The sequence below is a fragment of the Ammodytes marinus genome, assembly GCF_949987685.1.
Source record: "Ammodytes marinus genome assembly, chromosome: 11".
In the NCBI taxonomy this organism is placed as follows: Eukaryota; Metazoa; Chordata; class Actinopteri; order Uranoscopiformes; family Ammodytidae; genus Ammodytes; species Ammodytes marinus.
In genome coordinates, this window is record NC_137215.1 from 14,681,990 (window position 1) to 14,739,523 (window position 57,534).

A 57,534-nucleotide genomic window follows, 5' to 3' on the forward strand; every position below is an offset into this window, starting at 1 on the left:
ACACTGACTGTATAAAAACTGTCAGGTTATATAGGTATACATCCATTTCTTTGTTTTTCAGATTCACATCAGCACTCAAACTTATACTGTATATAGGCCTATACTATTGGGTGGGTCATTATCAGTATATTCCACCCTCTCCCTTTATGGACACGAGGGTGGATTTATAAGGTCATAAAAACACATGATGTCGTTGTTTTTTTATGCAACCTTTCAATACAAACCCTTGAAAAAATATGTATAATCAAAACTCTTAAATGGTTTTGTAAATGTAAAGTTTACTTTTTAAATATGTTTTTCATCTGCTTTGGCTTTGGTTCACTTTCTTTTTACTTGTGTTCTTTACATTCTTGTGTTTAGTAAGAGTGAAGTGAAACGTTTCCTTGTTCATATAGGTTCCATGGATATGCAGTATAATTAGAACCTGACTAATCCCAACCTTTCTATAAATGTAAGCTCCATTTTTGTCAAACAGTTTTCTTCGCTAGGTGCCAAAGAAAAGACAACAACAATCATATTGGAGTGTTTATTTCTATTTTACACAAAAGTCAGGTATTAAAAAGTAGTTGCTATACACCATAAAAACAATATAGAAAACATTGTGTTTGCCATCAAAAAATTAATTGACAGTATTTTTTTCAAAAGAATAAAGGCACATGTTGCTCCCTTGGAGACCCTTACTGTATGTACACAAGAACATGTTATTTTTTTGACAGTTGCTATTTTTCTTTAGACACCCACATGGGCACAATCACAAACACACACCCACACATGTGAACACAGACAGAAATCACATATTCACTCAGGCAGTCACTCATGCATCAAAGACTACTCTGTCATTTGTAAAAAATTATCCTATCGTTACTTTTTACAGCATTAAAAAGAGATTGTGTCAAGTTTAACATCTTCTAAATACAGTAATTGAGGCAACATATAAACAGGGAGAGACCGGAGAAAAAACACTATTAGGCACATTTTTTTTCTATATACATTTCGGTCCAAGTATTTCCCCTCAGTAACACATGGGATCAACAGATACAATTACAGATCACTCACTTAAAGGTCTGGTTTGTGAAGCTAGTATATTATATTGATACATATAGGTGTTTGTTCCTTGAAATAAAGGTGAACAACTTTTTTTGTGTGTGTGCGTGCATGTGTGTGCGTTTTTGCACAGATCCCACCCTTAGATATTATTTTCAATGTCTTTATGCAAAATCATTCACCATTGGATCCCATACAACCATTGATGGCAAGCAATAAAGAAATAAATATGGCACTTTTTTAAGGATATTAAATAACTCAATCTCATTGTTACAGAAATGCACAATAATTGCAAATACAGGTATCATCATGAGTTTAGTCATGTTTGCCATGTCAGATGAGTCACTGTGAAGAAGAAATATTACACCATTTAATGACTAGAAATGAATCATAAAGTTATAGGGAAAATGTCAGCCTGAAATCTATGTGTTGAGCTGTGAGGAAACATAGTTTCATTCCAAAACAATATGTCCAAGTCCAACACACAAAGTGAAAACAAATGAAACACTTTTGAAAATAAAATCCCACCCAACATTAGTACTTGCTTCCTTAATATTTTTGTAAGTGTTAAAGGATCTGTTTTAGAAGTGAAAATGTATGTTCTAAGTTCTTCTTTTTTAGTTTTTTCCAGTTTTTGGAACAGAATAAAATAAGTGGAGACCCCTGATTGGCTTAAAATCGTTGGCAAAATACACCAAATGTCCCAGATTTTCAAGTACACACCACACTTATTGCTGTTAGGAAAGTAACATAAAGGAACCCCTCTATCTGCTACAGGCTGCTGATTCAACACGTTTTTAAAGATAAAAGCTGCACTCAACGATAATGGTGATAATACATGTGCAAAAAAAACTAACTTTTTCCTCCAGTGTACAGTGAAGAAGAGTTTCAACTCGAATCACAAGGTTATCTTTGACCCAACGAAAGATGGCAGCCAGAAAAGCGAGCTGTTGTTTGCTCAATAAACCTCAGTTTTAAAATGGTGAAAAATCATTGTATTTTGGGCTGTCACAACACTCCCGAATCTTCTTTTGATAAAATAATCATCAGTGCAAACCTATAAAATGTATAAAAAAAATAGAAACTAAAATTCATTCAAATTCAAAAACATGAACGTTTTTTATTTACTGATTTCTGAATGTTGCGTTCAATGTTGCGTCAAAAAGATGCCAGGGTAAACAGGACGTTAAAATGCAGGTGCGACTTGTCTCGGTGTTTCATCACACTGATATCTTTGCTCTGAAATGTTTCTGCTCGGCTGGAAAACTCATCATCACTGCTCTACATTGTTCTCTTCATCATCTCCCTCGTCCCATGTTTCTCCTTGCCTCGCTCCCTTTTCCTCTCCAAGATTGTTTCCCAGGCCGGGCAAACAGGAAGTGAGCACAATGTGTTGGCTCACCAGAGAGATAACACAGACAGGAAGGGGCGGGAGCAAAACTCCCAGATGGACAGGAAGTTGACTCCACTGTTTGGTTTTGCTGATTAGAGGACGCAGAGAGAAAGACGGTGTGGTGAGATACGGTGAGGCAAACAAGGAGAACAGGAGAGAGACTGAGAGTGAGGTGGAGGAACTGGCTGCTCTAAGTATATGTATGTGAAGCCAACAGGAAAGCATTGAGAGGGCTTCCAGCTATTGTATCCAGCGTTTATCAATTGGAATTCCATGCAAGCCAGGGTTTTAAAGAAACAAGTTCAAGTCCAAACAAAACAGAATAAACAGGAGAATAAATAAACTATGTTCTCTAAACTAGGCAGAAATCACTTTAAAAAGACAAGGGGACTGTCCTGGAGACACGTGCCTATGTCTTCAGAGCAGGACAGGGCACAATTGGCCAATTCAATACTGCACCGTCAATTGGAATATTTTAATGGTAACACTTTAAAATGAAGCAATTATTCAGTCGTCACTACTACCTTTTACCTTTATCACAGTTCATACATGACTTTCTAACTGCAAAAGCCCTTCATTTGCACAATGAGCCAACATATCTATAATGGATGTTTAAATGCTAGTGAGTCAGTTATTAATAGCTCTCCACTGTCTCCAAGCCACGGGTCAATCAGTTCAAGGAAAAAGTTAAGTTTAAAGAGCAACTTAAGAGTGAATATATCCTTTGCATTATCAGAATACTGTATGTGTGGTGTACACAACATAAGAGTTGTTTTACTTAAATGTGTGCTAACAACCAAATGAATTAAGGATAACCCACTTTAGACCAGAAACGATATATTATTCAATTAGACTTGGGCTCTATGGACCTCTATGGAATTTTTGATTAATCGCATTCATTAATATATATCAAAAATATGAATAGCAGATTATTCAACAATGACAATTTTCATAAATTGCTGCCTTATTCCAGAAGAATTGCACACAACAAGGACGAGAAAGGCTCCAAGGACTTCATTATTTATGAATAATTGTTTTGGGAGGACTATCCTGTTTATACCCTGACCACATGCAAAAAGATAAGTGTATCCTATTTTGGGCCAAGATGGAACTACACAAATAGCTCCACTCTTATACGTAGGAGAGAAAATGTAGCCTAATTACAACTAAAATGAGGAGAATTCTCATATTAATAAAGTACAGACTGATCAATGAGATTTTATGTCTGTCATTGCAAGATGGCATAAACTACAATAAAACAAAGTAATCCCAGGTTAGTCAAGTTATTGAAGCTTTGTTTATGAATTTCTTAGTTCAGTGCTTTTTGTGTCTGTAAATATGCCAAAAAGCATATAAAGATTGCCATCATTTCTGATCAGCGCATTTGGGACCTGACAGTAGCCAAAAAGGATGAGAGGTTAAAGTTATTCAAGCCACCTCGGAGCCATCGCAACTGTCCAACTGGCTGCTTTGGCCACTCTATGTTTCCTGAGTTGTCTGAATCACTTTTGTTCCAGTAGGCCTCTGAGAATTGAGCTTTCATCTCAACAATAACTGTGATGATGGGTTCTGTCAAATAAACCCTGGGAACACGCTGTAATTCTGTCTGAGCAGCAGTAGTGCTGTTTCCTTTCTGTCTGTCTGTTGTCCTTACTTTTATTCAGTGCAGACAAAAGATAACTGGCAAAATGGACAAAAAGACTTACTTAGAAAATGACGTATCATTCATTTTAGATATTTAGTTTCAGAGAAACATTTAGAAGTAAGAAAAACAAACACATTTTTTTTTTGTATTCCAGAGAACCTTTTCTTAATAAAAAATATATTGTTAAGTAGTTCAGTTAAAGCAAACACCACTGGCATCTCACTGTGATAAAACATTTCAAACCTTTTTGAGTTAAATCCCCTTTGGCTGCTCAAAGTTCTTCTATCGCAAACAATAAACCATTCAAGCCATCATATAGGCAAATCATAAACTTCAGATCAAAAATAAAATCACCTTGTTCTTTGCTGTGGCCCCTGTTGGTCAAATATAAAAAAAAATCAATAAAAAAAACACACATCAAAGCTAGAAGAGATTATAGACTCCCAATAGCAAAGAGGAGTGTACGAAAGAACAAATGAACAATAAATCGCTTTGACATGCAAATGTTTGCATCCCCAGGATTGAAATATCAACAATGTATAGTAAAGTCAAAAAAGCTCACATCCAGATGACAAGTTTGTAAATGTAAAAAAAGTTGTCAAAATTTCGTAGATTCAAATATGAAAACCAATACATCAGTGATGGTGAATATGTAGATGAATATAGGTGTATAGATGCGTACAAATAATTCATTTTAAAGGAGATGTATTGTATTTGCAATCCAGCTCAGTGGTTAACATGGGGGGGATGCAAAATAGTGCTGTATGAAAGACAAAACTGAGTCATGAATTCAATGCAAAACGTCATCAAGCATTTGAATCGCTGGCCAGCAGTGACCTGATTGACCCATCAGTTATCCAAGATAAACTCTGATTGGGTGTGACCCACAGTGGAGGTTTCATCTTGTTGGACTTGCAGATCTTTTCAGGTAAAATAAACACTGATGGTGGACTAAAAAGCATCAACACAGTGTGAATCTCTGTCACTTTCACCAACAATCATCAATCCTCAAAGTTAGATATCACTTTCTCCTTAGAAAAATCCAATCTCCAAAAACCCTCCTTGATTTAACTAGATGGAGCTTCCTGGAGTATATGTTGAAGCTCTTGTTTACTGACTTATACGGGGTGTGAACCGACAAGGGAGGCCTGACAAACTACTGAATTACACATGACAACAAAAGTTAGTTGTCGTAACACTGGAAACTAGAGTGCCCTGATTCTGTTTTGTCAGAAGCATGAGAAGTCTTCAGAGAACACGGTTGTCTGCTAGATCAAAGCTTCGTGTCCAGAAACAAAATGGATGGCATCAAAGCGTGGTTCTACTGGTGTGTGTGTGTGTGTGTGTGTGTGTGTGTGTGTGTGTGTGTGTGTGTGTGTGTGTGTGAGAGAGAGTGTGTGTATATTGACTGCATGCTTCTGGCTTTGTGTAGGTAAGGGTGTAGTATATGTATCGCAGTTTTTGATGCGTTTTTTTTGTTTGTTTTTAAAGTAGACAGACTATCAGTATTGATGGTAGTAGTCAGGTGCATCCACGCCATACAGCTCGGCCAGGGTCCTGAAACGCGGACCCCAGTCACTCAGGAAGTCGTAATCCAAGTTTGAACCGGTGGAGGAGCTTTCCAGGGAGCTGAGGCTTCCGGCCAAAGACTCGGGACCCTCGTAGCCGTAAATGTGCAGGGTGTCGTAGGGGATGCCGTCTCTGTCGTGATCGGCCTCGTCTTTCTTCACCTCGATCATGGCGGCCATGTCTCCCTTACACGCGGTGGGCTGCTGCGCGTGGTGCTGGGGTTTCTGGACCATGGCGTAGAGAGAGGGGTGGGGGTGGCGCAGCAAGGAGCCATCGTTGCAGGCAGTAGTGAGGATTGAGACGTCGTAGCTGAAAGAGAAAGAGAGAGAGAGAGAGAGTGTAAAGACAGCTGGTAACCTCCTCATCTAAAGATTGGGCTTTTGATGCATAATTAAATGTTTGTTTTCCGCAGTTCATGTGTCTGTTGTCTGACAAATGTTAGTCATTCAGAACGCCCTCATACCCAGCACGTGTCAAAAATAATTTCAGTTTACATCTTGTTTGTTCTGCCTCCTGCAGTTTGCATTTGCAAATTGCAGTTGATATGAGAGTACAGATGTAAGTAAGTAAGTAAGTTTTATTTATATAGCGCCCTTCACAGACCAGGGTCACAAGGCGCTTTACATATTTTTACATTTCATACACACACTCAAACACTGATGGCAGTAGCTGCCATGCAAGGCGCTTTCTGAACCATCGGGAGCAATTTGGGGTTCAGTGTCTTGCCCAGGGACACTTCGACATGTGGCGGGTATGCGAGGAATCGAACCTCCGACCCTGTACTCCAGAGGCAATCTTCCTACCCACTTCGCCACTGCCGCCCCATGTATGTGGTTTTAATACTATTTAAATATGGATAAAATTAGATTCAGATTACATTAAACTTTAATAATTTTGGGGGGGCAAACTGGGTCAGTTATTCGATGGATACAGCAAAGAAAAATAAACATTGCAATGAGGAGGGTTCAAAGTTTTTTTTGTTGCAATATTTTAAATGTATCTATCAAGATGCATGCATTAAAACACAAATATACATGGGGTTAAGAATATTTAAATATAATGTTTGGCTACATTACAATACATTCAACTTCCCTTGGCTTTAGTGAGCTCTTGCCAGTCACTGAATTTGGTAAAGCACAATTTATGACACCAACAAAAAACAGATTCATGCCATTACTGGCAACGTTGGATGAGAATGAGCATGTTGCACGCTTTTAACTTTGTTTTTCTTCTTCTTGAGAAGAAAAAGATCCCTGAGAAAGGGTTCTGACAAACCATGTCAGCACATTTCAGTTATACTCAGATTTTCTGAATAAATATAATTATAAGAGTGCTTTTTATTCATGTCCTTACCCATTAGTGTCCATCTCTCCTCCCCCCTCTTCATCGTATGTGACCAGCTGCTCGTGAATCTCCCCGCTGTTCTTCATACTGGCCAGAGAATCCTTCTGGTAGCGTTTCCTCATCACAAACAGGATCACTATGACTGAAAATCAGAAACAGCCTGTTTTAGGATAACATGTTCATTGTCTGCAGGTTCTTACTGAGTGTGAATCTTGATCAGCGTCCAATATAAGTTAATACAATGATGAAATGATCTTCTCAGTTGAGAGAAAAGGGGCAAAGGTTAACGCGATTGATAGTGTGATGACCACTCCACACCACTATGGCTGCTGGCTCTCCTTCTCTCCTTTGAAGTTCCGGCTAAGGCGTGGCCGTCATCAACTGAGGGCCTACACCTGGGCCCGCTGTCTTTTTGTTTATTTGCAAAGCACTCATACACATACGGACACCACTGACACTGACTTAATTTCTTTGGTTTGTTATTTTGTAAATACATGTCATGGTATTATATACTTCATAGTTTTCCTCTTCTCCTCTCCCTTCTTTATTTCAGCCTAAGAGCTGAGTTGTAACAAATGGGGGCTTGTCAGGGATTGGACCCTGAACCTCTTGCACTGTGTTCAGCCAATCCAATGTTCACTGTTCGAATTTAAAAAAAATCTACCTCTATCGATTTGTACCTTGCAGTATTAACGTTGTGAAAAAAATTATTGTAGGAAAATCACTACATGAGGAACAAGTGGATGAAGAAAATAAATATTCAGTATGTATTCAGGCCATATAGCCCACAGTATAAAGGTTTGTCAAGCAAAAAGCTCTTCAGACAGACAGATTGCCCTGTCATCATCTTTGATACTGCTAAGAGCTCTGTGCATTTAATAAATGAGAAAATTAGGCCAAAGGAAAACACAAAAGAATGAGAATTGGGGCAGGAAAAAAGTGAGGAAAGTGGATCATTAATGAGGGAATGCGACTAGAAAACAGAGTAAGAAAGAGGGGGGAAAGTAAGAAGTAGATGGTTTAAGGTGTCTGAGCCATTTGCCCTCGAGCTCAGCCAGAGACAGAAAGAAAAGGATAGCACAAAGAGAGAAAAGAGAGGGAAGGGAGCATAAGAAACAGGAAGAGAGGGTCAGTAAATACAGGAGCGGAAGAGGAAAAGAGGGCAAGAAAAACAAAGTGAACGGGAATGAGCAAGAAAGGAAGGGGAAGGAAAGTTGGACCTGTAGAATGACAAAGAAGTAAACAATTGAGAAAGAGGGAGAAAAAGGGGTGAAGAGGGGCGGGGAAACAGAGGAAAGGAAGGAAGCCAAGAATGCACAGATAAGAGTCTTGGAAAAAAATCAAATCAAAATTGGTTTTCTGTGTGTTTCAACTTTCAGTGTAACTAGAACTACTGACAGGCGGTTACAATTACCGAAGGGTGAATGTACAGTGGTTGTATGCGATGCTTTTAAAGAAGCTAGCGCTCCTTAGAAGCTACGTTATGGTACAAGTTCACTGCTTTCTGACAATATGTAAGGTTGCAGAGTAACATTTGACCTCCAACATTTATTCAGCTCATCCCCAAGTCCAAGTGTAAGTTTGTGCTAAAGACATTAAGGCAAAATGTGAAAAAACTGTAAAATACAGAAAGACAACGTCAAAGTTGTAGCAGATATTTTGAGACTGAAAGAGTCATGAAACAAGAGACTTGTACAGGTTACAATGAACACACTAAACTCTACCACAAAGGGGAGGAATTGGGACAAGGAAGACAAAGAGAAGAGAAACAAATAAGGAGAAGAGCCGATGATTGAGGAAAAGACAAAGAAACCACGAGAGAAGACGGATGAGGGGAAGAAGGATATATTTGACATTAGATTAGGACCAGAGCCTCAGTCCCGATATGAACCTCTTTCTCTCTCGGCGGACGGGCAGCATTAGCCATTCCTTTTAGTCGAGGGCGAGCGGGACTAATTTAAGTTTGCCTGGGAAACCAACAGATTAATCTTTTACAACATATGCTGTGGAGTTTAATAAGCTCTGGAGATATCGGACTTAGAGGGATAAGGGAAAAAAGAAACAGAAGAAGAAGCTTTTCTTTGTGAAAAAAAAAACGACTGGGAAAAATGTCTTTTTCGCGTGTCAAACGCCGACTTCTTGTGAGAAAATGCGTCGGTGAATGGGGAGCGCGGTAAATTGCTTTGGGCCCCTGGCAGATAATGACAAGTGCATTAAATAGTTAATCTGGCCTGCGTTGAGGGGGGAGGGGAGGGGGGTGTTTGATAAAGAGAAAGAGAATCAGAAAGGGGAAGAGAAGGAGGCGGAGAGAGATAGAGAGACCCAGAGGCAAAGAGAAAGAGGGAGAGAAAGAGAAAGAACGGCAGGGGAAAGGCACAATAGTGAAGGAGTGTATTAATAGTTAATAGGTTGAGTGTTTGGCGGTGTTTGATAAGCAGACGCCACCTTAACGAGCTGATAAACTCTCCTCATTACCACTCCTATTCTTTAGCTGCTTTTCCCACAATTCTCCTCTTCAGCATCTCTCACTCTGTCACTCGGTCTGTCTGATTCCACCTCAGCTCCCCGTCTCACTCGCCTCTAGGCTGTCTTCCTGCTTCCCCCATCTCCACCTCCCATATCTATGTCTAGATATGACTTTTTTCCAATCTGTCACTACACCTCTGTCCCTCTTAATCTTAAAGTTGACGGGTTTTTTTCTCCCTCTCTGCACTTCTCATCCCAGATCCCTCTTGTTTGGCCAACTATCTCCTGTGTGTTCCTCATCCAACATGACAAGTGTCTCTTTTTCCCCCAGAAAAAAGGGAGCAGGGGGCGAAGGTATCAAAGAGAATATTGAGCTCACAACCACAGGCATTATTTCCACATCCGACCGCTGCATTATTCATAAAACCAACAACAAAGGGAGGAGAAAACGTTCCCCACTCAACACAAACCTTATTTATCACAAAGCAAGGGCAATGCACGTGCCCAAAACACTCAATGCAGACATTCTCAATCTATCATTGATGCTATCTTCATGAATTCCTCTCAGGGAGTAAACACCGTGTGGTTAAGACAGTCCTTTGCACCTGGTTGTTAACAGACTGTAAAACAACCAAGACTTAAAGTAAAAATCTATTCATGTTCTCAAATATACAGTTGATATTTTTTCTGCTCTTCATCCCTGATTAAAACTACTAACAGTTAAACAATGCACCTTGTATTGTTGTGTTTAATGAACACCAAACAAACCAAGGAAGTGATGCATTTTATGTTCCTGCTTGTTCGAATGAAATTAGTTACTTCCACTTTAATTGAAATCTTACTTCCAACAGATTTCTTACTTTCAACAACAAAATACAACAAAGTCAAAAGTTCAAGTAGCCTATGCAGTATGTAGACAAGACATGATCAAATCAATATGACTGTACACACAATAAACAATACAAAATACTGTTATTAAAAAACCTTTTCATAGCAGTTTTACAATATACACTTTCTGCGTTAATGATATGAAATACAAATGAAATCAAACCACTGAAGTTCAGGAAAAAAGGTCTACAGCTGCTAAATCAGTCAACACATACTGTTGCAACTCACAAGCCAAATAGATTTTACATTTAAACTTTTTCGGTGTACTACATGATCACCATACTATTTAGTGCATTGGCAATGCATGGTTTTGGATCTCAATCAAGTATACTGCGAAACCATCCATCATGAACATTATTATTCAGAGACAGGACAAGATGTAATAATGCATGTCATTTAAAACCAAACAATTAAGTGTGAGCTGTTTAACAGCATCCATCCTTTATTACTGGTGTTTCACCTTCTCACTTCTAAGTAAATAAGCATGAATAAAACAACTCAACTATTTAGCAAGCACATAAATGCAAAGGCCAACCTGTTTTAAATGAATTAAACCCTGGGACCCTTAAAAGAATTGCAGTGACTTAGCATTGCAATCCTATTACATTGTCAGACTCAGATGTTTTTTGTATTTATTTTGTTCAGTCGAGGGTCCAGGTGTGTTAATATAGTAAATGTAGCCTCAAGCAGAAATGAGCAGCGAGCTACAGAGCTACGAAGAACTCACTTCTGTCGAACTTTAAACTCACACATTTTTTATATTTTCGGTACTTGTAGTCTTTGGCCCCAACCAACGCTGTCTCAAGTGACATCACTTGGACAATTTATTAGCTATAGCACTGCTCCCTTTGGAGTCACAAAAAGCTTCATACGAAAAAAATGTTTTATCACATATGCAGTAGTACCCCCCTGACACCTTACTTTGATGTCTTAAATGTTCCCTTCAAGGTGCTCTTGAAGAGAAAAAAAAGGGTATATGAAAAAGAAAGGTTATTTAGGCACTCAAGCGCAATAAAACAGGATAGTCTCCACCCTAATGAAAAACCATGACAGATGATCTCTGATAAGCACCGTGTAGAAAACCTCTGAAATGAGCATTTCTACCAAGAATGGAGAGGTGGAAGGAAGGAGGAAAGCAAGAAGGAGAAGAAGTAAGTTAAAAGTAAAGCTTACCCAGTATGGTCAGTATGCAGAGGAGGATGGCTATCAGGGCGTGAACACTCACTCCCATCCTCCTGGCACCAGCTTTGCACTGTGTGGGAATCCGCCTTGCATCACACCGACACGACTACAACAGGAAGCACAAACAATACCGAAATTAATTGATTTACAGTGTAAACCATGTTTTCATTTACTGTTACTGCATCACACTGTACCAATTGAGATATTCTGTACATTTAAACTGGTGATTTCAAAATAAATGTTAAATTCATACACTTTTCTCTGCTGCAATAATCTTAGGCAGTTAAGAACATAATAACCGATAACCGAAACACACACACACACACACACACACACACACACACACACACACACACACACACATACCTTTATTGCCAGTTTTGTGATGCTGGTCTGAAGTGGTCGTCCTCCGTCACTGATGCGCACATGCACACTATAATCCTTGGGGTCATCCAGGCTGAACGGCCCATTTTTCACCAACATGTCGGCTGTGCCGTCTTAAGAAAAAAACATATAAATACACACAGTGAGTGCACACAATATGACAACCACCCTCACAGCACAGATTTATTTTTTTCCCTTTTTTGCGAAATCCATATCTAATTTGTCTGAATCATCACTTAATCTCACTAAAGCGCATCTAATGTTCACCTGCATGGTATATACAGTCTTAAAAGTCTATTTATACAGCAAACGCCTGTGATAAAAGATACGCAAAGAGTCGTTACATGAAGGCAGCTGGATCATTTTGTGATAATCTGTCAGTCGGGTTCATTTAGGATTTCAATCAATTAGGATTATAGATCACGGTAGTACCTTACAATACTGTAATGATTGCATCCTGAGGCTCAAAATGCTGTACATTCTCAAATGCATGCATCAAAAAACTGCTCTCTCCTTTTACAGATGAGAATGTTGTATGGAAAATATCGGTCCCAAGACAATATAGCCCCTGGTAATTTAAATGTAACTTGGCCTTTATGAAAGTCAGGAGTCAAAATACACAAAAAGTCCAAGAGCACCAAAAGGGAATATGACACAAGAATAAAACATTTAAAAAAAAATGAATAGTCATAAAAAGAGAACAGAAACATGTTGAACAGAACAGAGCAACAATACAGTCGTTAGTCAAATCCCCGGCAGGCAGAAGTTTCCTGCTAAGACGTTGGGGAGAGCATTTCTCCACAATATCCCACCGCTGGAGGAATTTCAGAGAACACAATGGCAGGAAAGACCCTTGTGAACACTAAAACATACCTAGAGACACTCCGTCAAACTGCCAGACAAAAGGAACGCACAGCATCGCTCCGGTTTAAGGGCAGGTTTAAAGAAAAACAACCTGGGTGTTGCTGCCATTTGCGCTTTGAATACAAATCATTTTGGTTTAGTGGAAGTGGATACAGTAAATCTGTGGGTGTAACAATTTCCTCACCGCTGAGACTAGTTTCATTCCTTTCTTTTTTTTAAATGAACTCCACCTGCACCATTTTTGGATGTAGGTATCAGTATCATGGTGATTATCGGTGAGACTAAATCAACTGATTATAAGTAGGCCTATAATTGAAAACCCTTACCCACAAAAACATTTTATGAAACAAATATTTCCACCTTTTTGGACAAATATAAGTTCTGTGCAAAAAGTAATAGCAACTAGTTAAAACCCATGGTTCAAATAAAACCCTCACCCTCTTGTCAAACTAACTGCATGGAAAGAAAACAATTGTCAATAAGTGTGAAACGACATTTTCCATTATTTCCATTGACATGTGTTGGCTCTGATCTCTGTGTTGGCTCTGATCTCTGTCCTTTCTTTTAATTTCTGTATATTTCTCCCTGTCCAATTCCTCTATATATATGTCCTCTCCATATCTCCATCTCTCTCTGTATCTGTCTCTCTCTCCCTCTCTCTATGCATCATGTGTGTGTGTGTGTGTGTGTGTGTGTGTGTGTGTGTGTGTGTGTGTGTGTGTGTGTGTGTGTGTGTGTGTGTGTGTGTGTGTGTGTTGTGTGTGTGTGTGTGTGTGTGTGTGTGTGTGTGTCTTTCTGGTTCCCGTAATGATAGAATGGTTTGTTTTTTGGAAAGTTTTAAAGAGCTGGTAGTGGCTAAATATCTTAAAAGCCTTTGCCACTTTTGGTGTGTGTGTGTCTGAGATTGTGTGTGTGTGTGTGTGTCTGAGATTGTGTGTTAAGTGATGTGAGGTGCTGTCAGATGATTTTCAGGGGCCACGATCTGGGCCCACAGGGGAGAACAGAGGTTGTTGCTGACATGCAGCACAAACAACTACCCACCTCCTCTCCTCTATTGCTTCTCATCTCTTTTCCTCCCTCTGCCGAGCTCACTTTCCCTCTGATCTATGAATGTCTCTGTTATCTTTCTCTTTCTTTCTTCCTATTTTTCCTCTTCTTACAGCTTTTTTCTCAACAATTCATTAATACATTCATGTTTCTGATGTCATCTCAGACAGGGATGAGATCTGCGATGAGACTGTCTTCTTTTAAGTTGTCCTCTCTCTTCTCTCTGCCCGAGTTTAGCCTATGTTATCCCCTCCAATAATTTCTTCTTCTTTTATTCTCATCCCCCCTTTTTCCTACTCTTATGTCCACCCTTTCACCTTAATTTCCCTGTTCACTTTCCAGCCTTTCACTGTTCTCTTCTCTTTTCCTAACCCAGTTTATTCTCTTGCTTATCACTTGTTTGCTATTCTACCTTTTTATATTTGCCTCCTCTCCTCATTTTAACACGGTCTCACTTTACCATTACCCGTCTCCCTGCATCCTAATGGGTTCCTCTCGTCTCCTTTAATCTTTTCTTCCACCTCTGCCTCATCTGTCGTTCCTTTTGCTCCATCTCCATCTTCGCCTTCCATCAGTTCAACATGTCAGCCCCTCCAGGCACGGGTAGAGAGGAAATAGATGAGGCAAGTTCATGCGTTTTTTTCCCTCTGTTTATCCCCCCTTCAGTATATTTCAAGTTTCACTTAAATAAAATAGTACCACTTCACCTACATCTTTCATCTGACTACCTGAGGCTTTCATCTATTCAGATTGTCTTTTTGACTAGAACAGTTGGTAACACTATTTTTCCGGCTTTCATGTATTATGACGGTATATGATAAAAAAAATGATGAAAAGTGAGATACTGGTGCCATATTGTGTCTTAAGTTGAAGGACCCAAATAGGCTTTGGAAATCTGACGTAACAGCACGCCAACCTTTGCCTAAAAATCACTGTCGGGATCAAAGAAAAGATCTCTTTCGAGTATCACGCCATCAACTGTGTCGCAGACTGTTTATTCAACCTGACATTTTCTTATCTTGTACATGTATTTCAATGGAAATGTTTCAACAAGCATTTTAGGATTGTTCTTAAAGTTGGTAAACACAAATTCAAGTCCCTCCCTTGGGATGAATTAAGTGATCCCTTAACTTTACTTCAGCATCATCACCAGGTGAAAATATGTTTGGTTGATGGGAAACTACCTGCAAAGTGCTTGGTAGAAAACAACTTCACTGTGCTTCCATTCCATTTTTTTTAATAGGATTTGCTATTTTTATAAGTATCCTAGTTAAGCCACAGCAATTGCTGATTGTTATTTCCTACAAACATATCTTTGAAAAGCCCCAAAACTATTAGTACAAAAACAAATATAAATTTGCATGTTCAGAGCACCTTAGTGGTCACCACGCATGCCGCATATTTACAACGCTGACGGTTTGATTTCAGCTGTAGACCTTATTTGCATTTCTCCCCTCTCTCTCCCCCGTGTTTCCTGGCTGCCTCTCAGCTTTCATTTATCCTTTAAATGCAAAAATGCCCCAAATATTTTTTAAATTTTTTGAAGATTGCGTGCTCCTGAAAAAAGAGTTGGCCTTCACTTTGTTCACTGATAGTATGCTAAAAAAGCACTGCAGTAACGCTGTGTGGGACTTGTTCCTTTAAGATCATCGGCTCGAGTGAGATTAGAATAAATAGAGATTCATCTGCAAGTCCGCCGAGCCACTTGCGCTCATTATTTTCAATATTTGCTGTGGTGAATTCTAAACAGCACTTATGTTCCCAGACAGACTCTCTAAATCCCTGTCTGGCTGTGGAAAAATAAGGCGCGTGCTTTGAGAAGTTAAAATAATTACAACTTTCAGCAACAAAGCGCAATGCCTCACATGGAGTTTCAGTTGTTGCATAGCAACAAGTGCCGAGGCCAGTGCTTTCCTCCGAGCAGCGATTAGAGAAAGCAGCAAGAGAAGAGAGGAAAAACATGTGCTCAGTGCACACAAAGACTTACTGCCGTAGTCTTTGATGGAGAAGTTGGAGCTCTCACTGGCCAGGCTGAAGCTGAATGAGGCGGCCTGATCGTCCTTATCTATGGCACTCAAGATTCCTATAACCTGAGGAGAGATAAAAAAATAAAAATAAAACACTGGTTAGGATTGGAGAAGGACCTGCAGACTGGGTTTTACCCTTTTATTAAACATTCTAAGTTCACTAGATAGAAATTCTGTTGTTAACTCATCCCAAACCTATTATCCAAAAGCTATATGTTTTAACCTAACCCTTGAATACAAACATGTCCAAAACAAGTGATTGATTGATTGATTGATTGATTGATTGATTGATTGATTGATTGATTGATTGATTGATTGATTGATTGATTGATTGATTGATTGATTGATTGATTGATTGATTGATTGTGTACTGTGTACTGTGTTTTACATACCGTATTAGTGATGTCGTTCTCACATACGAAGATCTCATCCACAGTCAGCTCAGGCTTGTTGTCATTGATGTCCTCAACTACAATGTTCACTTTCACAAATGATTCCAAACCTACACAGAAAGAGACAACAACCCAAAATGATGGATGTTTGTTCAAGGAGATCCTTTTTGTTATTCCGTACTGTAGCACTGGTTGTTACTATCTCAGAGTGTGCTCCCAGCGGGAAATAGTCAAATGTAATGCCCAAGACATTTCAGTGAGTGAGCTGCCTGCAGGGATTCTTCTGAGCAAATGCAGGCTCCTTACATGTAACTCCTCTTGTGATGTTGGGCATATGTCAGTCAGTATGTAGGCAAAACATTATCTGTTAAACCAGAGCCTGTGTGCCAACAGGAGAAACCATTAGTATCATCTATAATTATCACTGTCATATTATTAATCGTGCTGGTCACTCCATCCGTTTCCAAAGCAAATGTCATGAGCTATTCATGTTATGTCATGTAAAAATGAGGGCCAAGTACCACTATAAAAATAAATCCATCTACATTTTAACCAGGTCTCCATGCTCCCTAAGTTTGGTTGTATTGTCTTTGCTAATGTGATTTCTTATTTCACACAGCATCTTTGACATTTACCTTCATGACAGTTCTTTGCCATGACGATACTGATATCTGCCTTTTACCAAAATGATTAAGGTCAAGTGACTTAAAAAGGATTTCTATTTTAGACACGTTGTCACACGAAAGAAGCTTTAACATTTAGTTTACGTCACTGATGTTCTTTTTCATCTTTTGATATACGTATTTGTGGGTCTCTTTGCTGTCTCTTTGTGAAGAGATTTTGAAAACTATCTTTAGTACAGTACATGTACTGTAAATCGAGGACCTTGTCAAGCTGAAGGGATCATTGTGTTCCTTAAACATCGTGACAAGCCACCAAAATAGATCTCTGGATTTCATTCACTGCTGGTCTAAAAATATTTAGTTTGCTTTGGAAGCTGCAAAATGAACAAAGAGAGCCACTAATGTGATTTTCCAGCCTACTCTCCTTCCCGTGTGGGCCGACCAGGTGTTGAGTTAACGTTAATGTGTTACACTCCCATCCTTCGATAAATCCTGAATAGCTGCTAAGAGAGCAGCGAGAGAATACACACACCCCCTCCCCATGTATGCACATTACCATTGTTAGAGAAAACACATGGTTTTAATTGGTTTTAATCTGAGGTTCTATTGTTTTAAGCAAAAGGGTTTAATGAACGGGCTTGTGACGTACCGCTTGGCTCCTCCTGTGCCTTAACTTGAAACATGTGTGTGGCCTCCAGCTCTCTGTCCAGAATCCTCAGGGTGGACAGCTGACCTGTGAACGGGTGGATACTGATCGGACAGTCCTTGTCTAAAATGGAGTAACTAAACGGAGAGAGAGAGAGAGAGACAGCAAGATGTCAGTAAAACAGCCATTGTTCAGGATCAGTAATGTTTTTCTTCTTTTTAGAAAAGTCTTACTGTATGTTCTTGTTTGCTTGGTCTGGGTCTCTGGCTGTGATTGTTCCTATGTTGTTCACAATACGTTCCTCAGACACTTTGAAAGTGTAGATGGGCTGCGAGAAAACCGGTGGCTCGTCTACATCCAACACCTTGATGTTAACCTGTTCATTTATAATCATTCATAGCAGTTGAGATATATTTTGTATTTTTGCAATGCTTTCTTAAATATGTAATCTGTTGCATTAACATCTAGTTTATTGTCTTTCAAGTTCATATCTATCAAATAGTGAGTTAAAACAATGGTGATTGAGCATATGACCCACTGATGAAAAAGCCTGTATTTGCTGCTTTGCCAAATTGTACTATACAACTACATTTATGGCCTCTAGAAACGGTAGATTACAGCTTTAAGACTTGATCTGTCACTGACTGTATCCCACTAAAAACGTCCTGGTAGACCTGCTGATTAAGTGCCTGGGACAGTTGAATGCTGGGACTTAGACAGCCCCAGTTTCCAAATCAGTGACTTTGAAGTTGAGTTTACATGTGTAAGTGGAAACTTGGAAATTACTTTAATAACAGATCTTATGAGTAACACTATTTCCTTCCAGCACTGTACACCCAGTATCTGCCATTATTAATAAGCTAAACTTGGGTGATAACATCCTGGAGGACGGCTTGATATTTACCTGGGCTGTCTTCACGGCAGTGGCCGCGTTGTCGGCGGGAAGGTGCAGGTTTTCTTTCACCTGGACAGTGAAAGTGTAGCTGCTCTTTGTCTCGTAGTCCAGAGCCTGGGGATCCCACAGAGAGGTGAATGGGGATTCAGTCCACAACATGTCAAATATATTTGTACTACTTAGCTCAGGATTTGATTAATATTTAGCATAGACGACCTGTAGCGAAGGGTAGGATTTCTCTTACCTATACGCATAGCTATTGTTTTAGTATTGTATTACTGCTGTCAAATGATCGGTGTGTTGCGTTGCAGTCTGAAATATTTAAAACAGGCCATGTAATGGTACGATGCAAATGTAGTTGTTTCCCAAAGGATTTCAAACTTGATGACACAGCTAACCTGTGTGCTTAATTACTACCTCTCATTGGCATGCATCTCATATATTGATACTATTTGATTCAGCTAGAAACCACTTCCCCTTATTAACTAACTTAAATGTCTAACTTTGTATTGAAACCCTTTCATGTCACTGGTTGTCCACCAATTATGTTACATATTCAAATTCATCCTTGGAACAGTATTGTTCCACGTATATTTATCCTGTTTTCAGACTGTGGACAGATTGTATGCACTTATTTTATTTTAATTTGTTGCTGTGCTCCTATCTTCACCCTCAGTGCATTTACACCTGTGTCTGCTCACAAAGTCGATACCAGGTGCAAAAAGGTTTTAGAGATGTCACAACTCAGCTGAACATATCTGTATAAGCTCTTACTCTGGGTTTTAGAAAAACAGAAATAAACTACTTTCCCACCTGTGTTGAACATGTTACCATCCATCGAAATACCTAATTCCTTTCACTTTTTCAACATCTGCACAAACTGAGACTTGCACAGTGTTACGGATGCACCCACACATGTCATCAAATATATAGCAGCAAGCAGCTCTTACTGTCACATTTCTGCTGGAATGATCATTTCTTTGCCATGTATTAGAAATAGCCCAGTGTTCAGTTTTTTTTTCTTTTTCTGGTGGGCTGTTTTATCCGTGAATGGGACACCACAGGTAGACTTATTCTTGTTAAGCTGTTTACACATGCCTTTGATACCCTGCGACTGAGTATACCTGTTACCATGAATAATCCAGTTAACAGAATAAGACTTAGCCGCAGCAGTGTGTCCGATAGCCGGCTTACTCTGTACATGTTAAAACAGCCGGTGAGAAAGATGAGAGGGGCTGCAGAGCTGGAGGCGAGCTGAGTAGAGAGAAGATTGCGGCGCGATTCGATTCCAGGCCAGCCTGGGTACAAGCTATTACCGAGCTCATTTCATTAGAATACATTTTCAACTCTCTGGTGTCCTAAATACTTTATCTGAAGCGCACAATCCAGTGAAGTAAACCGGCGAGACTTCATGCGAGCACAAATAGCTCTCCTAACCAGAAAGAGGCCAAGACTTTTTGGTTTGAATTATACATCATTGTACTGCAAAATATTACACATTTGAAATTGCAATTTTAGTTTTTTTAGGTAGGCCTAAACGGTGGCCATGTGCAACTTGTAGGAAGTCATAACAAAAAAAATCACATTTGAAATCAGTTTACTTGAAGCCTTGTACTGATCCTTATGCTCAGCTCACAAATGTGTATAATTATGCAATGGCATGTAAATCTATTTTTGTCTTCCTTATAACACTCTGATTGAAAGCATTGACTAAATATCTGAAACATCAAATGCACATCAAACCATCACTCATTGTATTTGGACATGAGGTCATCATCAGTTTTGGGGGCTACATATTTCAAGTGTGTATTTAAGTGACTTTTTAAACCACTTTCTTCATTTTTTGGATTAACCCTTGTTTTTCTTGGGGAACTTCTGCAGTTGCCATGGTGTACGTGGAGAGAGTGTGGAGTAGCTCAACACATTTTAGAGATGTGGCAAACTTGAAAACAAAATGGGCGGGATAATAAACTATATTCTTTATATTCTCAAATCTGACAGTTTTACACCTTCTTTTTTGCACTGGATTTTGAATATTCCACAGGGCAGTTCCAGTGCAGTCTGCGCGCATTTCTGCCTTTGCTCGTCCTTTGTGGATAGGGTGCTATTTTTTTCTGTCATTTGCACCGTTTTAGTGGCCGCAAAAGGGGCGCAATCCTGTAGTGGATGGCCCATATGTCTTCAGATATTCCCTGTTAATTGGTTGCAACATGGTCCTCCTACCTGTTTGAGCATGAGGTTGCCGTCCTTGTTGGGGCTGAGATCAACATTAAAAAATTTGCCGTGGTCATTTAGGATGTCAAAGGTCGGTTGTTTGTTCTGAATCTGATCTCTGTCCTCCAACTCCAGGGTGCCTATCTTCTCATTCAACTTGTGGTCCTCTGGAACATGCAGTTCATATGTCTCTGCACACAAAGACAACAGACATCAACTTTTATGCTGTGTGTGTGTGTGTGTGTGTGTGTGTGTGCGCGTGTGTGTGTGTGTGTGTGTGTGTGTGTGTGTGTGTGTGTGTGTGTGTGTGTGTGTGTGTGTGTGTGTGTGTGTGTGTGTGTGTGTGTGTGTGTGTGTGTGTGTGTGTGTGTGTGTGTGTGTGTGTGTGTGTATACAGTATAGGTCACAGTAAACATGTAAGTAGTGTGAGTATTTAACTGGCATTATGGCTCCAGAGGAGGAAGTTCTAAGATAGTTCTTAATCTTTACCATAGATTTTCATATTACTTATACACAATGTGTTCCTTACTTCGGGTGAAAGAAGCTATGTTGTCGTTGATGTCGTTGATGGTGATGGTGACAGAGGTGGTGGCCGTGCTGCCTTGGGCCAATCCTCTCATGTCCTGAGCTTTAACCACCACCACATACTGACTCTTGGTTTCCCGGTCCAGACTGTTTATCTTGCAGCTGATCTCACCTGCAGAGAGACGGTGAGGGAGGCGGACAGATGGAAAGGGTGTCAACTCTGAGGTCAGCTCTGACTCATAGTCAAGTAAAAATAGCTTGTACATTTACACCTCCCATACATAATCCTTTTAAAGGGGAAAAGTGCAATGCAGGATAAAAATCATGTTGGATTTGAGTGCAGCGAGCCTACCTGTTTCGCTGTTGATTTGGAAGGCAGACAGGTCGTGGGTCAAAGAGTACCTGAGGTCTCCGTTAGCAGTGGTGGAGTCATCAGCATCAGTTGCCCTCACCTCAGCTACTTTAGTTCCTATATGAAGAACATGAATGAAAAAAAAAACATCCATTAGACGTCATGCTACAGTGGTTTGCAAAAATGTCCAAACTAATTGTCTTTCACTGAACATCATGGCTGTTTAACTGATTAATTTAGTCTGATTATGTGCAAAGATTGTGTTATTTATGTCAACAACGTCTGTTTCTTCACAGAAAGGTGTGCTAATGATTCTGACCGGCGTGTGACATTTTTTCTTGTTTAATTTTCAAGAAATGTTTCACAGTTTCGGTTATTTTTAATAAAAAGTATCACTGGATGTTGAATGTCAAATAAACACGTTGTCCTGCAAGAATTTGTTTTATTTTCCATTGTTTGCACATTGTCAACAGCATGTAATTTTTTGTTATTTTTTTGTGTTATTTAAAAGAGTGTGGCTTGGTTGGATCACATTGATGCAACTTATAAAGCCTATTAAAACAATGGTCCACATCAACTAAAATGATTTTAGGACACTGAAGGATTGCGAGCATGCCCGCTCACTCACGTAAACACAAAACGAGGGCAAACTGCGCCCAGATGCCAAACTTTGTGGCCGTGTTAGCGGCAGTATATACTGTACTTAGTGCTAATTCCTTGGTGGACACTGTGCTAAAACAGAGCATATTGCGGGCGCTATTTTGCTGCAATTCGTGTAGCTATAAGCTTGTGGAATCCATTCTTATTGGATGTGGCCCATGTATGTAGTATAAGGCAACTTTTTAACCTACTTCAAACAGATGATATTTTTTTCAAAAAGAAACGTTTGACAGTGACCTTACTCACCTATGGTGGACCTCTCCATGATGGATCCGTTATATGTGTTGGGGAAAACAGGGCTGTTGTCGTTTATATCCGTCACATGGACAACAAAATCTCCACCCTCCTCAATCATCTTGTTGTTCCCATCATACATGAAGGCTTTCAAATTGTATGAGCTCTTCTCCTCTCTGTCCAAAGATCTGGTGACAAACAGGTCTCCTTTACGATCCACCATGAAGATGCTGTTTGCTCCTTCACCTTCTATTTTGAAGCTTATCACCTCCACCTTCTTGTTCGAGTTGAGCTGTCAAATAAAACAATAAATAAAAATTAGCTGGTTAACACGTTAATGACCAAGATTCTTGGCATGCTGCTATCAAACTGAATGAAAGTGGAAAAAGAATACACATTTGCCTTCCCCTTCAGACAGCCAATTAAAAATAAAATAAACCAGAAACATAAGCAGGAGTGTTTTCAGATTGTTTTTAAGGGGTGAGTTTTGGAGTGAATGAAGACAAAATGCTGATTTCAACCCATACCGCTCCGATCTTGTAGGGATTGGGCGCAGGTTTCTCCTCTTCCACATAGAGAAAGTTCCAGATCCACTCTCTCTTCCGCCTGGTCACAGGGTGAGTTTCCTTCCTCACAATCTCGGCCGGGCCTTGCTCCGTCACACGAAGTCCAGAATATTCACCAACAGCGAGAGAGAAGGACAAGACCATAGTGGTCAAAAGCCCCATAGTCCACAGCTGGAGGCAGGCCATCATCTAGGGGGAAAGAAAAGGGTAAAAGAGGGAATAAAGTGAGAGAAGGAAGAGGCAAGCACAGAGCAAGTGATGTGACGAAGCAGAGAGGAATATTGAGGGAGAGGAAATGAGTGGAAGAGAGAGGGAGCAGAAGAGAAGAGAGAGGAGCTCACATTAAGACCCCACTTATCAGCCGTGGACAGACCCCTTGGCTGTGCCAGGGTGAGACTCAGAGTGAAGGCCAAGGACTCGCTGTCCCCTTACAGTCCGCCTGCTGAGCTCGAGGTCTAGCTATCACTTAGGACCAGGGCTCTTAAACCTTTTCAGCCTGGGACCCAAATGAAACATTTAGCCTCTTCATCAAGGGACCCGGGCTGAGGCATATCACTACTGTGGTCGTATGGGGATCTATTAAACATAGGCCTGTGACCCATTTTAGGTCCTGACCCACTGGTGAAGCATGAGAGAGAGATGGAGAGAGAGAGAGAGAGAGAGAGAGAGAAAGAGAGACATATATAAACAGACAGAAGGACAGAGATGGAGAGAGGGGCTGACACCAAAACCACTTAGGATGTCTGTCTTAATCAGCCATTAGAAAGGCCAATTTCCATGAAGAGACTGTTTGACATTTGGAATATCTTATTTGTATTTTTCTCCCCTCTTTAGTACAGCACATCAAAGTGTGTCGGTACAAAACAACGAGGGCTTTGTTGTTGAAACCAGTTCTTGGAATGTAGGGTTATAAGAGAAGGATGGGTCACTTTTGCACATCAATGTTAAAGTCAAATGCGTTCACTTTCATCAGCAATTTGTTGAAACCAAATTTTGCCTCCTGATTTTTTTTTAAAGACAGCTGCAATTGTACGACAAGGGCACTATACCACAGAGGAGTCAGGCAAATCAAACGCATGCCGTCGTTCGGAATTAAGAGTTGGATCAGGCTTAACCTTTCCAGACATGTAATACAATGTCATTTGGCAACAGCCTGCACTGTAATGGAAGATGAAAAAACAAAGCAAATAAGCACACAATCCTAATAGATTACTTCATAACATGAACAGCATCATTCTATTGTTCACCTTGAGAACGTTGAGATGGATTTATAAGATGAATTTAAACTCAAGTGCATTTTGTCTTCTCAGCTTTACATATATCAACACAGTTACAGTATGCTTTTCCAGGCGGGAAAACCACAATGTTCGAGAGATAAAAAAATTTAATAAAAAAAGGTATCGGACCAATACATTGTTTGACATGATGAATTCACTAGACTGTATCACCAATGTTCACAAGGAACATACATGACTGTGTAATGGTGTTTAACTTTCTTCCACCTTTTCCAAACACATGTCGCTATCTCCAGCTCTATCCATCTAACACAGGCATTCAGAATTGATTCCACTTTCATATTCAGCTCCGGATTTACAAGACCTTCACAGGCCCATAAGTGAGGTTAGTTTAGCATTTGTGTCATTTCTAACTAGAGTTCAAATACCAACCTTTCTGGTGGCGCTATGGAAGTAAATCTGCATAGTCACTTGGGATTCATCCTCTGGAGAATATGCATTGTCTGTACAAATAGCAGGGCAATCCACTAAGTACAGTAGTTGTTGAGGTTTTCCAGTCAGAACCAAATTGGTGGATCCACTCACTAACACACTGACAAAAATAACAGTGTTTTTAAGTTGAATCTGACTTTTAGGAAGTGTTCTCCTTTTATTAATGACGATTGACTGTTGAGCCTATCTCACTGCCTTACTTCTAAAAGGAGAATTTCTACCATCAATGGTGTGTGTAACATCATGAACATAATTGCCGTGGTGAGCACCGACAAACAATTCACAAACGTATCTGTCTTGTCCAAAACAGACTCCACTGTCCTGAGCCAATGGCAACAAATCATAAAATTAAAGCGGAATTTTGATGGAATCCCATTTGATATTTAAACCAAACTGCCACCTCCTCTGAATTGTGACTTTCGACTGATTACGAGTTGGAAGACGTTTCACTGACTTGCATCACTTGCTCCTGCCTGCCAGCCATTTAAGCGCTCTTTAACCAAAATAATATCTATCAGGCACACAAACACTAGAAGTCTTGTGAACCTGAGTGTTTCCTCACATATATTCTTACTGTCTCACCATATGTGTCTGTCTGCCCCATGGTTACTGTCTAACTCCCCCCCCCCCCCCCCACTGGGCCCTATCTAGTAAAGCAGAAATGCCAGGGAAATAATCTTCAAAACATTTGAGACTTTATGTGCTCAAGTAGATATTCTCAACGCAGCCCTGTGCCATCCCAGTAGACAGATTAGTGCGTTTTATTGTCTTCCAGCCATTAGCGGCAGAGAGGGAGAGAGAGAGAGAGATTACGATGAGGGGATTATACCAGCACAAAGTCTTCTCCCTCTAATGGCCTAATCTCATATTCTACTGACCTCCCCTGACCTCTTCACACGGCTCCCCAACAAATCAGCTCAAACACTCAACAGTGTGTTTGGCCATTAGTTCACATCCTTTTGTTTGGGTTTTATTTTTCCTCTTGTCCTTCTTATTTGTTTAGTTTCTTTCATGACTAAATAGATTACATATATTTTTTAAGAAAATTGCATTATCTTTTATTGCAATTTACTGAATGGAAGTGTGAGTGCTTAAAACAATACATGTTTATTTCCGATTGTGGACCCAATATCTGAAAGTCATGACAACCAAATCAAAACGTAGTGCCAATTACACATTTCTTTTGTGTTCTAATACCTTAGTATCACTTGCTTATATCTCTTTCTTACTTGATCAATGTATTGCCCGTTAACTTCTAATGCATTTGGCATCCCTTTGTTTTCCAATCTTATATGTATAGACGGGTAACAAATTAAAAGAAATACGAACATAAAGTGTGTGAGTAAGGTATTGAGCAACCAGAACATTTTCGATGCATCTTGGCATTGATTCTCCAATACTGTAGAACTCTAATGGAGTCCTCCAAAACATATTCCCTCATTTGGTGTTTTGATGATGGTGGACAGCCCTGTCTCACATGATGGACCAAAATCTCCCATAGGTGTTCAATTAACTGCAAAGGCCATAGCATGTGATTCACATCATTCTCATACTCATCCATTCGTGCCCAATGGATAGGGGGAATGTGTTTCAGAAAGATACCACTCATTTCAGAATAGAGATGTTTCATCATAGGATCAAAGGTGATAACTCAGAACAACATTGTTATGATTTGCAGTGACACTTCCCTCTAGTGCAAGGCGACAAGTGGACTCAAACCATGCCAGCAAAATGCCCCTCAGAGAAAAATAGAGCCACTGATTCTCTCAGTGTAGGGGGCAAGCATACAGGCCTGTACCATTCTCTTGGTGTACTCCAGACATGCACTCACGCAGAACACGAATAATCATCTGACTGTTACTTTGTTTTTCAGCATCTCTGTAGACCACTGCTTATGGTCTCTGCACCACTGAACTCTCTATTGTGCATTCACCTTTGTATTGAGGAGACTCTGCCCAGCAGCCCTGCTGTTATATTCCCCTATATGTAACTGTTGACTAACTTTTCCTGTTCTTGTTTTTTTTATTCTTACAAATTGCACTCATGCTTCACTGTCATCAAATGTGCGCTGTCGATCACACTTCCTGCATTTTCAACTGACGTCTTTCCCATATATCTAAATGGTGATGTCACTTAGTCTCTGTTTCTATTAAAACAACAGCCAGTTGCGCATTCTTTGTGAATGAAGCTCTTGCCATCCGTGCCCGATGACAATCTCCAGAGTCACTTTCCTCTCCCGATCTTGATACATAATCCGAATAAACTGGGCCTTTGCAGTATTTTCATAAATGCCACATGCCATTCCACTCATTTATTCGGGTTTTTCCTTTGATTTGTCACCACTCTGTACTTCATTATTTCCCCATTTAATAAACGGTAGGGTGGCAAGCACTAGGTGATAGATGTCCCATTCTCTGTGCGTCCCACCCTACCATCAACTGGAGTGTTAACCATAAGAACAGCAGGAAAACTAGGATAAAAAAAAAAGGAAACAGGCAATCAAACTAGTTTTTTTCTTGCTTTTAACTTTGATTTAACTTGTATCATACGTCTAAAATATAAAATTGTTCATGAATAAAACTCATAAATCTTTTTCTTTAAAAGTGCTAACTGGTGGCCGCCAGCTGGAAGGGGGGGAGAAAAGAGGGTAAAATGTTTATTACAATGTTTTGTTTTGTGAATTTGAAATAAAAAACCATTGTTCACAAAAAAAGTGCTAACTGGTGGGGTCTTTCATTTGACTGTCTTTGGTCTCTTAATAATACCCTGACTTCTTCAAAAGGCAATATCTATAACGATCATTTCTTTCTTCTTGCTTTTGACATCAGTTGTGTATGTGTTCTTATAGTTTAGTTTTAAGCTCTCAAGTTGCTGATTTAATTTTTTAACATTAGGCCCCATTATAGAAGTTAATCCAGAACTGAGCTAACATGGCTTCTTCAAATGTTCCACTCTTTGTTAATCCTTATCACACAAACACTTCACAGTGAGACATGGCTACTGTTTAAGACCAAACATGTTTCCCGACAGTGTCCTTCTCTTCACCCTGCTTAGCTTTTACCGTGCGTCACCACATATCCTTCCTCTCAACATGTTCTGGACAAACAAAGCCATCTCACCCGGTTTTGTACATGTTTGTTCTCATGCAGTGATTTGAAAAAAAACATAGGCCTGCAGATACAAGTCTTTAAATTACTTTCAAGGGAAAGAAAATCAAATGTGTAAATTGTAGCAATATTATTTGTCAAATAATCTCAAATTAGCCTTGTGTTTGCTTCGAGAAGAGTGTATTAAAAATACATAAACATGTGTTAAGCAAACCACGCAGTAAAAACTCTATTAAGCTTTACATTCTCAAATGGAAATTTGATATTTTATCAACAATATCAAGAAACGCTTGCGATGCAGCTGGCTATTCTTCGCCATCATACATAATATCTCTCTTACACATATACAATAACATCATTTGAATTGGTTCTACACACACACGAACACACACAGTGATGACAAATCCATTGGGGACATTTTCCCTAAAAGGGCATTTTTCTAAAAGATTTCCTCAGTAGGCAGCATCTTACTCCACCCCTTTTATCAGCAACAGGAAGTGTAAACACAATGCCTTGTGGGAAATGCCGTTGGGTGAGTTAATGAGGGGTCATCATTAGTGAGCAGACACACCCTTCCTGGTATTCTGCTGCTGCTGACTGCACGTCTGTCTTTCTTTTTAGTCTGCTGTCTCACTTTATGTATGTCTCGGACACATGCAGTAGGTCCAAGTCTCCTAAATTGTGTCTTTCTCTTCCTCGCACTTGTCCTCCTTTTAATTTGTGTCTCTTTTCTCGCTCGTTCTTGCTATTTCTACACCTCTAGACTTAGAGGTAGACATCTCTAGTTGAATCTCTGAAGGTGAAAACTGCATCTCACTTTTCACACAATCTATTTCTGTCTCCTGTCTATCATTCCTTCTTTTTTTGTTGTTGCTTTTCTCACCTTTTTCATCTTCACCTCTCTTCTTTTCATCCCTGTCTCTCTCTCTCTCTTTCTCTCTCTTTCTCTCTCTCTCTCTCTCTCTCTCTCTCTCTCTCTCTAGCTCACCTTTAAAGTAGATTCAGCATCAAACAAGATGGTGGGGTGGATATAAACAACACTACAACCAGTTTCACCAATCTTGTTAGTCACAATTAAACTCTGGTTTAAATCCAGTACTGTGACTTTCAAATCAGTAGAGGGAACAGACTGATATAAGTGACAGGGGTATTGAGTATGATGGAAATGATGGAAATAAAGTTTAGATTCTTTATACATTTGTTTATATCATATCAATTTTAGTACTTCTTACTCCCTCTCAACTGTGAGCATTATTTATGGCAGCATTTATCAAAGGTATCTCTCAGAGGTATGAAGACAAAAAACAACATCCAGGAATATCTATAATTACATCTGTACATTGTCTGCAGGCAAGGGAGTGTGCGTGTGAGTGTGACGAGCGAGCAGAGATACAGTTGTCATTCTCTGCAATGTTTTGTGACTGGCAGGCAGACAGGTCTGACCTAGTTTCAATCAACCAAAGGCTAAAGCACAGAGACGAGTCAACAAGACTTCATAATCCCGGCAGTTGCTGAAGGGTTTTTGAAGTTTTTCTGCCTGTTGATGTCAGTGTTGGGTTCTATAGACATAAATCACTTTTCGGCACTGTCCTTAATGATTAAATGTTTTAATTGTGTGTATGTTGATCATTGTGTATACTGGTTTATGGTATCTCCTATTCCACTGCATTACACAGATTAATTTAAATAAAAAGGACACACATACAGTATTTTCTCTGCTCCACATTGAGCTCCCCAGAGGATGAACCATTAAAGGAAATGTTTGAACTGCCTTTGATATACCAAAATCTCAACCTTTTTAACGGAGAGAGCTATTGGCTGGATTGACATTCTGATGGCTATTCATGGTCCCTCGAAGATTAAACCTGTGGGCTTTAGTAATCATCACATGAGATTTTCTCTAGAGTCAAGCACAACCCTTACATGAACAAAAAAAAACATGATTTTTTTCGTTTTTCCTGTCTAACCCTTCCTTATGAAAATATCAGCCCCTATGTACACTACAGCAGCTTTGGTCTTTAGCCCCGTTTAACTCTATGCAGAGGAAACATACCACACAATAAACAGAGAGCTGCGCCGCAGATTTTTGTTGGGATCCTGCCCAACTTTTGGCCGTTGCAGCGCAAATTAATGCACTTTCAATTCTTATTACATGAATATCTGTCTCAAAAATAATGCCTTGACACAGTTTGGCTTACCATAGTCTGATTTTGACTATCCTAAAAAACTGGAGTTTATTTACTTGTGTGATTCAACATCCTCAAATATGTGGTGTTTGACTGCTGGATATACTGTAGTGTGTGTCTGTTGAGAATGGATTAAGACAGGTTTAATCACAGAGCAGCTTCTAACAATCTGTCTGCCAGCAAGCCACACCAGGGAACTAAACTACACACACACACTCACACACACACACACACACACACTCTCACTCTCTCTCTCTCTCTCTCTCTCTCTCTCTCTCTCTCTCTCTCTCTCTCGTTCTGTCCTCGCTGCAAGTGTCATGACACAGACTGTATTCACACTGATGATTGGTGTTCTTGCAGTTTCCAGTTAATTGTATTTTCTTAGACAATCGGACCAATCACATGTTTTAAAGTGAACCAGGATGATGACGGTCGGCCAGCATTAAAACTGACAGTAATGACAGACAGTCATCTGGAAAAAAATTTAAGGCAGAACATGTTGTCCACATTGCTTTTGCCACAGCTGTCAGCCCCTGTCGCTGCTGAAGGCGAAATTTAAAACTACAGCACCGCCACTGAAAATGTTTATGGAGGCCAACTATGAGGGATTAAGATATCCCTTTCCACATACAATATACTGAATGATCTGATCATATAATTCATGTTTATAATGAAATATATTCTATTCAGTTTATTGAAGAAGGGAACAGTATAAACAGTATTAAAACACATGATCATACATGGGTTAAAAATGCCAGAATTATAAGTTATTACAAGGAATGCTGATTATTGTCCTTTGGTTAAAGCCTGACATAGGTATAGTTTTCAAGACCATTCACTAAATTTTCCATTCCTAATTTTCCATAGTTTGTCAATTATCTTCTTTTTTTTTTTGCATTTGTAGGTTTCATGTAAAATCTCCGATATGCTTCACCCATATACATTTGTTGTATGATTGTACATTCCTTTAGATACATTATCTGGGGATATGAGGGTAGATTCTCATTTCATAATATTGATAAAGGAAACCAAAACTTGTTCAAATAAAAGTATGGTGTTTTCTGTAAAATGCAGAATACAGGTCAGCCAACAAAAATAAAACCCTAACTGGGTCTTTCACTTGTAATCAGCGACTTCGGCTGAGCTAACATAGCCACAGCTGGACGGCTTGTCAACCACTCTGACATATATCTGAATGAATGAATGAATGGCTCTAATCACAAATCTTGTGTGTTTGTGTGTATGCGTGTGTGTGTGTGTGTGTGTGTGTGTGTGTGTGTGTGTGTGTGTGTGTGTGTGTGTGTGTGTGTGTATTAGTGTGTGTGTGTGTGTGTGTGTGTGTGTGTGTGTGTGTGTGTGTGTGTGTGTGTGTGTGTGTGTGTGTGTGTGTGTGTGTGTGTGTGTGTGTGTGTGTGTGTGTGTGTGTGTGTGTATTAGTGTGTGTGTCTGGGGTGAAGTCTCCCAGATGGCACCCAAAGGATTTTCGATCTCCAGGAATTAGACCACTGGGTTTACTTGCATCAACGGCTTTCGATGTAACAACCAAATCAAATCACCTCTGTCACTCAGGGGCAGGGCCATGGAACCAGATCCACAGAGAAAATCCATCACTGCACAGTCACTATTCTCACATCCACAGGGGGTTGACTACATGAAAACATTTAACCGTCTTATGGAATCCAGGACAACTATACCACCAACTACAGCATCAGGAATTATCTGAATAATTTGTCTACTGATTGCAGGGCTGGTTGTTTTCGATCCCCGCCTCCTACTACATGTCGACGTGCCCCTAGGCAAGACACTGAACCCCAAATTGCTCCCGACGGGTTAGCTTGCACCCTGCGTAATAGCTGCTTTGAGCTGAATGCGAGGCAAACAATGTATACGCTATATAACCAAGCTTTTTTTCGTTAGGTGTTATTTTGTCTACTTTGTAGACAGTTTAGGAGTGAGACATTTAAACAAATGTGTATAGAGAGCAGGGAAGTATTGGAGCAGCTAAAATAACACCACACAATTGACAAGACTTAAGAAAATATAAAACAGTTTCATCAATGCTTTAAAAGCCACACCAACTTCAAGTTGACAGTTGAAGGAAGAAAAGAAAATCCTCCTTGTGGATTTAGTTTGCTTTTACATTCTTTTTCTACTCTGTCCACAGATCATCCTGTATCATCTTAATGGACCCAGCCGTCTGTCTTCGGAATGACAGTCAAGCCTCCAGGGTGGGGAACTGCGCTCAATTACAGCATTCAAATCTACACCGAGCTGTCTGAGGTCATTGGCATAACATATGTGAACGATGACGGTGCACGACAGGCTGTCCTTTAACGGCGTTAGAAGCATCATTTAAAGTCATTTCTGTACCTTCTTCTTGACAGTTTCAACAGTGTTCATGAGTGTTTCACCCTTACCTGGGGTGACTGGGAAAGTAGCCAGAAGGGTTTTTTAAAGGATCTGGGTTACATGTTCTGGCTTTGCTGCTGTACACTGATTTGAAATCAGAAGGAAATTTACATTCACATTCACATTTCCTGAAAATGGAAGCTCTGGATGTATTTATCTGTTTTTTTTTTCGGTTCTGCTTTAGTTTAACACCTACTCGCATACTGTATGCGATCATACTTGTTATCTACGTACATGCAAACACATAACACACCTGTGAATCCCTATTTTGCCAGCACGAAGGTAGGTAAAGCAAACTTACCACACACAGACAGGTAGTTCAAGCCAGCAGAATCTTTGTTTGTCTTTATTGTTGCACAAAATGAAGCCAAAAAGCGTCACGGTGCTCTATTGCTCACTCAAATTGGATTCCACTACACTTTAGTTGTGGCAGGCTGTGGTTGAAATTAGAGGCTGGAAGGTGGTCGTATGCTCAACGGGGAGTAAAATCCACCCCCGGGTTCAACTATGTCTTTTCCTCGCGCTCTTGAAAGAGTGCAGCAGGTGCTGTTGTATAGGCAGGGATTTCTCGCTCTCTCTCTCCGCTTGATTTTCACCAGGTTTGTGTACAAATCCTTTTTCGGGACTGTTGAGCAGATGATAGGATAAGTCTGCGATGATGAAAGTGTGGGTGCGGATGCCTCTGGAATGAAGATGAATCCCACAGTTGGATTTTTCCAAGACAAACCTACAAAGAGTGCAACAACGTAGGAATAATAAAAAAATTAAAAATTAAAAAATCTGAGCTCAGTCAGCAGGGAATCGCTGAGATATCACTCTGTTGTGGAAATGTCAGGCACCTCTTCCTCTGTCGAACAGGTTAAAAACCCCAGTCGTTCCAGATGTAAAGTCTGTCACCCAATGATGTCTTTGTCCCCCTGTTGTCCCCCTCCTTCTTGAGGTTTTTCCTCAGAAGTCCAACAGGTTTTTCAGTCTCTCTTGCTCTTTTTTACCCTGTCGCCTCTGATGTGGTTTTTCTCATCCAGCGGCCGCAAGTGTTGAAACACAGCTGTCTGACCCACAGTCCCCTCTCTCTCTCTCTCTCTCTCTCTCTCTCTCTCTCATACAGGTCACTGCCCACTTCCTCTTCCTGTTATTGTGGTCAGTCTTCTTCACTGGTGCTCCCTGCTACCGCTCCTTTTCCTGTCCTGGAGGGGGAAACAGAGAGAGAGAGAGATCGAGGTACAGAGGGGTTTGGGTTTTGGTGTGAAAAAAAAAGCACAAGGCAGAGAGGGAGCGCATATGTCAAAACAGCTCAAAGACGCTCGGAGAGGCAGAGAAAGCAGCCGGCTCATGTTCATGAAACAGATGGAGTGAGTGTGTGAGGGGAGAACGAGGGAAGGGAGGGTGATGGAGAGTAAGGTGAGAGAGGCGTTTACTTTTCAGTCCTTCTCAGAGAAAGAGAGAGAGAGAAAGAGTGTGGGGGGGAGATTTATTATTCATGTGTGTGAGATAAGGATTAAGTTAAACAGGTTATTGGGGATTATCCTTAGAGATTTCCCCACATGAGGCTATAGTAAATATTTCAGAGGGCTGACTTTGGCGCGTGTGTGTGTATGTGTGTGAGTGTATCTGACAGAGAGATCTTGTCTAAGCCGGTAAATGAGATGAGTCGGACGCCGCGCTACACACACACACACACACACACACACACACTGCATCTATATTCCCCCCTCTTCTGCTCCTCAAGGGGGGGCGAGAGTCGGTCGTCGGTAATTGGACAGGAAAGCCGGCTGTGTGTTTTTACATTAAACCTCTCCTGTGGCAACAGCAGTCATGTCTTTCTTTTTCCCTTCCATCCCTCCCTCCCTCTCTCCTGTGTCTACTCACTCCCTCATGTTTGTTCGCTCTCCTGTTATTTGCAGTTTCAGTTCCACACTTCATACAATATTTTTATTACAGCTGGGAGAAGTGATGCCTAACATCAACGTGACAAAAAGAAAATCAACATTTACTATCCTCGTCCCATTTTGCAGTAGCTGTGCATGTAAAGTTTCTGACTTTCAGATTCATGGTGTTATACAAAAGGTATTTTTAGCTGTTTGTTGTAAATGCCATTAAAATGGTTTCTGAAATGCAGTGACAATGTTTCATGAATTCCTCCGCTGTCTCTGGAATGCATTGCTTTCTTTTTGTCTTCCGTTTGATGTTTTTTATTCCGTTTTTTTCGCTTTGTTTCCCCTAGTGAGCTACACTTTGTATAAGTTCTGTCTTCTTTTTGACGAGTAACTAACGTCTTCAACTTCAGAGAACATCTTTCACTCACTTCACCCTTCCTCTGTCTGAAAGTGTCTTTGCATATACTCTGCGTGTGTTTAAAACTGTCATTTTAGACAGATGAGTGAGATACTTTTATGACAGTTGCACACCAGAGAGACAACCCTTGAAGGATAATGACTGAGAATGTGTTTTTGAAATCTATAATACAATATGTTAACCAGTCTCTGTCTCTATTATATAATGAATGCTCTGTGGTTTATGTGTATCTATTTATGTCGTGTATTGTACATGTTACTAAATATAATCCAATTTTTGAGTATACATTTTTGAAAACGATGCCTTTAAATTGAGTTACATTTTATCAAGTTGACTTGGGCAGAAACAGTGACGCATGTATGTAGAGAGAGAAGGGATGACATTAAAAAAGAAAAAGAGTTAGTCCTCATGTCGTCTGTCTGTATTCTTTCAGCAAGTGTCAAAGTGATAGTTGTCCCGCAGAACAACAAACAAAACGTCACGAAATATGATGGAAACTCCCTTGTTTACCCGTCTCATTTCCTCTTCTCCTATGTGGCTCACTGTCATTCTGTCTTTTCAAAAAATCCTTATGCTCTTGGCCTACTTTACTAAAAATAATAAATAATTAAATATAACACTTTGGCACTATAAATTGTATCCTTGCTCTACTCGTGACACGTTAGGAAAGGGGTGATATTCCCCCACTGCTGGTTTGACTTGAATAATACCACTGGGATCCCAACATCAAGGACTGGAAGACTGAGAGAGCGACAGGGAGAGAGAGAAAAGAGAGAGAGAGATGCATGTCTTACATGACAGCTCTTTTTTAATAGTGTATACCTGCCTAAAGGGACCGCTTTCATCATTGGGGGAGAACGGGGTAAGTAGGCACACTTTTTACTCTAGTGAGAATTGCTCATCATCTTGCAATAGTCATTCCTACATTAAATTGAAGCTTAAGGTGTTGGCTTGAAATGTGTACCGCTCACTGTTTCTATCTTATTGTAATAAGAAAGAAATTAATCATTAAAGACACCCTTACACATTGTGACAACCAACCCCATCAAGGGGTCGGTTGTCACACACTATGGGGTTGTTTGTCACAATGTTATCTTAATGGGAATAATCTTAAAAAGAAGGCAAGAAAGCAGAACTAAATTTGAAAGTTTAATTGCATTGTCAAGTTAACAAATAGGCCTACATAACTTACTGTAGCCTTGTCAGCTGGTCTAGTTTGGGATGCACTGGGTTGTTTTGATTTTGTTGCCCTTTTTCTTTTGCATGCTAGCTGCCTTTTCCTGTTCTATTCTTTCCTTCTCTGGGGTGTCAGTGAGGATACAGCTTGACAATTTATTTCGTTATTGGGTTCCTTTTCTGGCTGCAGCCTTTGGATAACATGTGACAACCAACCCCCCAAAAAATGTGACGACCAACCCCAACTTGAATTTCTTGCTAGCATCAAGGCCAACAACCATCTGACAACTAATTAGCTTGCTAACCACAATCTAAACTATAGTTTACCATTCACACTTTTTATGGGTAACAAGTTTTTTGTTATAAACCCATTGTGTAAAAGCCTAGAAGAAAAATACTGAGGAGCTAAATATTTTCAATTTGACAAGAAAAACACAAACAGTCCTCTCACCTCAAATTCAGCAGTCTAACTCCAATGAAGACTGTGTAGGTGACCTCTGATCCCAATTCTGGATATTTACATACCAAAATTCCACAGACGGCGCCTTGTGGTTCCGAGATATAACGATTGTGACAACCAACGTGTGACATTACCCCGTTCTCCCCTACCACCTACATTCTGCTATAAGCATAAGCAGAGGGTAGACCAAATACTTAAAATGGAGAACACAAATCACCATTGCAAACAAAGATTGTTCATTTAAGGGGAAGTCCTGCTGCAATTTTCTTGTTGCTGAAAATCCAAATATCAAAGTGCAGATTGAAGCTAATTACAGTTTTTTTTCGATTGCTAAACCACAGTGGGCACAACTGGAGTGACATGTGCAAAACTCTACTGCAACAGTATGCAGAGCAGCGGTTCATTCGGACCAAACTGTATCTCGTTTTTCATTGCTTAAACACAATTTTCAAAACTCTACACACCTATCTCATGGCTCAACCACAGCCTGCACAACACTGTGGATTTCCAGCACTTTTTTCAAATGCTAACACACTGCTGCCACAACTGTAAACCACACATTCAAAACAGAATGAATGCCTAGTGCATTTCAAACACTGCGGATTGCAATTTCAACTGAAACACTAAGATGTCTTGTTTTAGACTTGTTAGTGAACATATATACAGTATAAAGGGAAAGCTCCAAAATGTATTTTCTTTTGGAAATGGACCAATGAAGACAGGCTGTTGGAGGGAGAAGAGTGGCAGTGAGAGTGTGTATGTGTGGAGGAAGACCTAGAAGACATAGAGCTGTAATGTCTGATGAAATACAATAAGGGCTACACTGATAGACCCTGTTGTGAACCATGGTCTCTCATTGAGAGAGGCAGGGTTGAGAGTGCAACCCAATCTGGAAAAATCTAAAGTCGCATCTGTAATACGAAGTTTCCAGCAAACAACATTACAGGAATTGATTTCTGTATTACAATTATAGAATATTTACTCAGATAAATCCTACATTTGGAAATGTTTTCAATAAAATATACAAAATGTGTATCTATTGAAGCAAACTTCTGATTTTCATTTCTTTTAGTTTTCCTAAAAAAACTGGTATGTTATAAAATAAACAATTTCATGTGAAAGAATGTAACCCTTTCATCAAAGAAAATATTACGTAATTTGTGTGAAATAACTAAAATTATTTAAACTGTAAAGATTAAAAGTTTTTAATTTGTGTATTGGGGTTTGATGCTAGTGTTTGTACTCTGAGCATGTTCTGAGTGACAGTATGTGTTATCTCAATGAGGCTGGTTCATAGTGTTTGCTGCACTGAGCCTATTTTGCAGGTGAAGTGAACTGTTCAGCTCCAGTGACTGTTGTTAGTGCAGACTGTAGTTAGAGTTTTGCACATAATTGAGCTACAGTTGTGCCCACTGTGGGCTAGCAATAGAAAAAAACTGTAATGCTGCACCATATGTCCAGATTTTCCAAAAGATTATTTTGTCCATACATCTGCCAGTTCTTATGAATTCTAAGGGTGAGTTCACCAAAACAACAACAAAATATGTTTTCTTTCCCCCCAGTTAATGTGGTAGTACATTTAATTTAAGATTATGCACTGTGTACTTGAAGAGTGTTTATAACAAATATACTTTTGAATTGTTAAAGGTAAAATTATGTATTTCATAATTTTTTTATTTTCTAAAAATCTCCGTCTCACAGTCTCAATCAATTTCCCATGGACCAATCAATAATAGCATTATTCACTTACTGTACACATTACATTTAGCGATTATTGTAAAATAATGATTTCCCTTTGTAATCCTCTATCAGAGGAGGCAAGTCATAGGATGAGGAATAGCAGGGAAAGAGACAGTTGTCCTGGTTTTAAAAATCTTACTTTAGCTCCCTTTTATCAAAAAGTCTTATCTAAAAGAATGATTATAGGTCTTGGGGATGAAGTGAGTCTTTCTTGCTGCCATTTGGCCAATGCTTGCATCATAAGGTGTAGGATTTTGGGTGGTGAACAGAGCCTGCCTACGAGATACAAAGAATTGACAAGAGCAGTGGAGTATAAAGGCATGTCATAGTATGACAAAAGCTTAGAGATAAGGATGAAAAACTGTGAAGTGGTTCCTTAAATGATGAGAAGAGGTGCCAAAATCCTCCACATGTCCTTGGTAAATCGTTTGAGCCAAATTGCCATGATAACATGTATTGCTTCAATTTCCCATAGAGAGGGGAAAATCAACTCAAACAAACATATGAAACCCTTAATAAAGTTATCAAATTTTTCATGTTTTAATGACGTTTCAAATGACATTATCTGAAACACAAAAGTTTGAGTCTTAATATGATCAGATATCAGCGTTGAATTCAAACAGAGTTGTCTACAACATAATAGACAGAATGACAAACACCTTGGAGTTTGTGTCACATGCAGTGCATTTTGAATCATTTTTAGAATGGGACTATTTTGTGTCAATGGGTAATTTGGATAACATTAAAAAAGAAACACAGAGGAGTTCCCCAAGGCTTTGTTTTCGAGCCTCCTCTGTTTAATGAACTAAGTTCCCGCTAGCTCATAATTAGAAAACAACAAAAATATCTTTATGCAGATGATACTCAAATGTATACAACAAAAGCAAGAGGTGTCTGTGGTCTTATAGAAACACTTAGTAATTGCAGTTCAATAAAGAAACATCTTAAATCATACTTAAAAGTCATACATTTGTCGAAAAGGTGGATCAAACAGATACAGCTGTTTCACTACACTGTTGATGAGTACTCACTCAGACCATCACTCCAGTTCTCAGATTTACCATCACTCCAGTTCTCAGATTTTTTGCACCAGTCTCCTGTTTGTCGAATCATTTATTTTTATAATACTGCTGTTGGTTAGTAAAGCACTGAATGGTATGGGGTCAAAATATTTTTCTTATCTGCAGCCCCAATATGAATCGACTAGACGTCTCTGCCTTATACGCAAAAATTAAACGCAGAGAAACAGCCGTCAGGTTTTATGCTCCAAATATTTGGAAGAAACTCCCATTACTTTTCTTTGTATACGGCTTTTTAATCAATTACACTCAGAACTAACTCATATCTTGCACTTTACTGTAATTGATATGCTCCAGTGTGAAAGTGTCGTATTATGTTGTTTTTATATTCCTATTGCCTGTTATGTCTCATCTAAAGCACTTTGAATGGCCTTGTTTTTGAAAGGTTCTAAACAAATAGACTTGCCTTTCCTAGAATCTACTTCATGAACCCAAGACTTTATCTTATATTTTGTTAAATTTAATTTTTTTTCTTCGATAAATGGAGAGAAGCAGCTCAGAATATTTAGTCCCCAACCTCATATTCCTAAGAACAATGTGTCCATGCTTATTATTGCACAAGCCAATCAAAATAAATAAATCCAGCATGTATTTTCAGTCATGATTCATTAGTCAAGCAGCAACACATTTGTTAACCGCCTCACCATCACATAATAGGCTGTTAGAAAAGCTTTATGTCAATGTCAGTCGGTGGATTTCAGCACAGTGATCGAAATGGTTTAATGGATTTACAGACTTTCTTCAGTGTGTTGTTGCATCAGACAAAACATTAATTTACAGTGAAAAGCTGCTTTCCTTTCGTTTTACCTCATCCTGAGCATATGTTGTTCATTTGGGTGAAACATACTGGCAAATGAAATACAGTATATACACTTGTGCAGATGTATTGAAGAATCGAATATCATGAATGCGACTGTTAATGATTTGTTCTACTCAGGAATGCCAGGATAATCATTTCTGAGGGGCAAACATGCATTGCTAATGCTAGCACCGGTTCCCACTATGCTTCACCTTTTTGGTGGTTCTTTCACACCACCAAAATGTTGACCGATGTAAAAAACCCTCAACATTTTTCTAAATCATAAAAATAGTTTCCATTGTTTTCTGTGTTCATTCATCCGTTTTCTGTTGAATTTTGAAATAGTCCCCTCTCTATGCTTCACCATTTTGAAATAGTCACCTCTCTTCCCGTTCCAGATAACCCCCCCACCCCCCGTCCTCATGTGTTTCCCGCTAGTGTGATTCCCCCACTCTGCCCTGATTAGTTTCACCTGTCCCTCATTACCCGTTTCCTCCCTAGTGGGTTTAGCCAGTGTGTTCCCCCTCTCTGCGCCAGTTTGTCTATGTTCCTTAGTGTCAAGCGTTCCAGCAATATTCCTAGTGTTTAGTTTGTCTGTTTATCTGATCTTGCATTTTCTCCCCTTTTCCATATCCCTGCTTTTGAGTCCTAATGCTGTTCTACAACGGCTGTTATAGTAACAGTTTTGGAAGGTATATAGACAAATTATGTTGTCCTGCGACACAAAATATGATTCAGATCAGGAAAAACTACATTCATTCTTAAGGGTCCTTTTAATTCAGTGGACTTGCAACAGGTAGCCCCCATATTTAACATTGTAAATTACACCGTGATTTGAGGAACAACACTGAGTAACATGGATTCCCAGTGCGCTACAGGGAGTGATCAAACAGATGGGATTAAGCAACAGCTAGTCTCGCAAAGCCAGACCAAACTACAGCACGTAGTATGGTCTGGAAGCACTCTGTTTAGAGCCGTCTATTCGGGTGGGGAAACCGGGGGAAACTGGACTAGCCTGTTTGTATTTGTTTAAACCAATCACAATCATCTAGGGCGGGGCTAACCCCGGGAAGCAGCAGCGGTGTCCTGCAAAATAGTGCCGGGGGGGGACTTATTTTGATGGAACGTCTTCACGTCCAGAGACTGTCAGAGAAATGGCTAAACCCGCAAACGCCACACAAAAACTATTAAAGACAAAAGGAATATACATAGTGTGTTGCTTTCTAACCAGCATGTCAAGACACCATACACTTTAGCCCCCGAGGAGCTCACGGGATAACTTAACCGGAGTTAACTAGCCACGTAGTGTTATCTCTGGTAACATTATCATCGGCGGTTGAGAGGACGGCTACGGCGGTCGAGTAGAGTTTTTAGCATTCGAGAACTTATGTCACCACCTCCTATCGCTGTAGTCAGAGCCGTAGTCCGTCTGTTTACAGGCAGAACAGGGTTTTGACGTTGTGAGCGCTACACCAACTGCAGCAAGTAGCCGTAAGAGTTGCTAGGTGATAGTGGAAGCCGTTGGAATCTTTCCCAGTCGCTAAAACACCGCTGCTTAGTCCCTCACCAAAGAAAGGGAACGGCGGATCTTAATCTAGCTGGTTATAAGGTCCGGTGCTCAATTCAAACCCCCACGCTTCATTTTCCAGAGTTTATGAGGGTATTTCTGCCCGGGGGTAGTTGTACAATGAAGTTGGACAGCTAGGCTAGGCTAAGCTAGGCTGCGTCCCGGACCGCCGCCGCCAATATTATTATCCCGAAGTATAGCCACACTTTATTTCTGTCTACAGTAATGTGTGTGTGTGTGTGTGTGTGTGTGTGTGTGTGTGTGTGTGTGTGTGTGTGTGTGTGTGAGTGAGAGAGAGCGCTGCACATAAGCACACGGGTTGACTGTGAGCGAATTGTTTCCGAATTTGAGGGGGATCACAATAGGGGAAAGCCAGCACCCGGAAAAGGAGGGGGCTGCGTCAGGGCTGCGTTGCTTTTCGACGCAAGCGAATAGACGCTGGCGGAAGTGGTCATGCCAGACTAAGCAACAGCTAACAACATTAGTCCGATGCAGATGTTCCACCGTCGTCTTTTTTTCGTGTCTGCTTAATTTACACCGAACACAGTGAAGAGGCAGAAGCAAGCTTACAAAAACATCCATGTCAAAATCTTCTTTAAGATCAATTTAAAAAAGCCCTAAAGATCTAAAGATGCTAAGGCCTGTGATGAACCATCACACAAGAGAAAAACATATCTGGTTTACCATAACAGAGCCAAGCAGAAGACTGAGGCTGTCTGGCTGCCTGTGCTGCATGGAACAAAATGTGGTCACCCTTCATCATCACAACAAACAATTAAGATGCTGTGGTTACATATGCATGGTTTGGTGTTTTTTTTGTATTTTTCTAAGATGCAGAACTATCCAGCCTTCCCTGTCAGTCGGCTTTATCTGTACGTTTGCTGTGTCAGTTATCTCTCTCTGAGGCTTTCCACCTGTCCCTGGCTTCTTATGCCTCTGACAAGCTGTAATTGAGGCTAATCAAGTGAAAAAATACGCCTGTGTTGCCTGGTTTTGCTCAAGTATGTTTGTCATAGCCTAAGGAATAGTATGCAGTATGAACTAAGTATCAACACTGGTCTGCAGCTGAATTCTGTCTCTATTCAGCACCTGTTTACATGCACTGTATGTGTCTATAGTTTTCTTCAGTCACTTAGCGTGAACAAGGAATTATAAATGACCAGGAGATTTAATAAAGTAAGAGCATATGATTGCTTTTACCAGTCGTTGTCTCAGTTAGATACAGAAACATGCACTTGTGTCTTTGTGAAAATGGAGTCATGGCAAACAAAGAAGGAAAAACACCTAACTCTCCCATTATAAAAACAAAACAAAAAACATTTCAGTTGTTATCATGAGTAGTAAAGACAAAACGAGCTGGAGAGATGGGACATAAAACCCTGCTGTGTGCTTGAGTGTGTGTGAATACTTGTGCGTGACTATACGGTGTGTGTGTGTGTGTGTGTGTGTGTGCGCATGTGTGCGTGTGTGTGTGTGTGTGTGTGTGTGTGTGTGTGCCTGAGTGTGTGTGTGTGTGTGTGTGTTATTGGTTTGTGTAAATAGACAAAGATCCCTGAGGACAAATGATGAGGAGATGATATCTTGTGAAGTGTGCCCTTTAAAAATAGCAGGGTCGCTGTCAACATTACTTGGCTCTGGATGAGCTCTGTTTCTTTGTGTGTGTTTGTGTGTGTACAATCCTGCATGCCAACTTGATCTAGTTGTGCCCCATGGCATGTGTGTGTGTGTGTGTGTGTGTGTGTGTGTGTGTGTGTGTGTGTGTGTGTGTGTGTGTGTGTGTGTGCGTGCGTGCGTGTGTCCATGTGTCTGTGTGTGTGTTTGCGAGCAGATGCGTTCCTGCACTGTATTTGAGGTTTATTTTTCATGTGTGTAGGCAAGTAATAGCTATTAGGATCTGTCAACATGCATGGCTGAGCTCTACATGGCCTGTGTGTGTGTGTGTGTGTGTGTGTGTGTGTGTGTGTGTGTGTGTGAGTGTGTGTGTGTGTGTGTGTGTAGGTGTGTGTGTGTGTGTGTGTGCGTGTGCGCGCGACTGCGCGTGCATGCGTGCATGCGTGTGTGTGTGTGCGTGTGTATGTGCTAATAAACGTGTGCGCCCACAGAGAGGTATGAGGTGCATTTAAGCAGAGCTCCTTTGACTGATGTACAAGTACATGGGAATGTGAAATACTGCCTCAGGGTGACACAGACAGAGAGAATGAGAGAGAGAGAGAGAGAGAGAGAGAGAGAGAGAGAGAGAGAGATCAAGGGATGGGGGTAAGGTGGAGGAAGATGATGAAACAAAGAAGCAGTATAAAATAAATAATATAACATTAGCAATATTTTCACTTACAGTATATAGGATATCATTTAATGTACCTCCACTGATATCCTCACCTTTTCTTTTACGTTGCGTCCGTCACTTAGGGCTTTGCAATACTTATCAAATCATAATAGAGAAAAATTGCAGCAGAAATACATTCAAATCGTATTTGCATTACCACTTTACCATTGTCAAAGTAAAGTCTTCAGAAACAAAGGTAAAAAAAGAAAAATAATATTTCCAACTGAATTGCCATTTACTTTCCACCACATTATTCAGTGTGACAATGCATTCTTGTTAACCACATGCTTTATATGATTTTGCTCTTACATGCCAGTACTGACTGACGTATTCCACTGCTCGGATACCATGTTTAGCCAACTCTCAATGACTCAATATCCTTTGAGGTAAGTGCTTTTCCGAGGTTGTTTAGATCATGTCCGCCTCTGTTGCTCTTTTTGAGGTCTCTTCCATTATTTCCCCAGTTCCACCCTACCGACAAAGAGTGTCGAAAACAGTACATATTGTCAACCAATTAAGGCATATGTGTGATATGTATGAATACGAATAAAATTGACATAACGTGACTCGTCAAATGTGCCAGGTTTGTGGAGGTAGATAAAGTATGTTTGCATTTAGACAGGCAGTAGTAGTACATGAAAAAAAGCACAGCTCCCTCATTCATACTGTGTTGTCTCAGTAGAGGTGCCCAGACGAAGGGCAGTGGAAAAAAACACAGGCAAAAAAGTTCAACCTGGCTAAATTTTTTTCCATGCAAAAGGCAATGCAAATTCACGTAGCAAATGCATTGGCCAATCGAACACATCCTGTCAGAATGACACATTCCTAGTAGATTGCGTTGCATTGCGAAACCGTAGATAAAATAATTACGGCCGTGAAAACTTTTCCAGAACATCTTATTCCTGTCTGTGATTATAGTTGTGCAATTTTTTGGATTCTGATGAATCCTCAAACTCACGGATCCCATTATCAAATGGAACTGACTGAACCACATTTAATCATCTCACACGTACCCGATGCAACACATCCCAACACAGCACCATGATTTTCATAAACACGCGGCTGTTTTCATAAAAATGTACTTGTTGAAAAAGTGATAATCCACAACAAGGTGTAAACGATTTACACGTCAGACTGTTTATAGAAGATTGAGTGTTTTTCACAGCAGTTATTTTGGTATCCAGCGCATTCTTGCAAACGAAAGCTGTAGTGCTTTACATGCTTTGACATATCAAAAGGTCTTTTGGAAAGTGGGCGTCCATTCAGAGGTCTGGAAACAAGCTGTTACTTCTTTTCTTTTATCGTTTTTTTAATCCAAGCTTGGAAAAAGGGTTTGGAATCATTTAACCTGATGATGACACTAGATAAAAAAAAAGTTTTGTTAAAGGATCAGAACAGAAATATATAAATGTATCCTGAGTGGGAAAAAATATGTGTATGAGATGGCATGGCAACCCATTCAATAGCTGCATAACAAAAATGTCAACCACCTGGTCGCACTAGAATGAAAGTCAGCAGATCTGATCAGAAGTATACAGGCTTCATTCTTTGGAGAACATGAATGTCTGTAGGAAAAGACATGTCAATCCATCCAATAGTTGTTGAGATACATATATATGTCTGGGCCAAAGTGGTGAACTGAAATACCGAATGATTCACGCTGCTAATGTGCCAAAAAAATCTTGTTCTATTTCAGTGAGGCAGATAAATGCAGCTCAAACGCTAGTTTTGAGAATTGATTTGAATTTGAAAGCAACATTTGAGAGGAATATGTGGGTTAAGAAGTAAATAGGGGGAGGGATGGGCTGAGAGATAGAGGAAACTCTCTCTAGTCATGCACACACACACATAATTCATATGATTCAGCCCCATTAAAAAATCCAGAGATAATGACCGACAAATCTCTACCAAACGGACTCTCCACCCTGCTGTCTTGTTTCACTCCCCCACCTCTCCTCGTCTCTACCACCTGTCTGTCTCTTATTGCTCCTGTCTTTCATCACTCCCTCCGATCTGTGGCAGAAAGCTATCAGAGGTTGAATCAATGTCGAGACGTCGAGTCTACCTCTGTATGTGTCGGTGTGTGTGTGTGTGTAGGCCTATGTCTGTGATCTATAAAAATAAATGTGTGTATGTGTATTTCTTCTTCATTATGGAGAGATTTTATGACTCTGTGCTTATGCGCTGGGCTCTCATCTCAGTACTTCATATATCGGAAAGAGTGAAAAAAAAGTACTAAAAGTGTGTGTGTGTGTGTGTGTGTGTGTGTGTGTGTGTGTGTGTGTGTGTGTGTGTGTGTGTGTGTGTGTGTGTGTGTGTGTGTGTGTGTGTGTGTGTGTGTGTGTGTGTGTGTGTGTGTGTTTGTGTGTGTTTCCTCGGTAACGAGTGGATGCTAAATAATGCAGCGTTCTGCCGAATGCCTCTCCTCCCCAACAACACCCCATTAGTGATTCGGGGTTTGAAGATGTTAATGCTTTTAACACAGTCACTCCTCATTCACATCAAACTGGAGGAAAATAGCAGAACTAGAAAGCCTCACACATACAGTGTACGCAAACATGGACATAGACACAACCAGACAGACTTGTGCCCAACCACAGTGAGACACCGACATGCAACGATACTTCCATGAATATAGAAACTGACACACACATGTTAACACAGTATATAAGCCAGACACACAGCTGGCAAACAAAGAGAACAAGGCCCTTTCATCTTCTTTGTTAATATTCAATAGTCCGCACTTTCCAATGAAACTGGTCTCTGTGCTGTTTTCTGTTTCTGTTGTGCCCCTATAACCCATTAACGACTATGTCTTGTTCTGTTCTGTTAAAGGTGTAAACACACGTGGCTACACAGGACAAAATTAAAATGGTAAAAGTGGAAGAAAAAGTTTTGAATCCATTGGTACCAAACATTTAATATACAGTACTGTACCTCCTTGTAGTTTTTGAGATACAGACATTTCTGTATCTTAATATGTTTTAGCTAGTCACATGAGGTATAGTACTTTACAAAATGTCTCTTATGCCTCGTTTCCACCGAGTAGAGCGGGTCGGATCAGAGCGGCTCAGAGCGGGACAGCTCACTTTTAAGAATCTCGGTGTTGTTTCCACCGCGGACCCTACCCTTACTGGTGGGGCGGGGTTTAGGCTGGACTGCGATAGCCGCCGCCAGAATGTGGGTCAAACTATCGGGCTGTGGAACAACTGTGGTCAAGCCAGCGGTCTCTCGTTTTTGCTTGGTCAAACCAGCCGCTTCTTTATTTATTCCCCCCGTGTTGTTGTGAGCACAGAGACGGCTCGGTGCAAGTTGCAACTGATAGAGACAGTGAGAGAACAGCGCTGGCTGCGGCAGCTACGTGACATCGTAGCAGTGGGACACAGTGTAGCCAACTGATTCATTTAATGACGAGGAAAAACACCACACAATAAACAGTGCCACGCTCACAAGCCAGCGATCTCTCGTTTTTGCTTGGTCAAACCAGCCGTTTCTTTATTTATTCCCCCCGTGTTGTTGTGAGCGTGTATTTACTAGCCTACTATCTATGGCGAAAACACACAGAGACGGCTTGGTGCAAGTTGCAACTGATAGAGACAGTGAGAGAACAGCGTTGGCTGCGGCAGCTACGTGACTAGTGGGACACAGTGTAACCAACTGATTAATTTATTGACGAGGAAAAACACCACACAATAAACATTGCTGTGCTCACATTTTCGCCAATACACAAGACTCTCTTCACTCTTGCCGAGATGACTACACATGGCGGAAATGATTATTTCGATCAATCAAATGACGGCTCCGCCGTTTCGGCCCGCTTTCAGGCGGCTAGTACCCCTACGGAGGAGTACTGAGATCGGGAGCGGCTCAGAGCGGTTAGGTGCGCTTAAACCGTACCCTACCCAACTTTTGGCAAATGAAAAGCCAAATTACCCGGACCGAACCGCTCCGATCCGACCCGCTCTACTCGGTGGAAACGAGGCATTATATCTGAATACTGGACCAAAAAAGCAACAAAAGATTTGTTTTTTCTATTTCAATATATTGTGAGTCTAAATTATGTGTGTTGTACCTGGTATTATAGATAAATGTATGTTGAAAATCCCCAAAACATATGCATTTTGACTAACATCAACAGAAAAAAAGATGCAAAGAAAAACGTTTCATTTTAAAAATGCCAAAGGATTTGTTCTTGCCTCCTTCGTACTTTGTGTGCTATGAAGTAAATCATAAAATTCAACTGTGGACATTAATGGGTGTCCTTTTTGCCAGAAGTATCTCAAAAAGGAGGCAACCCAAAAGGTTTCTTGAGGGGAGCGCCGCTCGTGGTGTAGTGTATGGCGTCCACCTAGAGGTTTGAGTACCACCCGTAGTTGGTTCTCTGCATGTCCTCCCCTCTTTGCCCCATTTCAACTCTGTTTCTCCAAATCTATCTTATAAAACGAAAGATGACAAAAAAGAATCTTTGAAAAAAATGTAGGCTACTGTATAGTATATTAGAGACAAATATGTAAATTATTGGTCCCTGTGAACTTTAAAACCATAATGTATATCTTTTTATGAAAGCTCATTCAAATGTGTCCTCTCATCATATAGTCTTTTGGCCAAGCAGACGGGTCAAGACACAGTGGGCCACAAAATCCAGACGAAAACAAGTAGAAGAAATTATCTTTTTTTTTGGCATATAAACTGCATTAGTAATATTCATTGGAATGAATGGCCGCCCTCTTGGATTCCGGTATCATGTTCCATAAATCAACCATTGGCCCTCCCTAATGTGCTCCTAATGAAAACATTTGTCTGTGTAATGAAAACCACAGGATTTGTGGGAAATGTGGTCATACTGTAATTTCTGAAAACAGCAAGTATGGTTTTAAATTGAATATAATAATGTTTCCAAATGATTTACGTGGCACTTCAAACATCTCAGTGCTGCACCAGCTCATCACTTTGTTTACAGGCTAAGGGATTGGTATTCAACTTCTCAAACGAGGCAATAGGAAAACAACTCACATTGCAGCACAAACCATTAAAATTCAGCACCGTGAAGCTGGTGTGGCGTTCAGAATACAAGGTGAAAAGAATGAGCTCCCAATTTTTAAATTTTTTTTTTTTAAAGTGACAGAAAAAAAATACTTTATCTTTTCAAATGACTGAATTCAAATGCATTCACAGTGTAACGGAAAATGTGTTCAGTTTAAACGGCCTGAGGCAGAAAGGGGGAGAAATAAACATGCGGCGCACGCTTCCTTTTGTTATTCCTTCCTCTCTTTTGGTTTGAAAATGGAGCATCTGTAGAGGAATTTGACATCCATGTGGTATTTATATGTGGTATTTTTTCATTGTTTAAAATACAGCCTTTTTTAAAACTTAACATTCACACTATATTTAAATCATAATGATTCCTATTTCTTATATATTTCTTATGTTTTTGATCATCTCTCTGCATGTACAGGTATTGTAGCTTTGGTGATTCAATATATGTCCCTCTGGATTACAACGTCTGTTAAATTGTAAAAGTAAAACAAAAAAAAAATGTAAATTACTTTATTCTCGAGGTGCCCATGCTGTGAGATTTTCTTTGACACCCCGTATAATGCAGCTGTGATACAGAGAGCATCAAGGTTGAACTGTTTTGATGTTTTCAGTGGGTGATCTCTCTCTCTCTCTCACACACACACTCTCTCTCTCTCTCACTCGCTCTCTGATGATGCAACCTTACCTCACTCCTTGCCAAATGGTGCTAACTAGTGCCCAGACTCTGGGACCTTCCCCCACTTGCGCTTTTTCTTGTTCTCTCTCCTTTATTGGCGTATCTTTTCCCCCAGTGCATGCGATTCAGATGCCCTCCCTAGAAGCACGCGGAGCGCTAGAGCGGGCCAAAACACATCTCACTGAGTTGTTTATCACAAGCGCTTGAATGTCAACTTGGCAAAACCTGCAGCTATATCTGTTGTGTGGAGAGGAATGAGAGTAATTACACAGACTGACAGACATAAACACACAGAGAAAAGCTTGCAAGGGATGCAACAGCGCAATCAGACACAAACACGCGCCGCACACACACACAAACAGACTGAGGCGATGCTTTCATGTTGTCTCTTGGTTCACTGTGTGGTGATGCCGTTAAGTGTCTTTCTCTCTATACCTTTCTCTCTCTTTACTTTATCTTTCCTTACCTCTTTCTTGTGATCACTTGCTTCTTCTTAACCTGCTTACTTCTGTCTATCTCCCACTGCACTATTTCACCTCTTTCCACCTCTCCCCCGTTCCCTTCCTTTTCTCACTCTGTTGGTTCAATGATTGGTGACTTCAAATTGCCACTGAATTTCATCATAACACCCCACTCTGCTCTTTCTGCCCTTGTTGCCTCCTGCCAAACCAACAAAGATATGCAAGAGCACACATAGGCAAGCTCATGCTTACATGTCACCAGAACATATTATTCAGGGGAACTATCAACAAATCCATGTCAAACACAATTTCAGAAAAAAACAGCGGCTCTGGAAGAGAAGCAACAGAATGAAAATTGGAAGCTCCTTGTTTGCAAAAAGGGAAACAGCCTGATTCACACCAATCAACAAAATAACATGGAGCAGAGGAGGGAGATAAGAATGGCTGCCAATGTGTTTGGAGCTCAGTGCTCTTCCCCCCGGCTGCAACTAACCACTTTTTCACAACAAACACCGGCAGACTGACGTGGTGCAGGTACAATCACTAAACACATCCATCTTATATGAACACAAATCACCATTTTGCTTTGACTCATTCTAACACAACTTTGATTTATCTCTTTGCCAAATCTGATAAAGTGTCAGGTTCTTCTTGTTTAAGATGAAAATCCTCAAGGACACAGAAAGTGATGAGTGCTGTGCCTCCAGAAATGGGCTGTTTAAACAGAAGACGATCTGAGCAGGAATGTCGGCTATGGATACATGAGGATACATGAGTTTCTCTTCAAGAACTTCATCAAATCAATGCTGGAAAGTCAACAGGAGACAGTATTTATCATGAGACATAACTCTTTGATAACGCAGAGGATTAAATGCAATGTTTTTACCTATCTTTTATTCAAAGCTTGCAATTCATTTAAACAAATATACCATTGCAATCTGATTGAATGGGCATTTTAGACAGTTATACGTGTCTGTACCAGGGCATATACTATTAAATTGTAACCCAGGCATACCACATGACTATTATCTAAATTAAGTTGTAGTAAATAGTAAAGTCCCAATGGTATCAGGCCAACATTATTTGTCTTTGTAATCTTATTTTGTAGAGGGATGTACTGTATAACATGAGAATGTGAGATATCTAAATGAAATGTAATGTAATATCTAATGTGCCAATTTGGTCTCCAGTTCTACCACTATTAGCTGAAAGGGTTCATCCTCTGGGGATAATAAATATGCTCATTATATTTTTACGGCAATCTGCCATTTTACCTTTTGACAGTTGTTGCATAAAACATGGGGAGTTTTGGGGACCTGACTGGAAGAGCACCTCTAAAAACCCATTTTCTTCAGGAAAGTATGAATATCCCTAACAGTTCAGTTTATGAGATTCCTCGTTATCAACGTGTCCAACACCTCAATCGCTGCCACTAAAAGACAATGAAACAACTTGAAAAATCTCATCTGAATGCTTTGGTTTTTGAAGTAAAACTTTCATGTAACACGTGAAGTCACTTCATTGTTGCGCTGTTTACAAAAGGATATTGGTCTCAGAGCCGAACGCTTTGTGAATTCAGTGCTGTCGCGTTTACCATCACACACTGGTCATCAGGCCGTCGGCTTTCTTTATCACATGACGTTAGATTTCCATTAAGGGAACATCAAACGTTACTTCCATAAAAGGATTTCCTCCCTGCTCACATGTGGAAAACCTGTGTTGGTGTGTGTGTGTGTGTGTGTGTGTGTGTGTGTGTGTGTGTGTGTGTGTGTGTGTGTGTGTGTGTGTCAAGTGAGAGAAAAATACTTAATCTCATCTAGCCAATCCTTAATCAGGTCTCCCCCAGTCCTTCCCCTGGTTTCCTTAGCAACAAACCTTCACTTACTCCCACTATCCCCTAATCTGTGGGTGTCTGTGTGTGTGTGTGTGTGTGTGTGTGTGTGTGTGTGTGTGTGTGTGTGTGTGTGTGTGTGTGTGTGTGTGTGTGTGTGTGTGTGTGTGTGTGTGTGTGTGTGTGTGTGTGTGTGTGTGTGTGTGTGTGTGTGTGTGTGTGCAGACATGTGGGTGTTTGTGTGCACGTTTTAGCATTGCCATTGTTGCTTGCTCCATGTTTACCGGTTGTGTTGCGAGTTAACGGGTTTGCACAATTTTGCAGTTTCGGTGTTTATAATTATTTTTTTCATTGAGCTACAGAACGTTATTATTCTTAAACTTTTTTTTTAAAAATCGCTGCTAACTGCCCCCAGAGGCTGTAATGTGGATTTCACAAAAGCGTTTGATAGAATGAACAAAGGGCCAATGATTTGGCATGGCACCACAGGAAATGCAATGGAGCCATTATGTTCAAAAACATGGGTGTAAGCAGGAATGTCTACCTATATTGGATTATAAAATGTGTTGTGTGCAGAGGTGATATTTTGTCTTTCGTCAGATGTTGATATTTCTCATGTACAATGGTGAACCTTTGGTCTCTAGTGGCACTAATGCTTCAATGATTTCTAAGGCTTCTTCCTCTGTGAATCACAAATATCTTCAGTTGATTTTATGGAAATCTGACTGTAATTTGTAAAGACATTTTTCTCTGCTACTATAATTTAAAAAACAAACAATTTGATAAAAATAGAAACCAACTGATCGTAACTTTGAACAACTGACATTGATTTAAAACCTTGGCATAGCTGAACATTACAGCCCTTTCTACAACAGCCAGAGGGTTGTTGTAAAGTTGTTGCATTGTTGTAGAGTTTATACAGAGACCTTTACTGGAGTGTGGAATGGTCAGAAGTTTCCATCGACTCAACAGGAAGGCAAAGGTTACGGCGTTTCACAGTGCTCAGAGAGAGTGTGTGTGTGTGTGTGTGTGTGTGTGTGTGTGTGTGTGTGTGTGTGTGTGTGTGTGTGTGTGTGTGTGTGTGTGTGTGTGTGTGTGTGTGTGTGTGTGTGTGTGTGTGATACATGCTGCTACTGTTTCAATAGGAGGAAGTAGGTTTGACCCTGCACAGTACAAGATTTCCCGCAGTCCACAGCTGCAAAAAAAAGAAAAAAAGAAAAGAATTCCCAGAACGTGTCACTGATGACCGTTTTTTTTTCCGATGCATCCTGTTCGCTCACGTCACTTTATTGAGCTGCATGCGCTCACATTCACAGTCCCGTTTGTAACCGTGGATGATTCATGAGAGGAGAATGAGCAAGTGCCTCCTTCCAACTGGACTTCAGGTGAGAGGGAATGTTTCTGCCTTTGATCACAAAACAGCCGAGCCGAGCATGCTGCCCCGAAGCAGTGGGAAATGTTACAACCATCCAGCAGGAGACCAAACTTACACAGACCACAGAAACAACAAAACAAGAACAACCAATTCTGTTAAAAAAAAACTAGAGAAAATCAAACAATATATACACAAGGAACACATATAAAACAATGGGAATATGGTCCGAGAGTAAAGTCAATAGGGACAAAGACAATATCCATTCAATTTTAAAGGCTCAAATTCTATATACATGTTTTACTTTTGATACCCTCTTGGAATCTATGCACGTCTCTCTTGTTCCTTTAACTCTTTTTGTTTTGTTAGAACTGGCACATCTACAGTTTTTGGATACTCTCTTCTCATTGCTTGTCAGGGTTGTCAGTTGAAAGGGTTCATCCTCTGTGGAGCATTAAATATGCTCTGTATAGTCTCATGTAAATCTGCCCTTTTACCTTTTGACATTTGTCATGTAAAAGATAGGGAGTTTGGGGACCTGGTGGGAAGAGCATCTCTTTAAAACATCAGGAGTTTCCTTTGGGGAACTATAAACAAAGAAAATCCCAGTCAGTAGAGTTTTTGAGATTCCTTGTAGTATATCACAGTGTCAGACCGACACTCACAGAACAGCATCTCAAGTTGCTGGCAATAAAAGACAAAGAAACAACTTGAAAACTCAATGAGTGAATGATTTTTGAAATGACAAGTGAGTTCACTTCATTGTTCAACTGTTTAAAAAAAGATATTGGTGGGTGGGGGCGCTTGTGGTGTAGTGGTTAGAGGGCCTGTCTTTTGTTCTTGTAACTTGTTCATTTAACTTTGGGAGGCCCATATTACAAACAGACTGTAATATAAGGGCTGCTGCTAGTGAACAATAGTGTCAAATATGCATTAGATGGGCAAAGTCAAATAATACGTAGTTCAAATTAAGAGTTGAAATACCACAATGTGATCTAGTAGTTTAATTATGGGATAATTCAATTAAATACCCTGGAAAGTGATTAAAGAACACCCTTAAAACATGAATGGAATTAAAAATGCTGTCTAAATCAGGTCTCATCCAACTTTCTTTATATCGCTATCTTCCTCTGACTTGTCCTTCAGTGCCCTTGAGAGACATGTATTACCTTTCTTATAACTCTCTCTCTCTCTCTCTCTCTCTCTCCCCCCATATGGCTCATGTTTCCCATTGTTTGCAGTTTCTCTTCTTTATTCATCCAACTTGATGATTAAAAGCAGAAATGCTGAGTTTTCCCTTTCAGTCTCTATGTTCCCACACTCCCACAAATCGCCAGATGGAACTGGAAAAAAATGGACTTGAATTCAAGACACTATAACAGAACACAATGGGGGACTTTAACAGATAAAAACCTAAATCTATTAAGATGATGGTTTTTCTAATAACATTTATCTGGATCTGTCTGAAGTCAAATGCATATTTCTCTCTTAATCATAGCCTTTTGTATTTGTTATTTTGATATATTCTGCATCTATTCTTTGTTTGTTTTTTAAAGACACGCGACGCCAACTGGCCCACAACTTTAGTCCACAGTCAGTGAGTGAATAGGAGATACAAGAGAAGTTTCGGGCTATACTTTTTTTTATAAGTTTTTGTGCAGCCTTTATAAAGTGAGTTCTGTTGTTTGAGCATGTTGGGATTTTTCTTTCTTTCAGTTTGGCTTTGTTTGTACTTTTTATCCCCTTCTTAATCCCATTTTTCTGGGACAAGATGGCCCTAAATACAATTCCTGCGAACACCACTCGTCTGATTGTGTAAGAATTGCACATCTGTAACCGTTTATTTTTTAATTCCAGTTGCATTTTTAGCCTTATGGTTGTAATATTCTTCTTGGCTCTCCTTTCTGTTATCTATTTGCTCAGCTATTTGCCCTACTTTTCATGAAAGTATGTCATAACAGAGTAATGGTGGACAGAGCCGACATATGATATTTGAGTGTATGTGAGCTTGTACCACTCCTCTGCTCTCTTTCCTCTCCCGATATTCAGCATTGACAATCCATTTTGAAGACGTTTTGGAGCGTAACAGATTCTCTGAAAGCTGGGAGGAGTGATACAGCTTTGAAGCCTAACTTTTGCATTCTACAAATCCCCACTCTCTCTCTCTCTCTCTCTCTCTCTCTCTCTCTCTCTCTCTCTCTCTCTCTCTCTCTCTCTCTCTCTCTCTCTCTCTCTCTCTCTCCATTTATACTAGTCCTCACCTCATTTTCATTTTCTCCCAGTCCACAGTCAGTACTTGTTACTTTTTGAAGGCTTTGCAGTCAACTCATCATAACAGTCCACCTCGAAACTAGTAGAGATACTAAAGCAGGCACAGTTGTAACTATGGTTAGTGAAGTCAGATAAGTAGCCACCAGGCAGGTTAACAAGATGTCATCTAAAGTGACACAACAAAATAAATAAAGTAGAGAGACCTCAGAATCTAGTACATTAAAAATACACTCAAGTGTTTGTGGGAAGCACACCAGAGACTAGTTTGTTGTGAAAGAGAAAGTGTGTATCTTATGGAAAGTCCCTGCGGAACAAAGTTCAGAAGAAGTCCACATAAGAGTGAATAATCGTTCCTCCTCTTCGCAACATCTGTGTGTGTAAAGCAAAAGAAAAAGCAGCACAACAAATCCAAAGTCTGTTATGACGACCTACACACTCTGGTAACAACACTGGCCTGGGCAGGCTCCATTCACTTTAGCTCCAAAGGGTGCGTCCATATGGGGGTGTGGGAGGTAAAAGGTCACACTGTGTTCATGATTTGCTGGATTCCAGAAGTGGAAGATCACATTTTTAGGGTAAAATGGATTGGTTTATGCCTTCAATTGCAATTTGACCATTATGCATTGTATCTCAATCTTAGTCATGATGTCTTTAATATATTTATTTTAAAGGAGTTATTGTTGCGTGTTATGACCCACATGAATTCAGGAATAAATTCACATAAACAAACTGATGCTGTAGCAAACCAAGGGCTGTTGCATCTGTTTTGAAGTATTCATATGATTGTTTTTCCTTCTTTCTTTTTCTTTCTTTCTGAAATTCTTTGCTTACTCTGTTTCTTTTACCATTATTTCAGGTCTGATATCTTATCTAGCCTTTTAGGGCATGTGTTGGCGTTGGGTGGGCTTAGTGGGTCCCAAAGGGCATTTACAAAGTGATTGGCACAGGTCAAGGGGTCACTTCTAAACCACTCTTGTTTCACTCTCCCAAAGAGCAGAGAGAAACATGGAGATGACAGAGAATCAAATATCCTTTTAACAGAAATGTGTGTTTTCCTGCAGGATGAATTCTAACCTTGGTGATGCCTTGACATTTCCTGTAGCGTCATTGTCATGTCAAAATATAAATGTGTTTTGCAATATTTTGATTTGCGACTAAATACTTGCACTTACTAACTATATTTTTTGTGTTTAAGATGCTGGACTTGGGAAACATAATGCTTGCTAAATATCAGCATGTTAACATTGTTTATGTGAGTATTCTGAAGCTAGCATTTAGCCTTAAAACCGACTCAGAGTTGCTATCATGGCTGTACACTTTACTGTTTTGGTTTCGTCTCTGAAATAGGCTTTACCAACAGTGTTTGGTTAATTGTGTCCTGACAATATTTAAGGCCTTTGTAGAGTGTCACCCACACACAGTCAGCACCAAAAGGTCAGAAAAACCCTGCAGGTAGAGGAAGACAACGACCAGTCATAAACAGAGGAGACAGTGGGAGGTCGGCCATCGGCTTTACCACAGGCGACAACAGCATCTGGAGTGTGTGCGTGTGTGTGTGTGTGTGTGTGTGTGTGTGTGTGTGTGTGTGTGTGTGTGTGTGTGTGTGTGTGTGTGTGTGTGTGTGTGTGTGTGTGTGTGTGTGTGTGTGTGTGTGTGTGTGTGTGTGTGTGTGTGTGTGTGTGTTAATCTGAGCAGAGTGTTTGTTTAAAGCGCTGTGGGATGATCTTCCCTCCTTTCCATGGAAAGAGGAGAGGAGTGGAGGGGGTGGGTTTAAGCTTGTTATTAGGATCCAGTCATATTCTCTAGAAAGGGACGGGAAATCCCTCTCTGCCCCTATGATTGTCAATATCTCTCTCTCTCTCTCTATATATATCTCTCTCTTTCTGGATTTGCAGTCCGCACTCCCCCTCAAACCATCAATCTTTCTCCAGCCCTCCTACGACTTTAGAATAAGAAGCATTTACCAGAAATACACATACCATGTAATTGTGCTAGGGTTAAGCCAGTGCTAATGTCCAAACCAAAAATATAAAAAAGCCTCCCCATCCAAGGAATTGG

The 57,534-nt window shown here is 40.2% G+C and overlaps 1 protein-coding gene across 1 annotated transcript; it reads right to left on the reverse strand.

Annotated features, from left to right (window-relative positions):
* Nucleotides 1-512: 512 nt before the first annotated feature.
* On the reverse strand, nt 513-33,527 carry cdh5 (cadherin 5). The gene is made up of 15 exons (XM_080036898.1): nt 32,691-33,527; nt 22,922-23,149; nt 22,407-22,686; nt 21,501-21,617; nt 21,153-21,320; nt 20,633-20,814; nt 18,419-18,523; nt 17,748-17,890; nt 17,518-17,651; nt 16,246-16,355; nt 15,814-15,916; nt 11,898-12,028; nt 11,523-11,637; nt 7,005-7,137; nt 513-5,960 (listed from the first exon to the last, which is right to left on the reverse strand). Exons 2-15 carry the CDS (start codon nt 23,147-23,149, stop codon nt 5,585-5,587), a joined length of 2,325 nt encoding a protein of 774 aa, XP_079893024.1. The 5' UTR covers nt 32,691-33,527; the 3' UTR covers nt 513-5,584.
* Between the last annotated feature and the right edge of the window lie 24,007 nt (nt 33,528-57,534).

Bases quoted from the DNA above. Each gene is read 5' to 3' on its own strand.
- cdh5 (XM_080036898.1), bottom strand. From the start codon at position 23,149: ATGATGGCCTGCCTCCAGCTGTGGACTATGGGGCTTTTGACCACTATG. The intron at 15,917-16,245 runs GTATGTAAAACA...ATCTCTCCTCAG, and splicing joins AGAACGACATCACTAATACG to GTTATAGGAATCTTGAGTGC. The intron at 12,029-15,813 runs GTAAGTCTTTGT...TTTTTTCTTAAG, and splicing joins CTCCATCAAAGACTACGGCA to ACGGCACAGCCGACATGTTG.